Raw genomic sequence first — 62,931 nt, forward strand, 5'->3', positions numbered from 1 at the left:
AGGTTTAAGGTTGACGGCCCCTGCCTAACATGAAAAAGCAACAAACAAACAATGTAAAATTTTTTACATAGTTGCCTGCTTTTGTTCTTGGTGGCTATACAGCTCAAATGTCACTTCGGCTTTGTGATGTCATTTAAAGGAACAGTGCATTATTTATTGATAAAACAAGTTAGTGTGACGGGGTGGTAAGTCAAACTGAGGGACACACACAAATCATAAAATATTTACAAAAAAAATAAGGTTTATTGTGAATAAATATATCTTGTGTAAACAGGGACACACATATAATACTGAAAATAGTATGTTTGAAAAAAATATACAACTTATTTGGTAATATTTTAGATGCAAATGTCATGTTGGTTAGCACGGACATGTGAAATTGGCTATGTAATATTGAAAAAATGACTAAAAATAGTATGCTAATCTTCAAAAAAAGCATTTGATCATATATTATGTTTAAAAGAACACTTGAATTAATAACTTTAAGCTTTGGAAACAGACTTTGGGACATTTTTTGTGCTTTATGCATCTGATCAAACGTGGCAGACCCAGATGGCACCCGTTTCGTAGAATGACTCATTTAACAAAAAAAATTAATAATAAGCATATTTGACAAATTCTTCAAAATAAAACATGTAATATTCCTAAAGGCAAATTTTATTGGGCATCTATTATTGAATTTATAGACTGGAAGGAAGCCTGGCCAATACTGCATTCCAAATAAGTTCATTTTAAGATATTACATAAAATATATCTTGTGAATGAAACTGTGGCAAAATACATGGAGATTAACAGTTCTTGCTCATTTTCTGGGAATAATGATGAAACACTGATCCATTTGTTTTTTTTTTGGAATAGTTTATATCTTCATATATGTAAGCATCTTGATTCTTCCAAATCCTTTCAGTTAAAAGATATAATTTGTTACTATAAAGGTACAACTAATACTCCAATAAATTATATTGTTATTTTTTTATTTTGTTTGGAAAAAATTTTATTCATAAACAAAAATTTCTTTAACTCGCAGCCTACTTTTTCACGTTTCTTAACTGAAATTGATGCATTTCTCAGATCTCTTAGATTGATTAAAAATAAGAAAAGTGACAGATTTTTGAAATCTTTTGAAGATTTGTTCGGTACTGCCTTTGATGTATACTGTTTCCTCTTTATGTGTTCATGATGTTATTTTTATTTTTATTTATTTATTTTTTCCTTTCTCTTATTTTGTTTGTGGAACTTTACATGAAGATTTTATGTAATTTCATTCCTGTAGAGGTTCTGTCTGTTTTGTCTTTGTATCTGTTCATTGTTTGATGCATTATAATAATAATAAATAATAAAAAAGAACAACTCAATACAATATTATATTAAAGTACAAAGTGATATGTCGGTATTAATAATACATTTTTAGAATGTAAAAGAAAACACATGCTATAACTGAAGAGGGAAATATTGTTCTTGTATATGGTCATTTATATTATATACATTTATTTTTATAGAAAATTATATGTTTTAAGTTTATTTTGTTTATTAGTTTTAGTGACCTCCATTATTTATTTTTTATGAATTGTTTCATCTGTTTATTAGAATATTTGTTTTGCTTACTTTCCTAGTAATTTATTTGCATTTAAAATCTCATTTGCTGTCTACAAAAACAAACAAACAAAAAAAAAAAAAGGAAAAACAAACAAGAAAAAAAGCATGTCTAATAAAATTTATATGGAATTCTTATTATTTATGTTTAGTAGCCACCATATATATATATATATATATATATATATATATATATATATATATATATATATATATATATATATATATATATATCACGTCATTATATTGTTTAGAGCATAAGAAACAAATTAAAAAAAAAAATAAAAATAAAAATTTTTTGAAAAATTATATTTTATTCATATGTTATGCTATGTCCTCTGTTGTGGACACCAGGACTAAGTTGTTTAAAAAAATAAAATGGCATTAAATGACATGTAAAGGCAAAAACAATGGGATTTTTTTTTTTAAATCACCAATCAATTTTTAGGATTCAGGATTGTTTTAACCAAACTTTGTATAAAGATGATTCTCAACTATGTTATGAAAGATATAATGGAATAAATTGATATACCATTTTACTTAATGCAATATGTAGGTTAAATGGCCATACATGGGTTTTCCCATTCAATACAATGTATACACTGTATCTAATTTGCATATTAATGTGTTCTTGGAGCAACATGTAATGAAAAAAGAAGTGTAATAATGGGAATAATAATTGGCAACATTTTAATAATAATATCTAATAATTAATAGGAATATTGATATATAATTTATTTCCCTATTCACTTCTCCTAAAATGCCTGATAAACATGATTTAAGTCCTATGTGTTGATACAAATTGTTATTTTGTTTTGTCATTTGTGGTCTACTATTTCTGGTCTTAGATAATTGTGACCAATCAAAACAACATTAAAAGATGATAAAGCAGAAGAAGAAAAACGAGTGTCTTAAACAACCGGACGTGACGTGGAAACGCGAACCGGATGACGTGGGTTTGGTTGTTGCTTCTAGAACACACAAATCTCACAAGAGGATTTCCATATTCGCCCAGTTTTTATAGCTTTTCTGTTTAATGTCATTTAATGACAATTTAGGAAAACTGATACGGCATCACTGAGCAAAAACAAAACGAAACTCTTTTTTATTATTAATTGGTCAAGCTCTCCGTTGTTAAGGGGTTTAAATGTGTAACAGCTGATCAAGATATGTCGAACAGAAGCTGAAGGCTTTAATCGAGGGTTTCCTCTTTTAGTTTGTTTCATCTTTCTCTAATATTTGTTTGATTTTAACAGCGGGGTGGATTTCGGTTGACCTATAGATCGTAGTTACGGGCAAAAAGGCTGGCTTAGGTTAGTGTTTGTCGATTGGCGAGTGGTAGCTATTGCTATTAGCTAAAAAAGTGAGCCGTGGACAGTGAGGGACCATGGATTTCGACAACGTGCTGTCCATCGCCACCCAAAATCAAGGGCTCAGCAGCATACCGGTAAGTATCAGCAGAAAAAAATAAAAAATAAAATAATATATATATATATATATATATATATATATATATATATATATATATATATATATATATATATATATAATGTCTGTGAAGTAGATTCAAATATGTACAATCTAGGCCTTTGGTAGGTCCAACTTTATAGTTGTTTTATTAATTCAAATGTTTTACTGCTGTAACATGTCAAACTGGCATGTTTTAGAGTAATATTAATACACATCTATTGAAATAAAAGCATTCTGTCATATGGATCCTTATGGCTCTCATGTGCACATGGCTATAGCTTTCAGTCATGTCTGTGTTTTATAGAAGCGGTATAGCTTAAAAACTGGTCCACCCAAGAAAGATGACAAAGTCAAAGGAGTTAATTCGGCTGCGGTGCAAGCCTTCTTGAAAAAAAAGGCCATGGAGGAAAGGAAAAAAGGTACTTTTTTTTTCTTCATAATCCTTGTTTTGCTATATATAACACTTCTCTTTAAAGCCATAGCCAGTCAAGTCATTGTTTACTTGCTCTCATGTCATTACAAACCCCATGGTCCACAAAATACTGCTATTTCACATATGATTAAAATGAATGGGGATGGATGCTGTCAAGATGATTAAAATTACCTTAAAATACCATAAAAGTAGTCCATGCCACTTATATTTAAACATCATGGTAAGGTTGATCTCAACAACATAAGTGTCACAGATTTCATTGTAAAACAACCAACTGCTTGTACACAGTTTTAAACCAGAAAGCTTGTTTAAATTATAAATGGTAATAAAGAAAACCAAGACCTCAAATCTGTTTTTAGCTTAAGGGAATTTATTATAATACCTTTACAGGTGCTGTTCTCATAAAAAATGTGATTAGTTATAAAAATGATAATATATCTGATTTATCAAAATAAATATTTTAGTCAAAATCATTCGGCTGCCCTCTGTCTGGTGGTCACGCTCTTCTAACACTTCTAACAACACCCCTGAAAAGGTAGCCCACATGAAACTATATGGATATAAGCTTCTTTGAAGGGCTTATTATAAAGTCCTCACATGCTTGGGACTATTTAGGTCATGCAATTTTTTTTCTTCATATTTTTCAAATACATTTTTCTCCATATAAATTGGTCTTTCACCATAGGAATGCACCTTTCACTACTATAAAGTGGCGTCGCACAGACTCAGCTAATTGATTAAAGGGATAGTTCACCCAAAAATGAAAATTTGATGTTTATCTGTTTACCCCCAGGGCATCCAAGATGTAGGTGACTTTGTTTCTTCAGTAGAACACAAATGATGATTTTTAACTCCAACCGTTGCCGTCTGTCAGTCGTACAATGCATGGCAATGGGAACTCCATCTATGAGAGTCAAAAAAAACATGCACAGACAAATCCAAATTAAACCCTGTGGCTCGTGACAACACATTGATGTCCTAAGACATGAAACCATTAGTTTGTGCGAGAAACCGAACAGTATTTATATCATTTTTTACCTCTAAAACACCACTATGTCCAACTGCCCTGTGCATCCAGTTAGTGAGGTCAGAAAACGCGGTTCTGATGACGGAAGTGATGTCTCGCGCTTTGCTTCAATGAGTGCGATATATCACTTCCGTCATCAGAGCGCGTTCTTACCTCACTAACCGAATGCGCAGGGCAGTTGGACGTAGTGGTGTTTTAGAGGTAAAAAATGATATAAATACTGTTCGGTTTCTCGCAATATTTATTCAAATTAAATTGCTTTATTTTAATCCTTGCTAATAGGCGAGGTGGACAGAAGTTACCCACTTTTGTTCCAGCATTGACCACCATATATTTAAACTTCTGAAAACGGTACTAGTGGGATGTGTGGGAGAACCGCTGTATCCTTTAATAGCGATGTCTCACTTCATGAATATTATATAGTAATGAATGCACTGAAAAGCCCTTGCACTACTCATGTATCCTACGCTTTGCGGCAGATATCAATGCTGAGAGAGAGATTATAAGACAGTGCTGCACGATCTCGAATCAAACACCTATGTGATCATAAATGACAACAATTTGTCTGTCTATTAATCCTTTGACAAAATCAAATTGCAACATTCAAATCTGTGTTGGCGCTGCCGCTGATCCAGAGGAAGCAGTTATTATTTCTACCTCATAGCATCATTTCTGTGATAATAGTAAATAGTATGATAAATGTTTATAGTTAAAATATAATCACCGATGTCTAAGGTAGCGATCAAAATAGTTAACACCTTTTGAAAAATAACCACTGTATCGATTACATTGTTTTGCTACTCGTTGGTGACAAATGACTGTTTAAAACTGTCATTGGATCATTTATTCAAGAGAATGTAGTACTGTAATGTATTATGCTTCTGAAATAAAACTCAGATGTGATCATTTTGTACATATGACTCATCTTATACATCATGTACAGTCTGTATAAGTGTATGATTCAACTTTTCCCCATGTCCTAGCGTTAAAAAAACAAAGCAAAATCACAATACATTGCAATATCGAATCTCAATACTTGTAGAACTTGCAATTCTTAAATAAATAGCAATACATGTCATATCACCACCCAAGGATCGTGATGGGATCGAATCCCAGCCCTAAGCAATATTATGATTGGCACTAACTCTGCTGGATAGTGGCCCTCCAGGAGCAGGATAGGTCACCCCGTCATAGGGATTTTTGTAAAGACGTGAAGGTCAGAAAATGGCACTCTTATGATGCATATTTTGATGTCACTTTGCTTCTCCTTTTTAGAAATACAGGATAAGAAAGCAAAAGAAGATCTGTTAGCCAAAAGAGTGGAGCTGAAATCAGATAGGAAGGCACGAGCAATGGCTTCACGAACCAAGGACAATTTCAAAGGTTACAACGGCGTCCCTGTCATAGACCAGCCCAAAAGGAGGCATTCGAAGGGGGACAGATCAGAAGATCAGGAAATGTCAAACACATATGATGATGATGATGATAATTACGAGTATGAGGGTACAGATTCTGAATCTGAAGAACAAAGCAGGCCTGTTAAGCCTCAGCCTCATCCTCAGTCTCGGGCTGAGTTCTCCAACAAAGCTGACAACAAACCGAAAAAAGCCAGTGCTCCAGCTAGGCCCACACCGCCATCAATGAACTTTGCAGAACTCTTGAAACTTGCGCAAAAGAAGCAATATGAACCTGTTGAAATAAAAGTAGTGAAGAAGACCGAAGAGAGACTTAGAACAGCAGAGGAGATTCGAGAACTCGAAATGGAGCGCAGGGTTAAGAAACAGGATAAAGAGAGGGACCCAAAACCAGACAAGTATTCAGGACAGAAAGACAGCAGATCTCAATTCAGCTCAAGTTCTCAGAAGAAGAATGTAGACCGAGAAGGCAAAAATGGGAAAATGCCCAAGCCACCAGTAGAAAAGCACCAGTCAAGTAGTACCAGCAAAAGGCCAAAGCTTCAAGCATCCAGTGAACGAACTCCAGGTTCTGCCAAACTACATGGAGACAGAAACAACTCCTCAGGCTCCTCAGGTGCCTTAAATGATAAAGCTACCATGAAGTATGGTGCTCCGTTAAATGCGAAACAAGCACCACCTAGACCCTCACAAGGCCAAAGGCCCACAACCTCAAGTGACCTTACCCCAAGGAAGGGGAATACCTCAATATCTCAAGGGAAATCAAGTATTTCGGGAAGTCGCACTGTAGCTGCTCCTGGTGCAGCTAGATCAGGTCAAGGACCACTCAAAAACTCTGGGCAGAGTAGACCTAACTCTGGGCAGAGTAGACCTAGTAGCTCTGATAGAGGTGGGCAGAATCAGAGACCAGCAAATCCAGGACATTTATCACGACCTGGGAGCAATGCTCCACCTCGGCCTGGTAGCAATGGACTTGTACGACCCTCTTCTGGTGATCCCTCCAAACAACCAAGACCAGGTGGTAGTTTGCAAGGTCAGCAAATTCCTGGAAGCTCCAGGGCCTCTATAAATGGACCAAGTAGAATGGGAGGTAGTGTTTCTGGGAGACCAGTAAATGGCATGGGCTCTGGCCCTGGAAGACCTCAGTGCACTGTTGTTTCAGAGACTATTTCATCAAAGAACTTTGCTTCGAGACCCGGGATGGTTCAGAGGCCTCCAGTGCCACAAGGCCCCAAGACAGTGATTGCCCCCACAGGCCACAGAGTCTTGGTTAAACCTCCAGGTAAGAGATAAGAAAAGTGTTTCATTCATTCTAATTGTTAATATTGTTTAGAGAACTACTATTTCAACAGCTCACAATCCCAAGATACCCCTAAATAATTACTATTTCAACCCTCTACAATGCAAGTAAATCACTCGCATATGCAACTAAATCTTCACTCTGGGCGACTTGAATAATGTCTATCATTAACCATTGGCTAATAAATTCTTAGATTTTTTCCCCTTGCAACAACATCTCTTCTCTTCCTGTCCTACTTTTTTTTTTTTCTCATTCAGGAAGCATGAGTTTCATGCTGACATTTGTGTTTTTTGTTTGTTTTTACAAACTGAGGGAACAAGTTGAAATAATTTTCAGTGGTAATTGACAACTAACTAAGATTATTTTAATATTTAGTATTACAGAATAAAAATGTTAGTCTTTTAAATCACATACTATTTTACCAAAACTTAAAATACCAATTTTTTTTCTCTTTAATAGCCTTTGGTAGCCTAGCAGTGCTTCCCACAGGTTTGAAATATACTTGCGGTGGTAGCTGGGCGAAAAATCCTCCTATTACCCACGGCACAAAAATGGTCTACTACATGTGACAAACAAATAATGTGTGATTTTTTTTTTTTTTTTTTTTTTTTTTTTTTTTTTTTTTTTTTTTTTTTTTTTTTATTTTTTTTAATTTTTATATTTTTTTAAACTGACGCGCACATAACGAGCAGGTACGAAACGACTAGCTATTCGATCGCGGATGTTTTCATTATCTTGTATAAAAGTATAAGAGGATAAAAATAATAAAAGCAAAAATGTGTCTCCAAATATACGTGGGCGGCCTGCCCAAGTAAAGTCTATGTGTGGGAAGCACTGCCTAGCATAGTGCTAATTGGTGTGAAATTTTTTCTAATTTTCTACAAGAAGATAACAGATAACAAACAATGTTTTTGAGGCACTGAGGAAATCTGGGGTGTCTTATCAGACATAAATTTCATCTAACAATTGGAGGGGACAGTGAAAATAAAATTTCTCAAGCAATTTTTGAAGGGCACCCAAATATTTAGCCAAAATTTATTTCCGATTTTCTTGTTAATATAAATACGAGTGCAGTTCATAGGTTCTCCACGCGGTCATATTAAAATGATTAAATTATCTTGCGTCCTCCACATAGTATTTTAGGTTTCGTCTGGGACAGAGAACGTCTCTTAGCCTACGATATTCAACTGCAGCAAGCCCACTGATCTGCCACTTAGCATCAAATTGAGCAAAACCCAACAGAATATTAGCCTCATATCAGTTCACATATAGGCCGTGTTATTTTGGCGGTTTGTCGTGTTTTTCCAAATGAAATGGTGTAGAAAGCTCTGAAGTTCATGTAACACAGTAAGCGTCACGTGTGTTTGAGTTTGTGAAGTAGACGAAATGATGGCATTCGTTCACACAGACACACAGAACATGCAAACTTATAAGCGACATGCTTTGGTTGTTGTCACATTCATTTGTATGTGAAAGCCTTAAAAACCCTGCGTAGTAGTTTGTCACGGCAAATGTCTCTCCTCCGTCCTTAGGTTGCCAGTTATTCATTACAAGGATAATATGCATTAGTAAAGGCATCCTTTTTCATTTTCTTTTTCTACAGATAAACTTTTTGATGGCTGCGGTATGTTATAAAAAAAAAAAAAAAAAAACACAACCTGCGGCTCTGTAATTGTTCCCGTGACGGCATTTTCAAAATTGCCCAATTGTCCGGAAAAAACGCGACCTTGGCAACGCTGGCCCACTGGACTTGTGTATGTGAGATAAAAGAGGGAAGCAGGCGGGGGGGGGAGTATATTATTTACAATACACAATGTAGTTTTTAATGATATTTTTAGGGGGGTCAACCCTCAGATGGGAGGGTCCCGACCCCCCCCGCGATTTCCGCCTATGTATCTTATACCAGATATTATACAATACCGGGATACTCCTTGAATTGTACTTGATGGGAGTTGATCATGGAAGCTTCTGCCTTGTCAAAGGGGGTTGGATTTAGTGAATCATCTGCAAAACTAGAATTCCTGGATTGAATTTGTTTGAATTGTTCCTTACGTTAATTGTCTCTGAATTGCTGCGTTGAGTTTGCATGGGTTTATGAATCATTTACACACATGTCCATTCTTGTGTGTCATGAATGAGGCCATTTGGCTTTTAACTTGTAGTCAATAACAACCAGTGTTGCCAAGGCCGTGGTTTTGGGCTACTTTAACACTGTTGCCGTGGGTTGTTTTTCATGTCCGTGGCTTGAAGTGACCCCAAATAACATGATATGTGAATTTTATCAGGGGAACCCCACCCAAAACATGGGACACGATTTTTACCGAGGGACCTTCCCTGAAATGTATTTCGGCTAGCAGGTTTTGTTACCCTGGTAGCAAAAACAATGCCTTATGTGATGTATCCCCTACTGTTTTTGAAGGACCGTCGTTGCCTCCCATCACATCCACTTATAAACGGAAGTATGAAGATGAGGAAGAGTACGACTCGGAGATGGATGACTTCATTGACGATGAAGGAGAAGACCAAGATGAAGTTTCAAAACATATCAGGGAAATCTTTGGCTACGACAGGACCAAGTGAGTTCTTGTTGCAAATATAATTTACCTTGAAATACACACTCTACTTAAAATACAAAGGTTATTTTGCATATATTGTGGTAACATGTCTTTCGTTTCAATAGATATAAAGACGAAAGTGACTATGCATTGAAGTTTATGGAGAGCAGCTGGAGAGATCAGCAGAAAGAGGAAGCACGGAGGTAAGCCGACAAATTCAGTTGCATACTATGAGTGGAGAAATGGTAGCTCTGGCTAACTGATGTGGTTCATCATCATTTTCACCAGATCATCACACTATTGCCTTTTTTCTGTGTGTTTTTTGTGTGTTATTCCTTGCCCCGATTGTCTGGTTAGTCTGCGAATGGCAGTGTTTGAAGACCAGGAGGAGGAAAGAAGAGAACTTGAGGAGATGAAGCGGAAGAATGCCAAGAAGAGAAAATGATTGTGATGATTGTGTTCGGATAGACTGAAATAAAACGCTTCTCTCCCTTTACGCAGAGGACCGGCGAAAGTCACGTTCCTTAATGACGTCTGTTTTTTCTGCTTCAGTTTACGCCTGGGTATCAAGGAGGATGAAGAAGAAATGCGAATGGAGGAGGAGGAGATGAAAAGAAAACTAGCAATGAAAGCGAAACAGAAAAAGATTTAGTTTACTTTACTTGACTTTGATCTAGTCTTATTTGGTTGGAACCGAGAGGAATGGAAATGTCTGCCTTGTGCCACTGACATTGTTACACTATTTATTTGAATGCCCAAGCCATGGGAGCAGGTTTGCACTATCAAAAGCCCATCTTACGTAGCTGAGCTTCAGAGAAAATTATATATAAAATAAATATCTGAGAATCACAATAGCATTTTTTGTATCTGTAGAAATGATGTATATTGATGTGGATGCCTTACACCTCAAGCACCAACTTCTTCAAAATTGGTCCTGGTTTTGGGAGAGTTATTTTATTACTTGTACTATTTAATTGGTGAGAAAAGACAGAAGACTGCCATTTTTCCAATGTATTTTTTTGTTAAAGTGATTTGACAGATACTGTTGTCCTGTCATTTGTTAATTCTCTCTTATTGCTTTAATAGTGGATCTGGTTACAGAAATCTGAAAGTAAAAATGAGTGAGCTGGTATGAAACTCAAATATTAACTTTGTTCTGTAGACACGTCACATATTGCACAACATGTTCTTGTAATGCGAATGGTATCATTCAACATTTCTGGCCTTGTTTAGACTAGTCCACAAACTAATTTGTAACCTATCAGTTGCAATAACATGGTATTCTGTGAAGAACTTTTAAGCACCATATACAATGGGTTTCAAATGTGAATTAAATATCATACCACCACAGTAAGGGTCATTGTAGAAATTTTAAGAACAAGTGGGAAAGCAGGTTTGACCAGCAGAGGGCGCTAATCGCTACAGCCATAGATGAGGCATGCTAACATCCTGCCAATTTTGTCACTGACCAGAGTGAACGGTCTTAGAGGATTAGTTCCCTTTCAAATTAAAATTTCCTGATAATTTACTCACCCCCATGTCATCCAAGATGTTCATGTCTTTCTTTATTCAGTCAAAAAGAAATTAAGGTTTTTCATGAAAACACTCCAGGATTTTTCTCCATATAGTGGACTTCAATGGAGCCCAAACGGTTGAAGGTCAAAATTAGTTAACAACGATCCCAGATGAGAAAAAAAGGGTCTTATCTAGAGAAACCGTCACTCATTTTCTAAAAGAAAATTCAAAATTTTATACTTTTTAACCATAAATGCTCATCTCATTACAATTCCAGCAGTGTAGACACTGCTAAGTGTATTACTGCCCCCCACAGGTCAAAGTTTGAACTAAACTCTTATATACTTGCACTAGCATATTGAATATAACAATTTAGTTCAAACTTTGACCTGTGGAGGGCAGTAAATACACTTAGCAGTGTCTACACTGCTGGAATTCTAATAGAGAATTAGAAGAGAGCTAGTTCAAGATGAGCATTTATGGTTAAAATGTAAAAAAAAAATTTAATAAAATGAGCGATGGTTTCTCTAGATAAGACCCTTATTTCTCGTCTGGGATCACTGTAAACTGTAATTTTGACCTTCAACCGTTTGGGCTCCATTGAAGTCCACTATATGGAGAAAAATCCTGGAATGTTTTCATCAAAAACCTTAATTTCTTTTTGAAGAAAGAAAGACATGAACATCTTGGATGACATGGGGGTGAGTAAATTATCAGGAAATTTTAATTTGAAAGTGAACTAATCCTTTAATAATATCACCATTGTTGTCTTCATTGTCGGCTTTAAAGTAAGGCACATAATAACAAATCATAATTAACCTTCATGCAAATTACATTTTACACAGTGTTTGGCTGCTTTTGTTGCTTCCATCCAGGAGAATATGTCACATCTTTTATATGTGTCCTGCTTTTCCAGAATTAGGATCAGGTAGGTTTGTGAATGAATGAATATTCATGAATTGAAATGAACATTTATGAACCCTGTCCTCACAGTAGTTTATTTACTAATAGACAGATATGGAAAGACTTGTGTGCACTGATGGTTAGAAGGTGGTGCCATTGGTTTGCCCAAGAGCTCCAAACAAATTTTAGGGTTTGAGTTCTTGGGTAGTAAGTCAAGAGGACCCCCTGGCCTACAGGGTCTGAGGCCCACCCTCCAGTCTCACAGAATCACGTGGGAATGGCTGGCATTTGTATTTTAAAGTTCACAAAACAATTGTAACTGTTAAATTATTTAAGCAAAATTCAAGAGAAATTCAGAATGCAAAACTGTCCATTTTCAAATTTCAATTGAAATCATATACAATGCTCAGCGTGAATGAGTACACCCCCTTTGAAAAGTAACATTTTAAACAATATCTCCATGAACACAAAAACAATTTCCAAAATGTTTACAAGACTAGGGTTAATTCACCCAAAAATGAAAATTCTGTCATTAATTACTCACCCTCATGCCATTCCACACCCGTAAGACCTTCATTAATCTTCGGAACACAAATTAAGATATTTTTTGATTAAATCAGATGGCTCAGTGAGGCCTGCATAGCCAGCAATGAGATTTCCTCTCTCAAGATCCATGTACTAAAAACATATTTAAATCAGTTCATGTGAGTACAGTGGCTCAATATTAATATTATAAAGCGACGAGAATATTTCTGGTGCGCCAAAAAAACTAACGACTTTTATAGTGATGTCCGATTTCAAAACACTGCTTCAGGAAGCATCGGAGCATAATGAATTAACGTGTCGAATCAGCGGTTCGGAGCACCACGTGATTTCAGCAGTTTGGCGGTTTGACGCAATCCGAATCATGATTCGATACGCTGATTCGGAGCATTATGAATCTTTTGTGTCGAATCATCATTTTAAAAAAAAAATTTCACATTTTTCAGTGCTGTGAAAAGTAACAAAAAGTTACTGCAAAAATGCATATTTCAGCACCTGGATAATAATTTACACCTCAATGTGATGCCGGTGAAAGAAACAGAAGTTGCTATTGCCTTTTCTTCCCTATATATGGACCTGGAATTTCCAGGTTTCTCAGAAGCGGAAGTCGTCAGTTGGGTACTTCTAAAGTGGTGAACGGGAGACGACAGGAAATATAATTGTTGTATTCCCACCTACAGTCTATGATTCCCACTGGCTCCAATAGCAAAATAAAAGAAACAGCAGTGTTTCGATTACTTTAAGAGGGGACAACATTTCAATCTGTCAGCATGGTTTATTTTCATTATGGTGAGTCCGGTAAAAGTTTTATATATAAGATTCATAAAGGTGACTTCAAAAACCCAACCAAAATATATTTGAAATGCATTTTATGTTTATGGGAGAAAATGTCCATTAATTATAATATATTTATTTATATTTGTATTTTTGTATCTTTTTTTTTCTTTTCTAAATTCAGCCTGGACTGGTTTAATAAAATAAATACAACCGCCCTGCCATCCGTATATTTTATTTGTACGACATCATTCCTCTCGGCTTGCCGTACCAGACAGCTGTCAGCTGAAATGTGTTTGCGGAAGTTTCACTTTATTGCCTGGTTGAGATTGAAGAGCTCTCGGGCTTTCTCCGGTTTTACCGCACAGTTTTAAACAGCGATCATGGATTTAAGTTCGGAATCTGTGAAGAAAGTTATCTCTAAGGTAAGTAACATTTATGCTAGTGATCTTAAATAATTGATGAATAAGGATGATGATAAGACGGGTTAAACCTGTTTGAAAAGTGTTCACAGTGTCAAGCACGCCTTTAAATATGAATTATTACTCTCTAACATGTTACTTGGTTTCTTTACTAGTATAAATTTCGTGATGTGGCTATTGAAGAGCTACAGAAAGTGTCTCGCGTCTACACTGATATGGAAGTCAAATCTGGAACATACAGTAAGTCATTTTCATAAAGATCAGTATACATAATAACTTATAAAACCACATTTATCTGGTTTAGTTATATGGAGTTCAAAGTTTAGGCTAATTTATATATACATCTTACTTGTGAAATCTGCTGAGTCATTACTGAAACATTTTTTTTGCAGCATTTAATGACAGTCTACAGAAGGATCTACTCAAACTGGTTGGAAACATCCCAATCAGATATCAAGGTGAGACTCCATGAACGTGAATCTATTGTTTATTTGAACAAGAAATATGTTGTATATGATGTATGTTAAATATAGTAATTGATAAGAAGTCCTGTCTATTGATGATAATGTATTCACAGGGCACTCATATAACCTGCCCATCCTGCTTTGGCTCTTGGATTCCTTTCCGTTCACACCTCCCATCTGCTTCCTGAGACCCACGTCCAGCATGGTCATACGGGAGGGTAAACATGTCGATTCAAAGGGTAGAATACACCTGCCGGGCCTGCACAACTGGGACCATGTAAGAGAACTTCAATTTTTTTTTTTTTTTTTTTTACTGAAATTATTTATAGTATATGTAAAATAGTTTATTTGATAGTTTATTATTTAATTCCTAATTAAAAAATAAAAAAAATAAAAATGAAGTTATTTATTTAAATAAAAAAATAAATAATATACAATACAGGTAAAAAGTTTGGAATAATTAAGATTTTTAAATGTTGTTAAAAGAAGCCTCTTATGCTCACTTCATTTATTTGATTAAAATACAGCAAAAAAAAAAACAGTAATATTGTGAAATATTATTACAATTTAACTGAATTATTACATTTTTAAAATGTAATTTATTCCTTTAATCAATGCTGAATTTTCAGCATTATTACTCTTTATTAGTCTTCAGTGTCACATGATTCTTGATGCTCAGTTATTACTTAATTATTAATATCGGTTCTTATTATTAACAATGTTGAAACTTTAATGAAGAACTCAAGATTCTTTGATGAATATAAAGTTCAAAAGAACAACAATTATTTGAAACAGAAATATTTTGTAAAATTATCAATTTAATGCACCCTTGCATAATAAAGGTAATAATTTGTATTAATTTTTATTTTATTTTATTTTATTTATTTATTTCGGAATGGTTGTGTATTACAGTTTCCACAAAAATATTAAGCAGCACAACTCTTTTCAACATTGATAATAATAAGAAATATTTGTTTAGCAGCAAATCAGCATTTTTGAAGGATCACGTGACACTGAAGACTGGAGAAATGATGCTGAAAATTCAGCTTTGATCACAGGAATAAATTATATTTTCATAATCAGAAGGATTTGTATTGGCAAATATGCTTACACATACAAGGAATTTGTCTTGGTGACAGAAGCTTCCAGTGCATGACAGAATGACAGCGACAAGATGGAAAAAAAAAGCTAAATAAGTAAATAATAATAATTTAAATTTTTTTTTTATATATATATATATATATATATACAATGTACAGGTATGTTGTACACAATTTAAGGGAATGTGAATAAGAGGTATGGCATGCTAAATATGAGTTTAAATATGAGTCTAAATTGTGTATTGCACATGTTTATTGCCCAGGGGGGCATTTAACTATTCATGATGGCCTGAGGAAAGAAACCTTTCTCGTGCCTGACTGTTCTGGTGCTCAGTGCTCTGTAGCGCCGACCAGATGGCAACAGTTCAAAGAGGACATAGCCTGGATGTGAAGGGTCTGTGAAGTGATTTTGCCGACCCTTTTACTCACAAGCACAGTTCTTGGAGAGTGGGAAGGGGTGTACCGATGATTCTCTCAGCAGTCCGGACTATCTGCTGTAGTCATCCGAGGTCTGATTTGGTAGCCGAGCCGAACCAGACCATTACAGAAGTGCAGATGACAGATTTATGACTGCAGAGTAGAACTGCTGAAGCAGCTCCTGTGGCTGGTTTAACTTCCTCAGCTGGCGAAGGAAGTACAACGTCTGCTGGGCCTTTTTAACAGTGGAGTCAATGTGATTGTCTCACTTCAGGTCCTGAGAGATGGTAGAGCCTAGGAACCTGAATGACTCCACCCTACTTCATGATGGGGAGTGCTGGGATGTTCCTCAATCAAATCCACTGTTTTGACCGTGTTCAGCTCCAGGGGCAATATTCACAAAACATCTTAAGGCTAAAAGTAGCTCCTAACTTGCAGATTTAGGAGAAACTCTTAAAAATAATGGGCGTGTCGTGTCAGTCCTAATTTTAGGAGTCCTAAATTTTTGCTCTAAGAGTATTTCACAAAGCATTTTAGCTCTAAAACTAGCTCCTAAATCTGTGAAACTTTAGGAGTAGTCAAGAGGACTCCTAAGTCACTAAGACCCACTATCCACCCAAAGACACTGTACACCATTGAGGGAATAGCGATTGAGCCTTGGGTGCTGAACCTTTTCTTCATAAATGCAATACATTTTGATTTATAGATTTAAATCTACGGAGACGCCAAAAATAAATCTTTAACAAATAAATAAATATTGTCTGATTACCTGTGGCAATGGTTTTCATGAGTTCACACTTAAAAATTATTGAATAGAGTAAAAAATATATAGTAAGCGTATTTGTTGTGCTGTCCAATGGGATCGAGGGCTCCGAGCTTGGAATTTAGCCCAAAGTTCTCCCCATATCCCCAGCTGAGAGTGAGGAGCGGGGTGGCGGAGGGATGCAGAAAACTGTCGAAGTAACTATAGGTGAGTCGGCTCTCATCGGTGTATATATTCCTCCTCTCGAGCTGATTAGAAAAACTGTTCGAATGTGTTTCTCCCAAATTTTGTTTATAAAACATAATTTGTTGCTTGAATTCTGCATTCTCTTGAGATGCAGACATCCAAGAGGTGGACAATTAACTGTATAAACTAGTTTAATTAGTGACACTTGGCCTACATTTTAAAACCTTTATGGCAATATTTTATTTTGACTATGGCAACATTTTTATTAAAAAACATTTATTTGAATAGGGCAACATTTGTATTTTAAAACCTTTTATTTTAATATGGAAACATGACACCTCATTCTACAATATTTCTATGATTAAATCACTGACTCCTCCCTATCAGCCAATCACTGTGTTTATACTCCATAGCAACGAGGTCAACCCCGCCCTTACTCTTAGCTTAAGACTTCTGTCTATTCCTTAGTAAAAGTTTGTCTCAGCAGCTTTGTGAATAAGTTTTAAGAGAAAACTCTTAGCTAAGAACTTTTACTGCTATTTAGGAGAACTCTTAGTGGTAAGATAAAATGTTTTGTGAATATGGCCCCAAGTTATTATGACTGCACCAAACAGCCAGTTGTTCGACCTCCTGTCTGTAAGCAGACACATCAGAGTCCTGGATGAGGTCGATGAGTGTAGTGTCTTCTTTGGCAAGCAGGAGCTTGAGGTGTCTTTTGCGGTGCATTCATTGGTGTAGAGGGAGAAGAGCAGGGGGCAGAGCACACATCCCTGGGGGGTGCCAGTGCTGATTGTACAGATGTTGGATGTGAATTTTCCCAGTCTCACTAGCTGTTGCCTAGATGTCCGAAAGCTGGTGATCAGTTGACCGATAGAGCTACCCAGACAGCAACATAGTGTGGCCCAGATCCGGCCCACATCTGGTACATGTGGATTACATGCGGACCGGATGTGGGCCGGATCTGGGCCGACACTATGTTGCTGTAAGGGTAGAAACAAAGAGCTGAGTTAGTTTGGTCTGGAGGAGCTTTGGGATGATAGTGTTGAAAACCGAGTTGAAGTCGACAAACGGGATCCTCACATAAGTCCTAGGTCTGTCTAGATGTTGCAGGATGTAGTGCAGTCCCATGTTGACTGCATCATCCACAGCACTGTTTGCCCTAATAAGCAAATTGCAGGCGGTCCAGCAAGGGTGCAGTCATGTCCTTCAGGTGGGCCAGCACCAGTTTTTCAAGAGACAGTTAAAGCAACAGGTCTGTAATCAGTCCTGTGATTTTGGGTGTCTTTGCGATTGGGATGATCATGGTGGAGCATTTGAAGCTGGAAGGGACTTAGCATAACTCCAGTGATCTGTTAAATATCTTTGTGAAGGACAGGACAGGATTTCAGACAAGCTGGTGAGATGCCTTTTGGGCCTGGTGCTTTCTTGGGCTTCTTTTTCCAGAAGACCCGGCACACATCTTCACTGATCGTAAGTGCATGGGAGAGGGGGTTGCTGGAGGTGTTGATGAATGCATGAAGAGAAGGTCAGAACGGGTGTGGGGTGTGAGACCAGGTTTTTCAAACCTGCAATAAAACTCATTCAGGTCATCAGCCAGTTGTTGATTCGACAGTCCTTGGGGATAGTGCCTTGTAATTGGTGATGTCTTTCAAGCCTTCCATACTGAGGCAGGGTCGTGGCTTTTTTCAGCTTTTCAGAGTAGTTTCTTTTAGCCACTCTGATGTCCTTTTGTCAGCATGTTTTTGGCCTGATTTATAAAAGACTCTCTCCCCACCTCTGTAGGCATCTTCTTTGGCTTGACAAAGCTGTCTAAGTTTTGCGGTGAACCACGGTTTGTCATTGTTGTATGTTAAATGTGTCCTGGTAGGAATGCACATACCCTTACAGAAACTGATATATGATGTTACAGTATTAGTGAGCTGGTCCAGATCAGTGGCAGCAGCTTCAAAAGCAATCAGTGCATTTGCAACAGTTTCGTTGGTCTTTACAGTCTTTAATACAGGTTTAGATGATTTAAGTTTCTGCCTGTAGGTCGGTATAAGATGAACCAGAGAGTGAGAGCCCCAAAGTGGTATGCATCCTTTATTGTGGTGTGGCAGTAGTCCAGTATATTACTGTCTCTGGTAGGACATGTAACGTGCTGTCTGTATTTTGGCAGTTCACGGGAGAGATTTATTTATTAAAGTAGCCAATGATTAATGATTATAACAGTCCGGATGTTGTTCTGAAGAGCGTTTCTAGATTGGGACAGCGCATCTTCTTCAATGCTGTTACATCTGTACAGCACCTTTCATTGATGTACAAACATGTCCCACCGTTTTACGATCTCCCCACTAATTCTGTGGTGCGATCCAATCTAAACAGCTGGAAGCCAGGTAGATGTAATGGGCTGTCCAGAATGTCTTTATTTAGCCAGGTTTCTGTGAAACACAGAGCAGCAGAGTTTGAAAAGTCCTTATTTGTTTGGGACAGGAGAAGTACTTTGTCCATATTGTTGGGGAAGGAGCAGAGGCAACGCAGTTCGAAAGTCGCACTGTCAGAGTTTGACTAGCACGGCAGCTCAGATACTAGGCTTTGCACATCTAAAGGCAGGAACACACCAAGCCGACGGTCGGGCAATTTTTGTTCATCGGCTGACTAAGTTTTCTCAGCGTGCTCCACACCGTCGGCTGAAGTTGGTCCTCGTCTGCTTTTTTTCAGCTGATTTGACATGTTGAAACGGCATCGGAGCTCGTCGGTCCGTCAGTCCATCTGATCATTCTGATTGGCTGTTCAGCTACTGCCACCTGCTGGTACGGAAATGCATTTCTTCTTATGCAGGTGCAGAACAGACGGGTATTGAGTGTCGGTTTGGTGTGTCAGGGCAACTTTGGACACAGACGCTGCCGACGTGAGCCAACCCCGCATTCTGCTTTCGTTGCCACTAGTTCATCGGCTTTGTGTGTTCCTGCCTTTAAGCCCCGTTTAAGCCCCGTTCACACCACCAGCAGTGTACTGTGAAGACCATTGTTGTCGTTCCCAGTGCCTTCACTCTAATGTTATTGGTAGACTTCATGTCTGGCCATATATTTAGAAAACGTAATAACACAAATGTTATATAAAACTAAAATATCATTCTAATTTCACTAGGAATTATGCCAAATTTACACTGCAAATGTGGCACAGAAGTAGACTGGATAAACCCAGCCTGATCTGCCGGCGATTTGATTTCGCCCGGCAACTCAGTCTGGAAACCCGTACATTCATTTCTGTTGCATCTGTTACACTTTTGCGGGAAGACTGACTGACAGACTGGCTTATCCACCTTGCTCGCTATTGGTGGGTACAGATCTCTTTCTATGGCTCTGGGCGGATATAACACGATGACGTCTCTCGCACGGCCGTCAATCCAATTCCTTTTAACCTCTCAACGATGCTAAATGACTTCTTTAGTTTAGCAAACAAATCACTCGACTGGGTGTAAATACCACTCACTTTCATGTTTTTTTGCACAACCTGCAAAAATCGCTCAATGCCATTGCTGCTTCTGCAAACCGCTGATCAATGCTACAAACCAAAACAAACTAAGCCTGTCTGGAGTTTTCGCATCGCTCTGCAAAAGTACGTCACCCGGATCGTTGATCTGATTGGTTGAAGGACTATCCAATTGCGTTAATAATGCTTGTTGATCACGCCTCTTGTGCAGTAGGAAATACAAACCCCCCAGACCAATGTTCAATTTTAAATTGAGCTTGGTCTGGTGATAGCCAGACAAGCACAGAAGTGCTTCTGAAGTGGCATTTAGGTGTTTTTTAGGTGACTTTTTAATGCTGCTCATAGGTGGCATAAATTACACAGCAATTTCAACTGTATACATTGATACTAGGGACTGGGGTGGGTCAGAGCAGGCATAATTTGATCTGGCTTTTATGCAGAATTATGTCTTTACACAGAATTTTGAGCAGGCACAGAGCAGCCTTAAGTCTGCTGTGTAAAGAAGCACTTTTAAAAGAATTAAAAGGAGCATTCTGCTTTTATAGTTTGATATAAACTACAGCAATTCTCAGTGATTAAATCATTTACAAGATTAACGATCGATCAATCAATCAACAAATTAAACTTGCTCATTCTGTCAAAAATTACTAAAACGCAATTCAAATTTGCCAAATAATACATTTTCTTGTCCCTAATAATCAACATAATGCAGGGGAAACTGTAATATGAACTTCAGCAGTTCTAAACTGCTCACTGCATCATATAATTAACAACACAAACTATCAATGTATAAATCTAACTCGCTAAGACTGCTGACAGTTTCTTCTCCATGCATCATTTTATTATATTCATGTATGTGGTTACAGTCAAATCATATAAAATGGTCAAATTGCTCCAGAACTCTGTACCACCTTCACTTACAGTCTTCAGTCCTATTGGCTGTTGCTCGCAAAATTCGCTGCTCATTTACATAAAGTTAAACTTTTCTGGACTTTTTATTTTTGACTTGTGTCGTTTGACACACCTACATTCTGTCACCAACAGTCACTTTTGGTCACTTTAACAAGCTCACTTTAACAAGGCACAGAGGGGTCAAAAATAAAAACAAAAAACTGTGAGGCTGGAGCTAAGTATCAACTCGTTTCGACACACAGGCCTTCGTCAGGGCTAAAAACCTTTTCTTCCTTATACTACATATCCTACATATTTACCATTCCATGCACCTTGTTGTGAAGTTGCACCAGACTAATTATATTACTCTCACTTTAGCAAGCTCTCCATTGAAAATAAAAGGGATCATGTTGCTTTGTTGCTGCGTGTTTCTGGCAGTGTGAACGGTGCTTAACAGCGATTGAGCAGCGCCGCTGCTCCTCCAACTACTATGTCCAGCAAGACGTAAGAATAATCGAAAACCGGTAAAAGACTGGGTGGTGTGTACTGCCGAATGTTCTGCAGTTTTTCCCTGGTGAAACTGATTGTAGAAGAATAATTAAAGACAGGACAAACTAACAGAACCAGTAAAACAACTGTGAATCTCCACACTGAAATTATATATATTTTAAATATTTTCAAAAACAGTTCTTATAAATTGTAATAATACTAATATTTCACAATATTACTCTATCTACTGTATTTTTGATCAATATATATAATATATATATAATTAAAAAAAATGTCACTGTTGCAGCCAAAGTCCTCTGTGAATGGCCTTCTGGCAGAGATGATCGCTAAGTTTGAAGAGGAACCTCCGCTGGGCACCAGATCTTCAGCATATGGCGACAATCCCAACGATCTACTGGCCTATGTGTCAAATCTCAAAGTTAATGAAGGTTTGTCTGAGATGGACATAAAAATATTCAATTGCACATGTTGAGTACCGCTCTTATGAATTCAAATCATGATATGATCTGTAATTGCTCTTATAGGTGTAAATCGGCCTGATCAAGAGGTTAAAGTGTCTGTGATTGGTGGGGGAGATTTGGGAATAGCTGCTGTGTTGAGTATTATGGCAAAAGTAACTACATGATTTGTCTTTTGTTTGCCAGAAATAGCTTATGTCTACGTAACCACATTTGTATGACCAGTCTGTATTGTCATACTTTCCGTCATAGAGCTCTGTTGACAAACTGGTTTTGATTGACATCCCTGAGAGTTCAACCAAAGGCGGCACAATGGATTTGGAGATTTTCAGTTTACCAAAGGTCGAGGTGTCAAAAGGTGATTTTTATCATTATATTAACTACCACACATGTCCCCATTTTAATATGTAAAGAACAGTTGAATTGCAAATTGTTTATTTTCAAATCTTTTTTTTTTTTTTTTTTTTTTTAATCTCACAATATCTGTCCATAACATATCTGGATCATATTTCACCCCAAAAATATATTTTGTTTTGTGACGATTATTTTCATGACATTTAAACACATTTTCAATCTCATCAGTGTTTTTTTTTTTTTTTTTTTTTTTTTTATAAATTTATATAATATTATAGTATTATTAATATTTGTAATTAGCTTTTATTTCTATATTTATAGTTTCATTTGAATTTTAGTTTGTTTTTAGCACTTATGTTATGTGCTTATGATCTTATGTGTTGTCATTTATTAATATTTTCTATTTAATTTATTTTCATTTCAGGTTTTGTTTTTATCTTATGATTTTATTTTATTTTATTTTCAGCTTTATTTTTTAATTACCAAAAACAATTTTAATAGTTTGGTTTATTATTTATTTATACTTTTATTTTTTTTGTTTTTTTACATTAATGTCCAAATTATATTCTAGAAATAATGTATTCATAATTTCAGCCCTCCAATATGTGAAGATGTGTTATTTTACTATAATTATATAATTTTATATTTTATTTTTATATTTCCTGCTTTCATTTTATTTTTATTTAAAGTTGTGTTAATAATAGTTAGCAGGTTGTGTTTTAAATATGTGTATATAGGTTTTAAGTTTTAGATTTATTTAGTTTTAGTCATTTTAGTACTTAAACTTGAACTAAACAAAAATGGGAAAAGTTGCTTTGGCAATTAGCTGAAATAAAATGTTCTTTTATATTTTATTGCAGTTGATGTTAATTTTTTAAAAATAATGCTTTTTTTTTTTGTATTTTGTTTTTAAGTTATTCATTTTAGTTTTAATGGTAATAACCCTGGTGAAGATACAGATGTCACTACAAAGTGTTTACATGTTTTTTTACCATCTACATCGTAAAGTTATCCAGCCCGTCCTACACAACAGATAGTGACTGACAGACTGTCTTTAATCTCAATTTCATAGACCTGTCGGCCTCGGCGGGCTCTAAAGTGGTGGTCGTCACAGCGAATGCCTGGAGTGATGAGCAGTCATATTTGAGTGTAGTTCAGACTAATGTGGACATGTACAGAGGAATCATCCCTCATCTCGCCCAGCTGAGTCCAAAAGCTGTGCTGCTCATTGCCTCTCAACCAGGTTAGTGATCGGCAGCTAGCGTCGCCCGTGCTTAAATGTGTCCCATTTATTATCTTCATTCATGATTTAGTCAGCATCTACTAATCGGAAATATAACAGACAGCAAAATCTTGCTTTAAAGACCATGAATGTGAACTCTGACCTTAATGTTCACAGTGGACATTATGACACATGTTGCCTGGAGACAAAGTAATCTTCTGCCCACTCAAGTGATCGGTGTGGGGTGTAATCTGGACTCAGAGAGACTGTCTCACATCATCAACATTTCACTGGTGGCAAATAACACAGGCAAGCAGGCCTGGGTCATTGGAGAACTCTCAGAGAACAAGGGTGAGTCGATCAGGAGCTGCTAAAAGTTAAAGTGTTCATAAAATCATTTTCAAATCTTTATATGATGTTTAGATGAGCTTATGAAGTTAGAAAAGTTTCTTTTGCATTAAAAAAGCTGAAATATATTTTTTAAAAGATAATTTTTCAAACACTTAAAGGTGCCATAGAATGCTTTTTCACAAGATGTAATATAAGTCTAAGGTGTCCTCAAAATACCCCATAGACTTTTTTTTTTAATTAATTTTTTAAACTTCCTATTTTGGGGCATCATTAAATATGCGCCGATTCAGGCTGCGGCCCCTTTAAATCCTCATGCTCCCCGCCCCCCGGGCTCTCGACTATAATACAGTGCATTTACAAAGTTCACACAGCTAATATAACCCTCAAAATGGATCTTTACAAAATGTTCGTCATGCAGCATAACCGATTATGTAAGTATAGTATTTATTTGGATGTTTACATTTGATTCTGAATGAGTTTGAGGTTGTGCTCCATGGCTAACGGGTTAAAGCTAACATTACACACTGTTGGAGAGATTTATAAAGAATGAAGTTGTGTTTATGAATTATACAGACTGCAAGTGTTTAAAAATGAAAATACTGACGGCTCTTGTCTCCGTGAATATAGTAAGAAACGATGGTAACTTTAACCACATTTAACAGTACATTAGCAACATGCTAACGAAACATTTAGAAAGACGATTTACAAATATCACTAAAAATATCATGTTATCATGGATCATATCAGTTATTATCACTCCATCTGCCATTTTTCGCTATTGTCTTTGCTTGCTTACCTAGTCTGATGATTCAGCTGTGCACAGATCCAGACGTTAATACTGGCTGCCCTTGTCTAATGCCTTGAACATGAGCTGGCATATGCAAATATTGGGGTCATACATATTAATGATAGGGATGTGCAATGATTAATCGTGATTAATCGTTTGCAAAATAAAAGTCTTTGTTTACGTAATATATGTGTGTGTTCTGTTTATAATAGTTATGTATATATAAATACAGACACATGTATATATTTAAGAAAAATGTTAGATTTATATATAAAATATTTATACTTACATGTACTATAAAATAGATATATATATATATATTTATTTAAACATGCATATATTTCTTAAATTTATACATGTGTGTGTATTTATATATACATAATTATTATACACAGACCATGCACATATATTACGTAAACAGACTTTTATTTTGCTAACGATTAATTGCGCTTAATCGTTGCACATTCCTAATTAATGATCCCGACTGTTGCGTCATAGTCAGTGTTATGTTGAGATTCGCCTGTTCTTCGGAGGTCTTTTAAACAAATGAGATTTACATAAGAAGGAGGAAACAATGGAGTTTGAAACTCACTGTATGTCTTTTCCATGTACTGAACTCTTGTTATTTAACTATGCCAAGATAAATTCAATTTTCAATTCTATGGCACCTTTAATTTTAAGGGACGTTTCTTCTTTAAGAAACACAAGTAAATGCTGACCGATGTGATCGGCCAACTTCACCCCACCACAGCATGTGTGAGGTGTGTTTTGATGCTCGAGATGACCAGCGCTGTAATAGACCATTTGGGTGTTTGCAAACAGCAATGATGTTTTTGTGGGTGGAGCCTGGTAGCCATGGAATAAAAGAATAAAAACGTTAATTTCGAGTTTATATCTCACAATTCTGACTTTTCTCGCAAATCCGAGTTTATATCTCACAGTTCAGAAGTGCGAGTTTATGTCCTGCAATACTGACTTTTTTCCCTCAGAATTGTGATGTAAACTCACAATTGCGAGTTATAAAGTTCAAACTGGGAGATATAAACTGTTTACTTACTTACTGTTTACGTCAAATTAATGCTTTAATAGTAGACTAATCATTGCAGGTTTCATCAGTCCAGTCTGTGACTTGCAACGTAAACGTATGCCTCTTCAATGACGGTATTCTATAAAAATGAAGACTTATCTTTTTTGCATTCCGATTCTGACATCCACAGGCACAACAAAATATTTTTGCTCTTATTCTGTGCATTTTAGCATTTTCCTCCACTTGTTACCACTGTTTCTCTGCCACCTTAATGAGTGCACAGCTGCAAGTGACGTAACTGTGACATCTGTTGACCAAATGGTCTATAGAGCCAGAGTCAGATTTATTATAACTCTGAAAAACAAACATTTGCATCATGGTCTCATTAGCAAATTGAGTGTGCACTGATAATAAACGCGATTGCTCTATATGGTTGTTCCTCAGTGGCAGTGTGGGGTAACATGGGGCCGGGAACTGACCAACTACAAGCATTATGCCCAGTGTCCAACTCCACCAAACCCTTGATGGACAGGTATGGGTTTAAATGATCACCGTTCCATATAATTTTCATATTATTTGTAATAGAAATGTAAAAATTATTTGTATTTGTTTGTTATTGCATTATTAAGTGTGAACGGTTTGATATGTTTTCAGGGCGTTAGAGATGCTCAAGGGCAGAGGTCAGAGGTCATGGTCAGTTGGGTTATCCATTGCCGGCATCACTCACAGCATTGTAACAGACCAAAAGAAAATACACTCTGTCACAACACTGGCTGAGGTATGTTACTTACCTTGTAGAACATCTGTTAATAACTTTGTTACTTAACAGGATTAACATGCAATTAACTTTCATAAGGGTTTATTTAAGTCATATTTTGTAAATGCAAACCTTATAGAGTGCATTAGTATCTGCCCACCTTTTTAGCTGCGTTGGTTCCGGAAGTATTTTTTCCACTCCAAGTCTTTATAAAGTCTTTGTTAAAGTCTTATAAGCCATAAACCAACCACCTGCAAAGTGAATCACAACATTGCAAACTTGTGTTTGAAGCAAAAAAGCATTTGTAAATTGGACAAAAAGACAATGGTACAAGGGTGTGCACTTAAAGGATTAGTTTAGTTTCAAATAAAATTTCCTGATAATTTACTCACCCCCATGTCATTCAAGATGTTCATGTCCTTCTTTCTTCAGTCAAAAAGAAATTAAGTTTTTTTGATGAAAATATTCCAGGATTTTTCTCCTTATAGTGGACTTCAGTGACCTCCAAAAGGTCAAAATTACAGTTTCAGTGCAGCTTCAAAGGGCTTTAAATGATACCAGACGAGGAATAAGGGTCTTATCTAGCGAAACGATCATTTCGATCGATCATTTTCGAAAAAAATGTAAATGTATATGCTTTATATAAACAAATGATCGCCTTCCAAGTGCTTCCACCAAAACCGCACTTTCGTATTCTTCAAAAAGCTTACGCTGTATGTCCTACACCTTCCCTATTCTACTTATGGAAAAAATGGAACTGGTGCTGTATTTATTCCATAAGTGGAATACGGAAGGAATATACATTTAAAATTGTTTAGATCTATAAAAACAATATTTTCTTATTATAGTGTGTGTATATATATTTTAATTACATAATTTGTGGTGCTTCATGGGAGTGGATGCTGCCTGCAGAACTCTTATGGTGCGATTTGCATCCCGCGACTCTGATTAGTGGAGTTTTCTGTACAACTTAATTTCACCACAGGTTCCACTGTTAAATATAATTAAAGCTGCAGTCTGTAATTATTATTTTTTTTTTTTGGTTAAAAGGATCCAATATCAATTTTTGAGCAAGTTCATAACCAGCCAGAGTTCAAAACTATCTCCTTACCTTAGCCAATTCACAACGGTAAGCTTGTAATATTTTCTAATAAGAGCGACTGGTGGGTTTCCGTCAGAAATTCAAACATGCAGCCATTCGTCATTATGTCACGTCCGTTTACATAAAGAACGAATCCCAGCTAGTAGGCTATATGGCATGTGAGGATGCTGGTGGTTGTGGATAATTTATAGCCTTTTCTCACAGGAGCTGGAATAATTAAACGTAATCATTTTGATGGTGGATTGTATGGTATGACAAATTAACATTAGAGATTAGACTGTACAGAAAGTCTTCAGGTAACGCTAATACACACTAAATACACATATTCCTGGTTTCACAGACAAGGCTTAAGCTGGTCCTAGACTAAAATGCATGTTTGATGCAACTGAAAGTATATTGTCCTGACATATCTTAAAATATGCCAGTGCCATAATGTTTTTTTTCTAGTGTACGTTTATAAAAGATACTTAAATATCCTAATTGAACTAAGACCTAACCTGGCTTAGGCTAAGACCTGTCTGTGAAACTGGGCCATAGTCACGCAATGATGATGTTGTAAACATATTAAAAATTTGAGAACAGTATAACAGTAATAATAATTTGCATGGTTTGATGTGATAAGCTAAGCGATCGTTAGATTTAATCATCATTGGCAGCGCGATTTATTGTAGGGCTAATACTTTTTTCCTCAGTTGGTCAGAACAAAAGTGGCAGATTTGTTACTTACTTGTTCAGATGATATTTTCTGCTGAAAATTCTTATTTTGGTCATACTTAAAAGACTACAATCTGATTTCGAATTACCTGTAACAGTATCCACCGGTGCGGTGACTGACAGCCACACAATACAGTTTAATATCCATGTGTTAATGTTGATCATTTGCAAGCCTCCATTGTCTCCAACATGTGTGCATTTCCTTCATTCAGGGTTGGGGTGGAATCGGTTCCAAAGTGTTCCTCAGCTTGCCATGCATCCTCGGGGAAAGTGGCTCTACCAGATTACCAGGTGTGGCTTTAGGTTCAGAAGATGAAATGAAGGTGAGGGAGAGCGTGGCATGTCAGGTCAACCTCTTCATGCAGCTGAAAATGTAATACAGGAACTGGAGAAAACTGCATCACCTCCACCAGCGGTATATTTTCTCTGCTACAACCGAAGCTTTGAGACACACATTTGGACTTTCAGAACATTTACGGATGCAGGGCTATTCAAAGAAAATTCTAATAGAAGATGCGGTTTAGTCCTTCCTGTGATGGTTGCTTAATTTATATTCTCACAGCAGCCACTGCGAAGTGGAAGTCTTACATCTGACAGCAATAGCACTAAAGCACTTATGCTGGCTTCCGGTGAATTATTATGCATAATATTACTGCACTTCTATATTGTTTACAATACACACTATGTAGATGCAATACTTTTTGTCAAAAAACTTATTGACTGTGCTTACCTGTGCAAATAATGGACAATAGTGCCTTTATGAAAGACTACAATATGGTAGATAGTTAAATTATGGTTGAATGGTAAAATGAATGGCTTCATGTGCTTGTTAAATGCTATTACCAATCAGGCAAATCTGTCATGTAGGTTTGCTTAAATGAATTAAAGGGTGTGGGTTCCTAATGTGCGTTTCTGCAAGTGAATGTACATTTTAATTTCTAAAGAAATAGATCCTGGTATTATATTTTATCACGTTGTGCTTGTCATATACCTCTGAATGTGAAATCAGAATTGAAGATAGCAATAATGTAAATAAAACACTCCACTTTACCATTCTTTGTCTCATTGTTGCAATGAAGACATGTTTCTTTTTTAGTTAAGCAAATAGTCAAATGAGCATAAACCAAAATACATTTAAAACTGGGGTTAACACCAATTTAACCTGAGAAGCAATATATAAAAGCAATTAAATATAGGCTCTTAATACAAATAACAAAAGTACAAATCAAATACATTCTATTTACAATTACACAATAAAGCCATGAAATGACCTTGAATATACAATTTCTTCATTTTAACATTCACTATGGTGGCTGTATTTCCCAGTAAATAAATGTTGACCAAGCTGGGCTTTATTTACACAAGGTGGCGATAAAGGGCAGTATTTAGCACTAAGCTTTACATATGAAGAAATTTCAATGGAAATTCCCTTTTGAGTAAATCAAGGACCACTGAAATGTCTTTAGATTACTGTAACCAGGGAACTTCTACTTGCGTTGGTGTGGTGAAATCCTTGTTTACATTTCCTAAATATGACAGAACAAGAAACATCTTAACGTTTAATGTTAATGATGCACATTCTTTAGGTGTTTTTTTCATAATATAACCAGAGTTTCAAAAGAAACAAATATAGCTGCGAGCAGCGATGGCGGGCCCAAGCCCGGTGGCACCGCCACCCCGGTGGCTTCAGGGCAACTGTGCACAGCGGGCAATAGGCACTTAAAACGGTTAAACATCAAAGGACTATGTCAAATTCACTCCACATTTACTGCACTACAAGGTGCCACTATAGAGCCCCTCCTCCCTGCCCATTTTCAAAGGATTACATGTGCCAAGTTTTAACATTATTCTGATGAATTTTGAAGCAAATCAGGTAAAAATAAGAGGGTGATCTCAATGTATGCTGAAAGTGACACATTTTCTGCTTCCAGTTGGTGGCGCTATTACTTTGAATCACAATAGTCACATCCATGTGATCAGCCTTGTACAACGAAGACTAAGCCGAAGTTTCATCAAAATCAATTAATGTATGCAGAAGTTATAACACTTTGTTTCCCTTTTCTTGCCATAAATTCGTTGCCTCGCCACGGCCAAACCGTTTGAGATATCCAAAATCCGTTTGCAATTAAACAACTTCAATGTGTTAGCAACAAGTTAAAAAAAGTTTGGTGTAAATTGGATAAACCCTGTAGGAGCAGTAGTATAAAATTCATAGCCTGTTTTTTCAAAAAATTAACATTCAAACCAAAATAGCTGACTTCCTGTTGGTCGGAGCTAATGAATGTAAATTAGAAAATTGTCCGGCTTGATGAGAACAATATGTGTACCGAGTTTGGTGATTGTAGGAAAAACTAACCCCCCCACTTTTGTCAAAAGGTGGCGCTACTGAGCCCCTCCACCACGCCCATTTCTATGGCTTTGTCCATGTCTACTGGTTGACAATATTGATGTGTGTGTCGAGTTTCATGCAATTTGAAGCATGTTAAGAGCCTCAAAAACACTCAAGAATATTATTACAGTTTGACCTGTTGCCATGGCAACAATATTTCAAATATCAAAAATCCTGTCATAGGTCTACATCTGCTGTGTATTGACATTACACTGATGAAGTTTGAAGCAAATCAGGTAAAAATAAGAGGGTGATCTCAAAACATTTCAAAAAGTGATACACTTCCTGCTGCCAGTTGGTGGCGCTATAACTTTGACTCACAATAGTCACATCCATGTGATCAGACTCCTATAACGAACACACTCGTGAAGTTTCATAAAGATCAATATATGTATGCAGACGTTATAACACATTTCCTGTTTCCTTTTTCTCGCCATAAATTCGTTGCCTCGCCACGGCCAAACCGTTCGAGATATCAAAAATCCCCTGGCAATTTTTAATCATCAGTGTCTTGACTTCATGCTGACCGAGTTTGGTGGCGATCGGATTAATCGTCTAGGAGGAGTATATCAAATTCCAGAGCATGCGTTTTTCAAACAACCCTTAATAGCTGACTTCCTGTTGGCGTGGTGTTTAACTTAGAGCACGAAAGTTGTTCGGCCCGATGAGGTCTATATGTGTACTGAGTTTCATACTAATACGTGCAAGCGTGTTTAATATATGGACCAAATTTTCAGACTTTTTTCAAGGGGGCGCTGTCGAGCCCCCTGCCACGCCCGGGTACCAGCCTCTCCGGCGTCCTAATGGCCGCGGATTCCAATGTGTGTGCCAATTTTCAAGAGTTTTTGAGCATGTTAAGGCCCCCAAAAAGCCCCGGAAGACGGAAAAAAAATAAAAAAAAAAAAAAAAAAAAATAATAATAATCCTTAGAAGAACAAGAGGGCCCTGCGCGAATTTTCGCTTGGGCCCTAAAAACAAATTGCACCAAGATATAAAATAAACCCACAAAACAAAGACAAAGAAATTATAATGACTGACCAAATGGAAAAACCTGAAAAATGCAGTCAAATCAGTTCTTTTTGCCAAACAATAGTTGAACCTCTCAATTACTAAAATGATTAAAGCTATCCCTTCAAAACACATGAAGACTCCCCGGAAAACTGGTTACTCAACTCGCTAAATGGTGATTATGATAACCTCTACCACTAGATGTTTTACTGTAGACAGGGGGATTTCAATGTAACAAACTTGCCTGAAACACACTCACAACACATATTCTAGCATCCTGTTCTTACATAGCACATATTGCAACATAATCACAACATCTAAAAGATTAAAAAACATTCACTTCTTATCACTGAAGTATAAAAGTCCAAAAGATGGAAACATGCCTTCAGTTCACACTAACACTGGTACTTGCCTTGTAAGGATGATTCCAGCAACTAGTGACTTGGAACATGCATTCGGTAGAAGTCTGAATCAGTGTGTACAGGAGAGAGCATTGTGGGTCGTGATTTTTTGGGTGGTAGTCTTGGGGGCTCTGGCTGACCCGTATTTTGTTCAGTCTGGTTTAGAACCACCTGATTGCATGGGACTGAAGATATGGGTAAGGGTCTATCTGTGAAGCCGGTAGGTGGTTGGGGTAAAACGCAGTCTGGAGTCACCCAACGGTTTGACTCCTCAATGCATGGAGGAGGTGGAGGGAGTGGCGAAGAGTCAGGGGTGTAGAAGAACATAGATGGGGGTGGGAGAGAAAGAGACATGGCATCTTCTGAGGGAAGTGGAAGGGTGGTGTTCTTGAGGCCCAAGTTTGGGTTTTGCGGCAATGTGGCCGCTATCTCCAGCAGCCTCTCCACAGACTGATCTTCCTCTTCCGAGAGGTTGTCATAATGCGAGGTGTTGGAAGGTCGCCGGTCACCTGAGGATGGTGGAACATACAGGTTGACGGGGAACTTGCTTAGCTGCCGATAGGATCTATACGAAGAAGGAGATGAAGATGGGTCTTCTAAAATAAGATCCAAAGGTTGGGTAATTGGTGGTGGAGGTGGGGGAAGGTAAAACGGGACATCCTCTTCTAGAGGTAAAAGCTCGACCCCTTGTTCGGTGCAGGGAAGAGGTGGAGGAGGTAATTCTGGGAGATTCAAAGAGTGGATACTGGAACAATCTGTTAGGGGTGTCTGGTATGGAGGAGGCCAATCTTCAGACACCGCTGACATGGGCCTACTGACACATTCACCCTTCGATGAAAGAGTCTCTGTCGAAAATGGTGTAGGTTCTGGATGGAGTAGATGATTCTTTTGTACAGGTTCACTGTCTTGATTCTTCAGTGTGGACCCTGAATCTTCAGGTGTAGCTTGTGACGGTGAAGAGCTGGAAGGTGATTGGGTGTGCTTTGAAGGAGGGGAAGATGAGGTAATGGTAGGGATGTGTTTATCGCTGCTCTGGTTGTGGGTGGTGGTGTCTTCCGCCTGAAGCTTGGTTGAGGTTTGTTTGTTGTGTGCGGCTGGTGGTAAGGGTACAGATTCATTCTGGATCACTGGAAGCAGCATTATTGGACGCTCCTCACCCAGTGTTATCTTTGGGAACTCGTCTCCCTTAGCTACAAGACAAACCCAGAAAAGAAATCACAGGACACTCTTTAAAAATAAAGTTTGTTACAAGGTTCCTTAAGTTCAGTAAATAACCCAAAGGACCATTTTTGTTGTATTAGGTTCCTGAATTGGTCATATGGTTCTTGATGTTACATTATACGTTTGTAAGAGAACTCTATTAGCTTCCAACATCTTTAGAAAACCATCTGTACAGGTGCTATAAACAACTAGGGGATATAAACAGCTTTGTGAAAGCTTCTCAGATAGCATCAGACAGTAAAACTCTTATTTTTGGGGTTTTAACTGGAGCCTTTACTTCTAGGAGTCTGCACTTAAGCCAGGTGCACACTATACAATTTATAATAGTCCTTTAAGATTGTTTCTTCTCAGACTTTACGAACATGATCCCCGCTGTAAGCCATGTCACACTGGGATCTCAGTTTTCATTAATGTCATAAGTCAAGACGCGTTAAAAGTGGACACACGCAAGAAGACTCGTCCGGAGACTTACATCATCAATCCATGATATGTACATCTAAATGTGGGATAGAAATGGTGGCTAGCAAACAAAAACAATATTTAGCATTAATTTTCTCTTGAAAAGAAAACTGGAAAAAAAAGACGATGTGTGTGGAGCAAGTGGTGGTTTGTTGTTGTAGGAGAAGAAGTCGCACTACAGGACAGCGTGTCAAATCTTCTGACACTGTCAGAATTTCATCTTAAGGTAAATATTATCGCAATGGTCATTAATTGACTGTCAGTTAACATATCAAACTAACGATCAAAGACTTCAGATTTTGACCTAGGATCTAAGGAATCTTTTAGGATTTATTTTTCTCAGATGGCCAAAATCATACAGTGTGAACCTGGCTTTACAGACACCAACGACATTCATTATAGAATTGTACATCTTGTGAACACAACGTCCTTAATTATACTCTCTGGTATTTGAACAGAATGTTCTCATTTACAACAATTTTGTCCTGTACCTGGAGGAGGGAGGTCAAGCTTCATTCTGCGGAGTTCTGACATAGATGATTGTAGGTGATCAATAGCAACATCATCACTCATGCTGAAGGAGGAAGCAATACGGTCCTGCAGAAACTCCCTCAGGTCCTCCAGAGACATCTTCAGAAGATGCTCTGAAAGAAAGAATAAAGCTTTAGACTATAAACTTCAAATTAATCTCATCTACACTACCCAAGTAGCAACATTATATCTAGGAAGTTCATTTTCTACTACAACCATAACTCTTGTTTTTTTGAGCCCAGACTAAGACTAACTATAACTATACAATTTCACTATATAATAATATGGTGCAATGATGATAGTTTAAACCAACCTTTAACCACCATACAGTTCTGTGTTGTAATAGTGATAGCTCATGGATTATCTATTGTAGATTCTGAACCTTCAAACTTTCAGTAACCAGCCCACATGTTTAACCACTAGGCTACAGAGATCCACCAAGTGGAAATCTTACTTACTTTTGTGCAATTTGAGGAGAGTATAGGCCATGGCGGTAAGAACCTTTTCTCCCTCTAATATGTAGATGTCCCAAAGACGCAGAGTGAGCGTGAAGGGTGTCTATGTAGTAGAAACACAAGAAGTCATCAAACGGCTAAGCAGAACTCCAACATAAATAAAACATTGACATCAGATTCTCTAAGGGGTTCAGCCTAGCCATATAAAATTTTTAGCAGATGATGTTTCCAGTCTTTTTCACACGAAAACTCACTGTAAGCGAGTGACGTGATTCTCTTCCCTGAATATTCAGCAAAGAGTTGCAGAATTTGGACTCTGCTGGTAAAAAAAAAAAAAAAAAAGTCCTTCTCCAGCAGAGGACAAATAAGCTTGAACAACCAAATCTTTTGTCCTGGCCTGGACTAGATCACAGAGAGGAGGTCCAGAAAGAATGACTGCATTTTCACTGTTTATCTATGTCTAAAAGGTGCCTATTAGTACCTTAGATTAGTAATATGTACCCTTATGAACCTTTTGGGTTAATCTAGAATAGTTAATCATGTTTTACAAATGACTTTCTGAAACACAGATTAAGTACAGATTACCAACACCTGGACTATGGAGTCCAGAACTAAAATAAACAAGATTCATTTAAAAACAACTGTGCTAATCTGAATTAGCATGACAGGTTGCTTATAAAACATGGAATGAACCAGGAAAGACCTATCAGCATGCACCATCTACAGTTTCACATCAAAATCAACAATGACAGCAAAAAAATGGGTAACTGGGCACAAAATTAAGGTTCTGCCATGGCCATCCCAGTTCCCTGACCTGTACCCTATTGACAACTCAAGAGGAATATGGATCAACATGGACTTGGGAAACTGAAGGATCTGGAGAGATTCTGTATGGAGGAGTGCTCTCTGATCTCTTGTCAGCTATTTAGGAGATGACTCAAGAGTTGTTATCTTGGCAAAAGGAGGTTGCAAAAAGTATTGAATAACAGGGTGCCATTAACTGTGGCCAATGTGTATTAGAGAAAAAACATTTCATAATGAGATTTTCCCCATTTTCAGTTGTTTTACTTCAATGAAAGGTTAGGTTTTGGGATTTTTTTTTTTTTTTGTTCATATCTGCAAAGGGTGCCAATAATTCTGGCCACGACTGTATGTATCCAAGTAATACATGTGTCTTCTTTGAAACAGCCCCATGGTAAGTTTAATTTAAGCCTCAGTTTAGTCCTGGAGTAGCTCTAGGAAATCATCTAATTAAACTCTGGACTAGACTAAGTCTAGGACTATGTAAAACCACGGCAGAGAAAGCCGATTTCTGTTAATCTGGTTTAAAGGGCCATTTTAGTTTAGGACTAGGCTTAATCTCTGTCTGGGAAACTGCCCCTTTAAGAGTAAATAACAATGGTGATAATGTTGACAAGTTGAAAATTATTCCTCACCCTGTCAATAAAACACTGAAGGAACCATTTGGTTGTGTAGATACCAGTGGACATCTGTTCCTTATCCTGAGTTGAAGACAACAACAAATATAAGTATTAACTTACATTTGGTTAAATCCGAGCAATTGAAGGTTCAAAATAAGAAATCTCACCAAGTGTTTCCTGAGTTTGGGAAGGAGTTTGGACAGTATTTGGTCATGATGAAGCTGAAAACGGTGGAGTTTGGGAAAACCTGGGATGAAGAATCCTTTAGAAACCACAGAGAAAGATAGAGGTTAAATCAATAATTACAGCATGTTCTACAAAAACAAAAGCTCTATCTATTTATCTACAGAGAGTGAGAGACACTCACCATGCATGGCATGTTTCTGATTGGTCAGTAGCTGTGATAAGGCCCAGAATGCATCTTCCTCATTCATGTACATGAGCAGAATGGCAGCGATCTGGCTCATCCCCTGACAGTAGCTCACTTCCTATACAAAACCACATAACCAACAGTGTGGGGTAAGTTACTCTAAAAAACATCAAACAACATTCAGACATAGAGAATGGCCTAAGCCCTAAGGAAATAATAGTGCTCATTTCACTAATTTCAAAAGTTTTTTCAAAAGTGCTTCTGTACTTCTTCTGCCATAGACAAAGACCTGCTTCTTGTTCTCTCCACCTCTTTCCCCCCTCCATCGCCCTCCTCTTGCCAAGTTGACCCACTTTGTACTAGGCACATCGGGAAGGAAAAGGAATATGGTACCATTTCCTGTCTTTTGGGACCGACACACTCCTCACTTTTACAAATAAGGAAATTTATGTGCACCTAATGTTCCAGCAGTTTTTCCCAAACATCCTGTCAAACCATCATTATAAAAATTTCTTCCATTTGTCTTTGTCGATCCTCTATATTTCCTGATGTTTAGGGTCAGTTCCCAATAAGTGCCCAATAAATACATTAAATAGCATATCATCCAATTAGCACCAGACAGAAAGCCTCTGTTATAGTTTTTAGACCCTGATCACCCATTGCCAATGGGCAACATCAGAGTCACAGTCTCTGAATTAGTCTGTCTCCAAAGCAGATTATATGCACACCAGGTGTATTCTTCAGTCCTCAAAAACCAGCCAGACAATCAAAAATTTGAAATCAATATTTCTCTTATTGTGTCCAACTTGAATGTATATTTTTCACTTAGTTCAACGCAGTGTATTCTGGGATTGCCTTCTTCACAAAGAATACCCTCGTCAAAAATACCCATTTGCTTGTCTTAAGCCCGGAACACACCAAGCCAACGGTTGGCCGCCAGGCAGTTTTTGTTCAAGTTTTCTCAGTGTGTTCCGCACCGTTGGCTGAAATTGGTCCTCGGCGGCTTTTTTCCAGCCAATTCGACATGTTGAATCGGCGGCGGAGCTCATCGGTCAGTCGGGCCAACTAATCATTCTGATTGGCTGTTCAGCTACTGCCACCTGCTGGTACGGAAAGGCATTTCTTCTTACGCAAGTGCAGAACTGACGTGCTACTTTGCTGTCGGGTGTGAAGCATCGGTTTGGTGTGTCAGGGCAACTTTGGACTCAGACGCTGCCGACGTGAGCCAACCCACAGTCTGCTTTTGTCGGCACTAGTTCGTTGTCGTTGGCTTGGTGTGTTCCGGGCTTTAGCCGGTTTTCCAGCCTGGTCAAACTGTTATTCTTCAAAAAGCTTACAGTGTATGTCCTACGCCTTCCCTATTCTACTTATGGAAAAAAACGGAACTGGTGCCGCGTTCGTTCTGCAAGTAGAATAGGGAAGGCTTAGGACATACAGCGTAAGCTTTTTGAAGAATATGGAAAGGGGAAGCACGTGCAAGGTGATCATTTGTGTTTATAAAGCATATACAGTTGTATTTTTTTCAAAAATAACCAATCGTTTTGCTAGATAAGACCCTTATTCCTCGTCTGGTATCGTTTAAAGCCCTTTGAAGCTGCAATGAAACTGTGATTTTGACCTTCAACCATTAGGAGGCCATTTAAGTCCACTATAAGGAGAATAATCCTGGAATGTTTTCATCAAAAACCTTAATTTCTTTTCGACTGAAGAAAGAAAGACATGAACATCTTGGATGACATGGGGGTGGGTAAATTATCAGGAAAATTTTATTTGAAAGTGGACTAATCCTTTAAAGGCTGGAATAAACAAGTTTACAGTCTGCAGATTTTGTGCAGAGAAGTTTTGACTGATTTCACTGAAAATCGTACAGTGTGTGATGTGCACAGTCTCCAATTTGCTAGCTGCAGACTATTGGCGCTTTTCCACTGCATGGTACGACACAGCACGCATACTTTTTGCCGATTTTCCACTGCATGGTACGGCTCGCTTAAATAGTACCACCTCTGTTCAGGTTCCAAGCCGTACCGATACTAAATGTGATGTGTAAACACCGCAGATCACCGATTGGTCATAGAATCGTAACTACCAGCGTCATTGGATTTGAAACACGAGACACTAAACCAGCTAGATTTAAAGTCAGTAACAGCCACCGCAGCATCATTTGTTCACACAACTTTTTTTTAAACCACTTGCTTTAAATGACCATCGCATGCAACTTAGGGGGAAAAAAAGAAAGAAAAAAATGGCTGTATCGTGGTCAGTAGATGAGGCGCAGATGTTCCTCTCGTTGGAAGCCGAGGAGCAGATCCACGGCAGTAGAGGCGGCGCAACTATAACAATCAGTCTATAATCCCACCCACTTTGAAGCCGTACTAAACTGCAGTGGAAAAGCAAACTGAAAGTAAAATGAGCCATGCTGAGCTGAGTTATACCACACAGTGGAAAAGCACCATACGAGTCCATCCAATTAGAGGAGATCAAGCATATTTGGTATTTTTAGACTATTTTAAAACAAATGGTTCTCATGTGTAATGCACCTCCTAGAAAGGTGGCACATTTTTTGCTGTGTTCGGAATGTCCAAAAAAGTTGGCAAGCGTTTTTAAATTTTTTAAGTCTGTTTTTAAGTTTATCCAACCCAAAAGGCACTCATGCACAGTACCAAAATTGGAAATAGAATATCATCCATGTTTATAGTACCTACTATTTTTAACATGCTACCATTCAGGACACAATTCTCCTAATTTTGCATGCTATACAGTATGGATAATATGCAAACTGGCATGCAGCCATATCACTGATAAAAGTTTTATTTCATTGTTGGGGTCTAAAGTCATTATATTTAGCTGAACTTAAGAACAATAGAAGTGAATAGGAAGTCGCTATTAGTGGGGCAATTGTGTGTATGTGTGTGTCTGTGTAGGACTCTGTTGACAGGGTGGGACACCGAACTGCCCTTCTTCCCCTCCGCCCTGGTTCATCCAGCACATGCTGTTCTGAGTTACATAACACATTTACACACAAACATTCAGACTCTGTCAGTCCCTCACCGTGTTGTAGACCGAATAAGCTGCCAGCACATTGAACAGGGCTTGCTGTCTGTAAAAGACAAAAAACACAGGTCAAAAACAGCCTTCAGTGGTTACTGAAAGGAAGTTCAACCAAAATGTCAAATTAACAATGAAAGTTTCAATGTGGGTTAATGATGCGATACTAATAGTGGGCCAAAAATTGGGTCAATGACATGAAGCTATTATTTTTGTGACTGAATACAGAATTCAAAAGTATGTTTCATACAGACAATGACAATGAATGTGACTGTTCTGTGATGAACATGTTTTTAATTTCTGAATTAAAATGAATTTACAATATTTTGTGTATGCGTATAATGTTAAAATTATCAAGTGGTACCATCTTGGCAATAAAAAAAAAAGTGTTAATAAAAATCTGGGGGAAAAAAAGTACATTTATTTTACATTCTATTTGTATTATTATTTCATAAGACAAAGTCAAGTAAATTATTAAGATTTGAAAAACCTGTCTGCCAAAACAAATTGTAAAACAGGAAATGATACCTGACATTTTTAGAGTAAATCAATTAAAAAATGTTTTTTTTTTTTTTTAAAGCTAAAAACAGTATATTTTTCAATTAAAGGTGCCCTAGATTCAAAATTTGAATTTATCTTGGCATAGTTGAATAACAAGAGTTCAGTACATGGAAAAGACATACATTGAGTTTCAAACTCCATTGTTTCCTCCTTCTTATGTAAATTTCATTTGTTTAAAAGACTTCCAGAAAACACGCGGATCTCAACATAACACAGACTGTTACGTAACAGTCGGTGTGTACGCCCCAATATTTGCATATGCCAGCCCATGTTCCCAACATTATGAAAGGCATTAGACAAGGGCAGCCAGTAACGTCTGGATCTGTGCACATGATATTTTTAGTGATATTTGTAAATTGTCTATCTAAATGTTTCGTTAGCATGTTGCTAATGTACTGTTAAATGTGGTTAAAGTTACCATCGTTTCTTACTGTATTCACGGAGACAAGAGCCGTCGCTATTTTCATTTTTAAACACTTGCAGTCTGTATAATTCATAAACACAACTTCATTCTTTATAAATCTCTCCAACAGTGTAGCATTAGCCGTTAGCCACGGAGCACAGCCTCAAACTCATAGAGAATCAAATATAAACATCAAAATAAATACTATACTTACATAATTGGAAGCATGCATGCAGCATGCATGACGAACATCTTGTAAAGATCCATTTGAGGGTTATATTAACTGTGTGAACTTTGTAAATGTGCTGTAATATAATCGAGAGCTCGTGTGGCAGGGAGCACGCGAATTAAAGGGGCGGCGCGCTGAAAAAATCAGTGCATAGTTAATGATGCCCCAAAATAGGCAGTTAAAAAAATTAATTTAAAAAAATCTATGGGGTATTTTGAGCTGAAACTTCACAGACACATTCAGGGGACACCTTAGACTTATATTACATCTTGTGAAAAAGCATTCTTGGGCACCTTTAAAATATAATATAACAAAATATATTTTTAAATTAATTTATTTATTTTTACATTTTTCCTTTTTTTCCACCATGGACATCCTTCTTTGTCAGTAACCCAGCTACATTTTGAGCAAAAAGCACTGAGGGTCCAGCCCAAATTGAACAGTAGAAAGAAACCAGCTCACAGTAGCAGTCCATTCATGCATAAGCCATCACATCCAAAGGAAGTGTGTGTTAATAATTCATAGCGTCTACAGATTTGAAAAGATTTAGAAATGCACAGCAAGACCCTTGGTAACAAGCCAGAGGAAAGCAGAATTGTGACTAGTGTGTTGTAGAAACACTTAAGAGTAACACAAACAAATAGCAGATGTGTTAAACAGCACTTCCGCCCCATATCCTCTTATTGGCCGTGCATTGCTAATAAAAATGGAGAAGTCATTGCTCATATCTTCCATCCACCAGATACCCTGCCTGTGCAAAGAGGTTGGTGGTTGATCTATGTTTATTGTGGGTGTGCAGCCCATGCAAACCTCATGGCTGAAACCTTTTCATGCACTTTGGTCTACACACTGTGAGGTTTGAAGACCATTTCAGTTTTCATTTTCCAAGTAAGTGTGAAAACTGTTGAATATCAAATTTGCTGAAAGGTTATTGAAGGGCATCTGGTATACGTTTTGTTAAAAAGCCATGATTGACTCGTTGGCAGTTTAAAAACAGAAGAAAAAAAATGTTTTTGACATCTGTCCGTTCTTAAGAGGATATACAATCCCAAGTGGGTCTTTATGATTGTCCGGCACAAAAGGAAATAAAATTTTTTTCATGACACTGTGGCAAAACTCTAGTTGTTATGGATAACATCAAAGTATATATTTATTCTGGGCATAATGGTAACGAGTCATCGGTTGTGTCATTTCCTGTTAGGGCAGGAAGCTGAACAAAAACGCAGTGACAAAGAGGAAGTTGCTCTTGTTTTGGCTAAGACAGGGTCTGAGCACCTCATTTCAGAACCATCTCAACACGTTACACACACACACACACACACACACACACACAAAGTACAATGCCAAACAGACCTTGAGTAAAACGAAGATAAAACTAGATTTTGTATGCGCATGTATGCATTCATGCAATATCTTACTTGACCCCAAAGCGTTCCATGAACATGATATGGTTTCTAAAGGTCCTGTTGACATCAAGATCAATCTGCTTAATTTCTGTTGAATACTTCTTGGCTTGTTCCTTCATTATCTGCAACAATATGAAAACAAAAATGATTGAAGATAATCGATATGTTGTGAACAATTTCCAGTTCAAGACTGCTGTTAATTAAATGAAAAAAAAAAAAAAAAAAAAATCCTTTCCTTAAGTTAAACTTGGTGACATTTTTAAAAAAGATTACCCAAACACTGCCCAACTGCCAATGATCAGACAGATTGTCATCTCATAAACTCAAGTAAATTGCCTCAGAGCATGGATGTTCATACGGTTCTCTGAAAGTCGATGTACAAATGCCTTGATAATGGTTATTTGTGCATATTAAACTGGTAGGACATTGTCACTATAAACTGTCATTGTAAGAGCTGCATTAGCTTTCCACAGGGAAAATAACATTATATACATACATATGACAAAATTATCATTTGGGGTAAACTATCCTTTAAATTATATCCACAGTTAAACTAAAAAAAACATTGCATTTACAGTAATGGCTGATTTCGCTTTTGATATATTCAACAAGTTACCAGGCTGTTACCTGAACTACAATGCATCTAAATTTTCAAAAAGAAACGTTGATAGCCACTGGTTTCCATTTAAGAGAGACGCTTCTGCTATCTGCATTCATCAGAGCAGTAAACAAGTTATAAATATTACAGCGGCACCTAGATATATTTAGAAATTCAGATATAGATACACGTTCAGTTATAAATACTAATCTTGAACTCCACAGTTTCTGCAATGACTAAAAACAAAAAACAATAAAATAACTGTAATAATAACAGTGAAAATAATTTTTAATGTTAAAGGGATAGTTCACCCCAAAATGAAAATGATACCATGATTTACTCACCCTCAAGCCATCCTAGGTGTATATGACTATCTTATTTCAGATGCCCACAATCTGAGTTATATTAAAAAATATCCTGGCTCTTCCAAGCTTTATAATGGGAGTGAATGGCGCCAAAGTCCAAAAAGGTGCATCCATCCATCATGCGAGTAATCCATACGGCTCCAGGGAGTTAATAAAAGCCTTCTGAAGTGAAGCGATTGGTTTTTGTAAGAAAATAGCCATATTTAAAACTTTATAAACTAAAATAACTAGCTTCTGGCAGACGGCCGTATGCAAGTCGACTTGCGTCAAAAGAGTAACTTCTGACGCGATTAATGACGTAGGATGTAGGAGTAGCGAAAGCTTAGATGCCTCTTGCAGTTTAAACAAATAGGGCTGGGCAACAAACTCAAGCTTCTCTTCTCTTATATCGAAATCCTCCAACATTTCTCTTTAAGAATTCTCGTTTTAGACTTCTAATTCGTGACTGGTGTTAGTTTTGCTCTATCCTCTGAGCTTCCACGTTTGTCAATGTGTCAGGTCAGATTGCTCTTTCTCTGTAACTCGTTGAGTACAGCCATCTGACGGAAGCTATTTATTTTAGTTTATAAAGATTTAAATATGAATATTTATCTTACAAAACCCATCACTTTGCTTCAGAAGGCCTTTATTAACTCCCTGGAGCCGTGTGGATTATTCACTGCCATTGTAAAGCTTGGAAGACCCAGGATATTTTATAAAATAACTCCAATTGTGTTCATCTGAAAGAAGAAAGTCATATACACCTTATGGATATACACCTTGAGTATGAGCAAATCATGGGATAATTTTCATTTTTTGGAGAAATATCTCTTTAAAACCATGGAACTTTTATGTAAGAGTTGTTAGACTACAAACCATGCAAAGCAGAAAACCTTTGTTATGAAATTAAAACCTTGTTGTGCCAAAAGGGCAGATTGGAGACAAAACAATCTGGCTAATTTAAACCTAAACAATCACACAGGACAAAGTAAAACCCAAACAAGTGAGTCACTGAATAAATGAACATCAAACAGCCACTTTTTTTTTTTTTCAAAGGACTCATTAGAACCCAAACATATCTCACAAAGATGATCTCTGCAAAGCTCCTACCTCGTATTTCCTGAAGTTTGCCTGTTTCACATTTTTCACATCCAGTAGCAGAGCCCAGGCCTGACCGCGCAGCTTCAAGGGAATCCCCTTGTATACCCGCTTCATCATCTGAAAAATGCACATGGGAAGAGGAAACAAATAGATGGCGAGATTTATTTTTGGGTCTCCATAATTCCGGACGTGTGGTAAAAATCAGTGAAAAACAGCAGTCTTGAGTGGCATATTATGTAAATATAATGGCAGCAATATGATAAGAGACAACAATGTTAAATATTTCAATATATTAACTGTTTTACGATTGCTTCAAATTTCATCCAATTAAAGTTGGAACTATCAAATTTATCTCCTTGTTTCACACAGACAGGGTTTAAGATTAGATTAAGATTAGGCCAGGATTAGGCCTTCGTTAAAGGGGACCTATTATGCCCCTTTTTACAAGATGTAAAGAGTGTGTATGTGAAGTTTTAGCTAAAAATACCCCACAAATATTTTTATAGCATGTTAAAATTGCTGCTTTTTGGGGGTGAGCAAAAACGTGCTGTTTTTGTGTGTCCATTTACATGCAAATGAGCTGCTGCTCTCAGACCCCTTCCAAGAGCTCATGCAACAACAAAACAGGACAATCTCACGCACGGAAAATGTCAGAAACTGTCAGTAGCGGTGTTCAGTTCAAACCAGAGTCGGACAATGATGCATGGAGATAGACCAGGTATAGTTTAGTTTAGTTACCGTTATTACTTATGTTGTCATCTTGCTTTTATCCACTATTAGTAGAAGCCTTTTGTAGCGGGCCCTGTCCAAATGATGACCAAAACTTTACTGATGAGTTTTATGAAGTTTATTATACATCACACAGACATCACATACAGATGATCGCGCTCACTCGTGCTCTGCTTACGCTTGAAATGTGGCGCCTATACAGCAATCTTTCACGTCACATTAAAGAGCGACAAAGCTGCATATTGTTTGAATTTCGTGATAAAATGGACAGAATTTGAGGAATGAGGAATTTCTTATTGAAAGTAACAAAACAGAGCTTAATGCGATTATTGGTGGTTAAAAGTGGTTAATGGGCTACAACTCTGTACTCATCGTACACGTGTACCGAACCGAAAGACGCATACGGCAAATGTTCGATAAGAGTACATGTACCGTTACACCCCTAATTTGTACAGAATCTGCTAACGGCTTGTTCTCAGACACTGCTTATTATTTATAAGGATTAAATAAGGAGTGGGTGGATTTTTATCATTATAGGGTGGTTGTGTACACACACACTGCCAACACACATTTATGATCAAACACCATGCAAAAGTGAATTTTGCATAATAGGTCCCCTTTAAATTAGGACATTTAAAGGTGCCCTAGAACCAAAAATTGAATTTACCTTGGCATAGTTGAATAACAAGAGTTCAGTACATGAAAAAGACATACACTGAGTTTCAAACTCCATTGTTTCCTCCTTCTTATTTAAATCTCATTTGTTTAAAAGACCTCTGAAGAACAGGCGAATCTCAACAGAACACTGACTGTTACGTAACGGTGGGATCATTAATATGTACGCCCCCAATATTTGCATATGCCAGCTCATGTTCAAGGCATTAGACAAGGTGGATCTGTGCACAGCTGAATCATCAGACTAGATAAGCCAGCAAGAACAATAGCGGAAAATGGCAGATGGAGCGATAATAACTGACATGATCCATGATTACATGATATTTTTAGTGATATTTGTAAATTGTCTTTCTAAATGTTTCCTTAGCATGTTGCTAATGTACTGTTAAATGTGGTTAAAGTTACCATCGTTTCTTACTGTATTCACGGAGACAAGAGAGCCGTCGCTATTTTCATTATTAAACACTTGCAGTCTGTATAATTCATAAACAACTTCATTCTTTATAAATCTCTCCAACAGTGTGTAATGTTAGCTTTAGCCATGGAGCACCATCAAACTCATTCAGAATCAAATGTAAACATCCAAATAAATACTATACTCACATGACCCGAAGCATGCATACAGCATGCATGATGAACATCTTGTAAAGATCCATTTGATGGTTATATTAGCTGTGTGAACTTTGTAAATGCAGTGTATTATAGTCGAGAGCTCGGGGGGGCAGGGAGCGCGAGATTTAAAGGGGCCGCAGCCTGAATCAGTGCATAGTTAATGATGCCCCAAAATAGGCAGTTAAAAAAATTAATAAAAAAAAAATCTATGGGGTATTTTGAGCTGAATCTTCACAGACACATTCAGGGGACACCTTAGACTTATATTACGTTTTGTAAAAACTGGTTCTAGGGCACCTTTAATAGCTTTTATAAACATGCCTGGTGTGCATCTTGAGACAAAACAATGGCAGCAACATATTTTTAAATATATATGTGCAAGACAGCTCAAACATGCATTTTAGTCTGGGACTAGGTTTAAGCCTTGTCTGTGAAACTGGGCATTATAAGTTACCTTTTCACTGTTGTGGTACTTTTCCCACTTTTTCACCATCTTAACCCATTTTTCCTCTCTTTCGACCTCCTGGAGTTTGTACTAGGGAAAGAGCATACTGAACTTTAGTCTTAAATCTAAAAATGCAAGTAAAACATAGAGGATATGCTATGGTGTCAACTATAGTAGACACCATAATTCAATGGGTTAACTTATTTAAAATTAATTTTGCCATAGAAGATTTAACAGGGATTGCAGGTGCAAGGAAAGCAGATATTCTAATGTCACCTTCTCCTCCACTGCGGATGGTGTTGGCAGTTCCTCTTCACTGGAAAGAAAGTATAAAGGGGAAACGGTTGTTAAATCTGTATTTAAAAATTCGGAAGCATCACTGAAAGATTTTACTGTAGACTTATGAAACACAATCCTGACAACCCTGTTCTAAAGGTTACAGTCAGGCGTAAAAGTTTGCACATATACTTGACAACAAAGTTGAGCAATTAACATCTTCAAATGAGCACAGAGGTCATCATCTTGTTAGACTGTGTGGTAAAACTGCCAGGACAGGCAAGACTTACTGCAGGAAACCGAAGCGGTCTGTGACCTTGTAGATGCTGTAGTCCGCATCCTCCCAGGGCTTGATGTGCACACCCTCCTGCCTGCCCTGCAACCAGCCAAACAAACAAACTGAGAATCTGGAGCAAAGGCAAAAGACCCTCAAACCAAGAGATGATTGGGACTCAAATAACAACACGATGACTTAAAGTAAAAGTCAAGAAAAACATTTGAAACTCTCTGTTTGGAACAATCCAGATATCCAAAATAAATAGGGGTGATACTATAAACTCAAAGAATCCACAATTTATTCTAACAGACTGATATATTTCTCTGTATATTCCAAATACCTTATCTGTATAAGCTTCATAAAACTTATCTAAAGGTATCCGAAGTACGCAGAGAATTTCCATCCAGACTGTAGTCAGTGTTGTAGCAGCAATGTAAGCATGACATCCAGATGTTGTCCATCAAGACGCTTCCTCCTCAAAAGATTTTGGCTGTAGAAAGCTAAAACTTGCTGCCTTCGCAAGCTGTATATGGAAGTACGAAGGCACTAAGGCTTGTCTGGATCCAATGTGCATATAACATCCTGTTTACTAAGTTATGGCTTTTTTATGGACACATTTTTAAAGGCAGCATTGATATACCTTCGGTGCCCATGATATCCCACAACCCCATGTCTACAGTTCACACACAATTAAAAAAAAGGAGGAGTAGTGATTGATATTGATATTGATTTTTTAGAATTGATACCAATAATTTGTGTGTTTGTGTGCCCAGATAACCGATATGCAGAACCGATATTTATTTACTGTTATACTTCTGTTTTTGACGATTACAACACCACTGAACTGAACAAACCATTTAACAAACCATTCTCTGGAATATTGGAATATAACAAACAAAACATCGTATTTTATTGCATTTCTCAACTGGTATGTTATATCAGAATTATTAATAATGTTTTTGACATTCTAGATTATGAAATATCTGCTGACAAAGTGCTGTTTATCTATGCATTTACACAGAACTATACTCAAACTGCGATCGCTCATGGAGATAATAAATAATTCATTTCCATAGAGTTGCGTTTACTGGGATGTTTATTAGCGAATTAATGGTTATATAGTAAATGTTTATATAATTATGGCATTTTAAACAAGTGAATCTTGTTAAAATTTACATGCGGTGTAATTTATATGCTGGAGCATTTCCTGAGCATCAACCCGCTGAGTGAACAGCAAAATGCAGATGACTTCATGAGACTAATGATGAGCATAAACAGAGAGAGAATTAAATTCAGTGCTTTTATTTCCAACATGTGCTCATTAATGGCTGTATTATTTAATTCATGCAAAGTCACATCTTTAGTGGGACAAGACTTACTTGAGACGGATTATCCATGTATATTAAGGAACACATTGTGGTCACAACATATTTTAGGTTGTATCAAAAGCTTTTGAACTTGGTTTTATTTAAAGGCCCACTGAAGTGCCTTGAAATGCACAGCATTATTCAATGTGTTGACGTAATTTCCACAAACAGGAAGACAGAGTGGGACATATCGAGCAGCTCCTCCCCTTTTTTAAAATGGCCAATAGCGGTTTGTTTACATCACAGTTCGCCTAGAGCCATTGAGTTCGGCATTCGCCACATTTGACAGCTTATGACAGCTTTTGACAGCCACGCAGCCTAACAGATTCCCCTTTTAGATTGAAACTGTTACTAAAAGCAAAACAGTGATCATAATCATGCTGAGGATGTGTATTTTTAAAAGTGTGTAAATTATGTTGGTGCATGGCGCCACCATTGTTATCTCTTCCACTCAATAGCAGTGTTGGGGAAAGTTATTTTTTAAAAAGTAATGCATTACAATATTGCGTTACTCCCTAAAAAATTACAAAAAAAAAAAAAACTAATTGCATTACTTAATTACTTTTAAATGGAAAGTAATGCATTACATTACTTTTGCGTTACTTTTTTTCCACCTGGGCTAAGCTTGCTTGGTTTTTTTTTGTTTGTTTTTTTAAATAACAAAAAAGTTCTGTTTTTGGTAAATGTAAAGGCACTTTCACACCAAAAGTGAAACAAATAAGCCTCAGGCTGATCACAAATGTGACGTTTTTCTAAAGTCATTTTTGCTTATTAGTATGGTTGAACTGGATCATCGAAGGTCAGTGAAGTAAAAAGACATTGGTTAATAAATTAAGATTAAATACATAAAGTATATTTGTTTAATTTAATATATTTAATTATTGCAGGTTTGTGCAATATTCTGAGATTGCATTTCACTGTTTTTATTCATTTTGAGGAATACTGATTTTGTGCAAGTGAGATGAGTAAATGTTCATATTTAGTCTAGAACTACAATAACCATCATGTTCACACATGACGCTTTGCACTTACTCTCGATTTCTCTCAACATGGGGAAAGGAGAGCTTTCAGGAAATACATGGGAAAACAAAGCAACTTGTTACTTATTTGAAAAAGTAACTCAAATATTTTGTTGTAGATTTAAAATTAAGCATTACTTTACTAGTTACTTGAAAAAAGTAATCCGATTATGTAACTCAAGTTACTAGTCAGCAGGGTTGTGGACTCGAATCGCATGACTTGGACTTGACTTGGACTCGAGTCTCAGCGCGTGTTAGTTGTCATTTATCACACGTTCAGACAGTTTTCAACCAAATAATGTTTTTTTTTTTTTTTTTTCAGGCATTTAAATGCACAAGTACTAGCGAACCATTTATAATTTGAGAAAAAAAACACACTGATGTCTAAGTAAGCGGAAATAATAAACCTTTCATATATAATTTTGAGACATGTTTTTTTTTCCCCACAACAAACGCACATTTTAGCCTATAGGTAACTATAAAGTCTTCTCCCTGTTCACCAGCCACTCACTTTCATGTCTTTCGGGAGAAATGGATGGATTTACATTTTGTAAATGACAGGCACGTAGCCCCAAAAAGTGTCACGTGACGCTTGATACGTCACCATGGAAATAGAAATAGAAATGTTCTACAATTACTCATAGACAGTAAAAGACACTCACATTGACTCTCTCTTATTGTTAAGTATGGTAGCACAGCATTTTTAAATGACTGTCTTCATGAGTTTGTCTGCATCCATGTTGCATGTTTCCTCTCTCATTGATTTTGCCATTGTTAATAGGTTACCAATAAAATAGTTTTTTTTTTCACTGCCTTTTCCTTATTTTGTCACACGTAAGAACAATCCCTAAATTGAACTTAGATGGGTGCCCTTAGTGAAAATTTTATCGCAATAAATATGAAATTGAACTGCTAAGTCATGAACATATTTTAAAAGCCTTCCTGATATAAATTAGTATACATTTCATATAGTAATTAACACTGAGACACTAATTTGTGCAAAAAGCACTAATGACTTGTTTAAGACTTGAATCTTAAACTCGAGGACTTGCAACTTGACTTGGACTTGCCTGTCTTGACTCGGGACTTGACTTGGGACTTGAATGCAAAGACTCGAGACTTACTTGTGACTTGCAAAACAATGACTTGGTCCCACCTCTGCTAGTCAGCACTGTTTCTGATCCCGAGTCTGTCTAACCATTTCTCCATTTTTACACTGTCTGAATCGCTCCCTATCCCCTATATAGAGCACTATGTGTCATTCACCATGTAGTGACCAATTTCAGCCGCAGCTTCAGCGTCTATTTATAATTTAGGGAGCGGGGCACTTTAGATTCAAGAGAGCATTTGATTGGACAGAAGATCGGATGAGAAGCTGAAGTGCATGGTGATGTCATGGTTGATCCATATTGGACGGAAGTGAGAGACTAAGTTTTGAATGCTTATATTTTCTAAATGCAAATTTTGTCATTGTTTTGGAACAAACTAGCTTATAGATAACCTTAAAGCTAACATATTCATACTAAAAGCCAAAAAAAACTAAATTTGAAAGTGACTTGACATGTAGCCAAGTATGGTGTCGGGTGTCCCATACTCGGAATTTGTGCTCTGCATTTCACCCATCCAAGTGCACACACACACACCTGGAGCAGTTTTGAATTTTAATTTGTTTTAGATCATTAAACGTGTGATGTTTTATGCCTCTAAAGCATGTCTGAATCATTTCCTTAGGTTGTACATTCATACAAAACCACTTTCTGTGAAGTCATGACTGGACAGCAAGGCAGATATACCACAATATGAACCCAAACTACCTTTACCCACATATTATACATCAGCCTTTTCATAGCTTTTCTTACATGAGTTGTGTGCAGCATCTCTAAGGAAAGTTTTTCCTTGCCAAGATCAGCAAATTGCAGCAACTTTTTGGGTGGTGTAGTCTAGTGGTTAAATATCTGGGATAGTTGATCCATGAGTTATCACAATCATTCCCTTGAGCAAGACACTTAACCCTAGGTTACTCCAAGCAGTGCCGTACCCCAAATCTTGGCCTCTCCAAGAGGAATGTTCATGTATGTACTGCAACATCTTACTACTTTACTTGTGCTACTTTGTCAGTGTGCCTTTGTTGTTCATGTCGCTGAAAGTTAAGGGACATTCATTAACCAGTTTCCTCTTGTCTGGACATCAAGTTCAAAACTCAGGTCAACAACTATTGAAAGTCAGAAAGTGGACAACTAAAAGGATGTAACTTGCCTTCTCATATTTTTCGATGATTTCAGCCCGTTCTTCAGCTATTAGAGTATCAATGTCCTTCTTCATCTCAAAATCTGAAAAAGAAACAAAACAAACATAAGACTTTGAGCAAATGGGCTCATCCAGATGCGTGGAAACATGTCCCTGAATGTTCCTGACATTACTAGTCCTCTACAGATCCACCTTCCTGTCTGTTTGGCTTAAACGCATGAAAATGATCCGAAGCATCCACATTCCACCAATATTACAAACATTCATCCAAGTTCTGCCTGAAGCTGACAGACACACATGTGAGGTGAGGTTGCACATTCATCATGAGCCTAAAACAGACAAGTGCTGTTATGTCAGCTAATTGTTCAGACACTCATTTTTTTCAGTCTAACAGTCTTGTCAGGAAAGGTGCTGGACAAACTCATGCAACATGCAAGATCAGGACAGAAATCAAATGGAAAATTCCAACAACTTCCTAGGGTTACTTTGTTGAGCGGATTCTTAAACACATCTGATTGGCCATTCTGTTCACACAGTCAACAGATATGTTTGTGATTGGCTACAATGATCAACGCTTCAAAAACATGTTGTAAATAGACATATTTGACACTCTTCACCGAGTGAGAAGAGCATCAAAGATGTCTATTTACAATGTTTTTGAAGCGTTGGTCATTGAGGCCAATCACAGACATATCTGTTAAGCTTGTGAACACAATGGCCAATCAGAGGCGTTTAAGAATCTGCTCAACAGCTCTCAAAATGCTAGGGGGAAATGCTGGTATCGTCACATTGTTTAAATTTCAGTACCAACTTGGTAGCGAAGTCGGTACTTTTGACAACACTACAACTTCACACTTTGCTGTGCAGGCCAACAGTTCAGCCTTTTCCCAATGTATGGATCTCTTGTCAGATTCATACAAAAACCCAAGCTTTGACAGAGAATTGCTATAAAGTTAAGCAGCAAGTCAATTTTTGGATCTGCAAGGTGGCCAAAGAAGTTGGACAGCATAGAATCAGATATTGACAGAGCAGGAATGTTGCAGCTGATACTCACCACCATGTGTTGAAAACTAGTGAGGTCTGTTAGTTCACATTCTCTGTGGACAGGTGGGACTCTTACAGAGTCACCAGTTCACCAGACAACTGCTCTGCTGAGACACATGGGCACCTTTCTCTGTTTAACCACCTGTCCTATTCAAAACATTAGATCATATAAATGGAAACCCAAGTTTCCCTTTCAAACTTTTCTTCACTCTCAGAAAACGTGCAAACATTTTACCTTTACCCCTAAAGGTTTGTACCGTGCAAATTTTTTTCTGTCATTGTTTTAAGCTCCTTAATTGATATGTGACCTGGATGTTCTTTGGTCGCTAAAGTTATTAAAGGGTTAATTAACTGAAAAATTACAATTTTATCATCATTTACTCAATGAGACTGTAGTTATTCTGTGGATCACAAAAATAGAAATGTTATTTAAAAATGAGCGGCCACAGTACATTATTCAGCATTCCTCCTTTTGTGTTCCGTCGAAGAACTAAAATCATACAGATTTGTAACATGAGGGTGAGAGTAAATAGTGAAAATTTTTGTTTTACACCTTGTCTATGGTAGGGAAGGAATAGCACTATCCTAATGCTTTCTCCATGTAACCACCACCACCCTCGTGAGAAGTCAAATATGCCACAGTAAACAAATCCGTCTTAAGACTTGATCTTGAGCCAAAACATCTTCATTTCTGTTACTGCTAAAGGGAAAGGCTTGTTTGAGAAACATTACGTCTCCTATAAGCTGACAGGGAAAACAGGTCAAAGCTAGCAAGAGATCCAAGCATAATTTATTTACCGCAGTCTATGAGTCGGGGAACTAATGGCTTGACAGAAATCATGGGATCAAAAATGTGGGCCACTACTAGTAGGATTGTCTGCATAAAGGTCTATCCTTTTGGACAAAGCAATAAATGGTTTAACGTGATTTTGTGACTTGGCCTCCGCACTATTCAAACGAAGGTTAAGCTAAAGCTGCGTTTCAATTTTCTCATGAAACTAAATACACAGAGGTCACCCATAGCTCTTAACAAATAACCACATGCTTGCAATTATAAGCGCACTAAGATGCAGACATTTTTCTTTGATGTTTCAGACAAAACTGGTGGTACAATTTTAGTAATTATCTGAGAAGCTCATTGTCTTAGTGAAACTACTTTATTATGCCCAAGTTTAATTTTTGGGATATGGTTTTACCCATTTTTGACACCGCAGCATCAAACTAATGGAATAAAAAGACTTGGAAGTTTTCATTTTCAATTACACAACTAAATTGTGCATCGTTCTGCTTTTTTAAAACTAAATGCCAACTCTAAATCCACAGTTGGATCCTGTTGAAAATGCCATGTGATGTTCAGCCAAAGGAGGTACAGGTGTGTTACCGCCAACAGGCTGCTGTTTGCACAGTAGGAGCGCTTCCTTTGTGAATTCAGTTAATCATAGGTCAGTGGCAGAAGGGTTATGAAAAGGTGCTGATGGAGAAAGATCCTTAACACTGATCTGTGCTCAGCGGTTTTTACTGGCAGAAGCCAATATGCAACAACCAACAAGAGCAATATACAGCAGAGACAAACTACAGTTTACATGAATGTGCGAACAGTCACCATTCATGGACAGCTTTGGGTTAGTTTTGAGAACAGAACTTCCAGTGATACTTGAACTTCCCCATGTAGGTTATATTTAATAAACTGTGTATAAAAGTGAAGATTAATGTGCTATCAGTTTCACATTATGCTTGACGTTCTCTCAGTCCAACCACATAGTTTGAAGTTGCAAAGCCAAACTACAGAAATCTCACCGAAACTCAAGACTCAAACAACCAATAAATTAAAATACAAGTATAATAAATAAATGGGTGTTTTGTTTGTAAGAGCTCATGCAAGATTATCGTTTGTATGCCATGGATCTTCTGAGCTGTGCAGAGAACAAGTTTGGACTATTTGCAGTCCAATATTGTGACATAACTTCTCTGATACAATGCCAAAAACTACTCAAACAATCAGCCATTTAGCATGTGATAGATACTATGAAATATCTCTGAGAAAAAAACATTTAAAAATATAACTTAACTTGATAAGCCTTATTACATGCCAGTACATCCTAAACTTCTGTGCATAAGCCAGAATTCAACCAAATCCAGAGCAATTCATTACAGAAAAAAAAGGAAATAATTTTTTCATTTTTTATTTAAATGTTATTTATTTGTATAAGCTACTCCTTTCAGGTGAATTAGCCTTTTAATGCATTGAAAATAGACTTTATTATTTTAATTAATGGATCAGACTATGTATGCCTGGTTGCTAAAAACAATGAAAAACATGTTCATTGTTTGTTGCCCAAGTCTAGCAAATCAACAATAGTAATGTTCTGTTAAAATAGCTCAGCCTATTTCCTATGAACCCAGTTTCCCCCCGGACTCTTCCCCAGGGAAAACTCAAGTGGCCTTCTCAACCCTGGAATGGATACTAAATGAAAGGTGTGAGGTAGGCTATTTCTGAAGAACGCAAGAGTGCCTGGAACGTATCTTAAAGGTGCTAAAGATTATCTTTTCGTCGACTGAGAAACCAAAGACTGTTAGTGAGTTTCTGAAATGAGCGCATGCGTAAGAACAGCCCCCCTCCTTCACAGCTAATTTCGAGGGAACGCCTCCCAAAACTCGTGCACGAGTATTGGAACACGAGTGTTTACCACCGGCATTCGCTGTGTCGTGTTAGTGGATTCATTATGTCGGACTCACCGCAGGTAACTCATAATCTGCAGTTGTTATTCCTGACAAAAACATTGCATGCAGCGCCTGTGGAGTGTGGAAAGTTACTGGAGCGTGCAGCCGCGCGTCTCTCACATGGATCGTCATGGCAGTGATTGACAAGCCAGAGGGCCAATCGTTTACGCGATGATCGCGTAAACGATTGGCTGAAGTTTTTAAGGCCCTACCTCGTGCACAGATGATGTATATTAATATTATTACTTTCAGTGCACCTAATAAATAGTCTTTTATCAGTTAGTAAAGACAGTTTCAAGTAATATTGCAAAAATGTATAAAACAAAACATCCTCTTTAGCACCTTTAATGTCACAACCTTTTTACAGTGTTATCATCCAATCCACTAAAGTGAAAAATTGTAGAGCACCAATAACACTACAGAAGAACTCTTAACTGGTGGAAGAACCTACAGAAATCAGCGGTTCGGAGCACCAAAGTCACGTGATTTCAGCAGTTTGGCGGTTTGACACGCGATCCGAATCATGATTCGACACAAAAGATTCATAACGCTCCGAAGCTTCCTGAAGCAGTGTTTTGAAATCGGCCATCATTAAATAAGTCGTTATTTTGTTTTTTTGGTGCACCAAAAATATTCTCATCGCTTTATAATATTAATATTGAACCACTGTACTCACTTGAACTGATTTAAATGTGTTTTTAGTACATTAATGGATCTTGAGAGAGGAAATGTCATTGCTGGCTATGGAGGCCTCACGGAGCCATCGGATTTCAACAAAAATATCTTAATTTGTGTTCCAAAGATGAACGAAGGTGTGGAACGGCATAAGGTTGAGTAATAAATGACAGAATTTTCATTTTTGGGTGAACTAACCCTTTAAGTTGGCTTGAAAAAGCCTAGCCAGAAAGTTTGAAGTAGTTTTAAAAGCTTGAAGTTTGAAAGAAATTGTAAGATAGACAGATAGAAATTGTAAGAAGAAAGAAAGAAAGAAGCCTAGCCAGAAAGTTTGAAATTTTGAATGAAATTGTAAGAGTTTTGACCCCCTCAATGTAAGTTAATGGGATTTTTTTATAATATTTAATTTTCATTTTTAGGAAAACCATAAGTCAGATCAGTTTGAAAAGTTATAGCAACCCGAGTCAGAACAGTCTGAAGATCTGACCTGAGTTTGGTGGCTGTAGCTTTAATGCTCTAGGAGAAGATACAGTCTAAATTTTGGCTCAGAAGAAGAAGTTTGTATGTCCAACTTAATTATGAAGAGAAAAAAGTGACTCACATCACTTTTAAACCACAGTGTTCTAGCAGTGGCAGGGCAAAAAGAAGCCACAAACCTATTATTAAATGACAGGCTGCAACATGTTAGTTTCTTTCCAGATGATCTAATAGTGTATTGCTTACATGCATAATGCAAATGATCAGTCTGTGCTCATCATGATCAAATGTCAAATTTCAGTGGCCATAAACACTTAACATTCCAACAAGAAGACAAAGCAACATTTTATGATGTAAGGCACAACAAGTGTCTCCTCTTTTTGAGGATACACATATGTGCAGCAGGCCACACATGTCAGTGAGATTGTGGTTCATTAGTTCTCACAGGAGGACTTTAGAAACAGAAACACATGCTCGAGCTGTTGTATGCTCTCACTTCCTCTAAATGTATTTTAGTAACTCAAAAAGAACATCTAATCCACTGACTTCTGTAAACACGGTAGATTCAAGGACATGTCTAGGTGTTTGATATTAAACACAAGAGCGGTCTACTCAAGTGGAAACCAGCGTGGGCCACGCCTCGCGCTCTGAAAGAAGGTAAGGAAGTAGGCTGGTGACCACAATGCATCCTGTCCTTCTGAAGTTCAAGGTTTCAACACGAAACAGTGTTTCTCATGGGAGCCACCAGCAATGATTCACGTTTAAAATGTAAAACGGTAGTCTGGCATAGTGTGAATTGAAACTAAAGCACTTTACGTTCATGTTTCTATGCTGAAATCATGTCACATTTGTTTTATTACATATTAATACACTTTAATATAGTACAATTAAAATGTTGAAAAAGCCGACACGTGACCCCGGATGGATTTATTTACTGTAGATCCAAAATGTAACAATGAAAATGAAAGCTCTCAAAAAGACACACATGACTGATACCCTACAATTCATATAGATATCTAATATGATCTCTCTATGTGAAATGTAATAGATAAAGTGTCTAAAGTCATATCAACATCAATGGGTTTCAGTAGAATCAACAACTAAAGCCACATGAAGTTTATTTAGGGGCCACTTTCAGTTGTGAACTGGCTACTCTAAAAACAAGACCAAGCTATTCTAGCTTCTAGACAAAATAAACATGTTGAAAGCAAGACTTTATCTGACTTCAGACAGATCAATTGACTTTTATCTGAGAGCTCAAGTTGTTTTCACGCACAGACGCGACAGTAAAGCATTGGCCGACAAAACAACTATCATCAAACTGAACTAAAATAAAAACAGCATTATATGAATTCTTTTACCTTTGAAAACAGATGTTCTGCGCTGCACAGGCTGTTATTTAAAAATAATCTGTGTTCATAATGAAGCCGCTCAACGTGGACAGACGAGACTCCAGTTCAACTCTGACTGATCAGTGCATGAGAAGAACACGAGAGCGCGCGTGTGTTTGTGTGAGCGCGTGCACGCGCGCGGGTCTCAGCTCAGCGTAAGAATCACAAGAGCTGTTAAATCAATATGTAAATATTTAAATGTTCATTTAAATAAGTTAGAAATATATATAGTCTACGATTGCTATTATTATTATTAAGCTACAATACAATGAATGATAGGCTATGATTAAGATATTATGAGCATATTATCTTATAAACAATAACAGACATTTTTAGAACATTATAAATATATACATTTTATAAAAAAAATACTCAATTATTAAACATATTTAAATTAATTTCAATCTGCAGGCAGTGAGTTGTCGTGGTGCGTCCTCTAGCGGCCATTCATAGGGGACGGGCATTTATTTCTGTGAAACAATATAGATATAATAATTTTTGTGACAATGACATAAATCATAAACCAAGTATGTAAAACGTTCAGAGATTTCATTTTATTAGATTTGTAACAAAAAAATGCATACATTTTGGGGTAAAATGCCTCCACAGGTGGGGTAAAATGCCCCTAGTCTGACAAAGCAAGTTGCTTTATACAAGTTACAAGTAACCAATTTCAATACGACTTGAGTAAAAGTCTTAAAGTATCTGATTTTAACAATACTTAAGTATTTTACTCATGCTGAATGTAGGCTCAGAGACATGCCAGTGAAAATAAGAAAGAATTGATTTGTAAGATAAGAAATCAAGTTTATTTTCTAAAATCAAAATAAAACTGAACACCTCAATGTTGCAATAAATCAAGGTCGACACAACAACCTTTTAAACATCTACAAACTCTCAAGTCTCAGTTAAGCTCAAGTGCACAAAAAGGTCATAAGTAAACCAATATCCTTCAAAGAGGTCTTGTCAATATAATGGATAAATAAAACAAAGTTAAGTAAAATTAAGTAGTCAAACTGTAGTCTACTGTATGTGCTAGTTAGATTACATTTGATTGAAAATTTTTTGTCATTCTCAAAATATAATTATATTTTCCTTAAATAACACGTACTCCCTATCTACAGGCCTTACTATTCTCATATCGCATATAACTGCAATGTTCAAACAACAAGCTTTAAAATACTTTTCTTCTTACTGCTGAAAATTAGATAATTTACATGAAATCTGTTTTCTTTCAGGTAGCCTACGTCACCAGTTTAAGCTTCACTGTAAATACTTCACTCTTGTCAATGTAGTCCATAGTTGCAAAAAAAATGTATCTTGACTTGATCTAGTGGTTATTTTGGGAAAAACAGTAGGGAGGCGTTTTACCCCAAGGGGGAGTTTTCCCACACTCTACCCTATTTCTGTCCAACAGTTTGGTTTAGGTTTATTTGCATAAACGTCTTTTAATATCCGAAACAAATATCTGGTTTATATACTGTAGGATTACTATAAATGCATGGCATAATTATTCCTTTTTGTGTTTTGCTGCTTACAGATGTTTCTTAGTTTCAGATAGAAAAAAAAAAGCGAATCGCCTAAAATGCTAAGCACCTTTTTAATATATAATGTAACATTAAATATTGAAATGTAATTAAAAATATATGTTGTGGGAATTGCTTGAGAAAAAAAATGAATTCAATATGTTTCCGGATAGACCAGACATATTTGTATTGTTGTTCCATATTTCACCACAGGAGGGTTTCAAACTACTATCAACATGAAGAGAACAATAGGTCAGAAACCAGACTTGCAGATTTGTATCCTTGATTGACAAGTCAAATTATCTGTAATTGGTAGTGAAAGTAATAATAAACCTAACAACATTTCTAACATCAATCACTCTGCATTTAATTATTTTTGACAAATTATTAGATTTTTCAGATTTTATGCAGAAATTTGATTTTGGAAATGAGTCTACTGAATGCTTACATATATCATAGTACAATAAATTGCTGAAACACAAGCAGCACACACTAAAATTGCAATATTTGGGACTTGATGGACAAGACAAAATGAAGGAGTTATCTCTTGCTACAATGGGTCAGAGGTGGCTGGTTAGCTTTAGCAGCTAGCCCCTCCTGGTAGACTCTGTAACTACAACATCTGGAATGAAAAAGCATATTTCGCTATTTATTTATATAATTAGCTGTGTATTCTGATGTTGTTTTTCAAGTGACATATAAATCACTATATTGTGCTTCATTATGCTAATGCTAATTCAAGCTCAGTTAGGTTAAACTAGGGGTTCCACCACTGATCTTTATTTCGAAGCATTTATACCGTTGCTCCAAGCAAGATGATGCATCGTAAAACTTTTAGTGCAATTTATTAATAGGGGATTGTATGTTTTGTAATATTTCATGTATATTTGAATCAATTTCTGCTAATCCCAGATATATGTTTATGCTTAATATTTCCTGCATAATTCCATACATATGAAATCAATTTTGTGTTAGTTCAGTCAGCAGTGTGCAGCAGACAAATCTTAGCGATTTCTATATATCGCTTGGCTGCCTGAAAAGACAATAAACATTACAGATAATGTTCAATTAATGTATACATTCATGTGCGACTGATACTGAAAACCGGGTGATTTTAGGTTGATGTTTTGGCTGTAAGTCAGTGATGCCCTCTGTTGGTATCATAAGAGAGCCACTCGAACATTTCCTGGTGGCAGTTTAGTTACAGGCTTGTTTGAGAAGCATCAGCGCTGCACAGACCGATCGGCATATGACATTGAAGTACCGCAAGAGCGTTTGGAGAGCATACAACTCCTTATGCTTTTGAATCACCTTTGCAGTACTTGATATCATACACCGATTGGTCTGCGCATCTTGTTCACTGAACAATGCCAGTAAAAGCCTAAATTAAATTTGTTCATCATAACAAGTGATCGATTCTCTTCAGAAAACTAAACCACTCGATTTATATGGATTCATTTTCTGATCTCTTTATGGAGTTTTTGAAGCGTCAATTTGGTAGTTACAAAGGCAGTAAATGGAAGGAAATCTGACAGCATTCTGTCATCAAAAATAACTTCATTTGTGTTCTGAAGATGAACAAAGGTCTTAAGGCTGATTTATACTTCTGCGTCGGACCTACGGCGGAGCCTCTGCGCCTTAGGCTATGCGTCTGTTTTCATTTATACTTCTGCGTCGTTGTCCGCGTCGATGTTCATGCAGACCACTAGGAGGCGGTGACCGCGGTCATGTTGCGTATCAAAACAAAAGCCGAAGAAGAAGCAGCTCGTCATGTACATTGTCAGAGAAGCTTACAAATAGAAGTGGCAGAGAAGCAGCAAATAGGTAATGACTTTTGTTGCAGTGTGACTGCATGTGTCCCCTGAAACAGAGCATTTTTTCATTCCTATGGAAGTTGTAAACGCTCGCTCTTCTCCGATTGCTCCGCGCCAGTTTTTTAACCTGAGGGAGGGGTTCTAGCAGACCAATCACAGCGCCTGCGGTCCGCGTAGAATCAACGCGTTATTACATTTTTGAAGAGGTGCACGTCAGGCTACGTCGTATGCTACTTGCTACACACAGCCTACGCCATAGCTACGGCGTACACTCCACGCAGAAGTATAAATCAGCCTTTACAGGTGTGTGAGGGTGAGTAATTAATGGCAGAATTTTCATTTTGGGGTGAACTAACCCTTTAAACTTCCTCTAAACTTGAGCCAAAAACTTTAGAGCACCATATATTTAGAACGCTGTGTAATGCGCAAGATTCTGCAAAAGATGTGAGATGCGAGTACAATGGTCAAACACATCTGTCTAACATTTTAAAAAAGCAATGCAATGGAACCACTGATTTATATAAATAGCAGCATTTACTGTGAAAAAAGTTAATTAATCACTTTTAATGAACTCACAAACCTAGAACCCCTGTTTGGGAAACCCTAGGTTAAGGGATAGATTGAATGGCACTGGATGCAGCTGCTCTCTTTACTGAAGTGACAGGGTGTGTCGCCTGAGGGCCTGTCTCTGGCTGGTCTCAGGCACATAGTGACATTTACCGGTTGCTCTGTTGCCTGCATAAAAAAAATCAAACATGACTGTGTAATGGTAACATTTGTCATGCCTAGAGGAAATGTTCAGTTCTCAGAGGTTTCTCTCTCATAGATCATAAAGTTTAATGGAGTTCTCAATTATGTTTCATATAAATATCAATATTGTTTCTGATGTTTCTCAGTACCTCAGGAGAAGAAAATAGACGCTATTTTTAGTTCCGAATACACAGTAGTTGACAGTTGTAAAATTTACCTAAAAACTAGGGGTGAAAAGAAATAGTAGGTATTTTCTGAAGGAAATGTGTTTGCTAATATATGTTGAGTGATTGTTAGCCTGTTGCAAGATGGTTGTTATCATGCCTGTATTAGTTATGGTCAGGCCCGGATTGGCTAATCAGGAGCACCGGGAGAATTCCCAGTGGGCCGGTCTGTTTACTTGGCCGCGAGGGCCGG

General features: G+C 37.2%; 3 protein-coding genes across 5 annotated transcripts; 2 read left to right on the forward strand and 1 right to left on the reverse strand.

Annotated features, from left to right (window-relative positions):
• Nucleotides 1–2,512: 2,512 nt before the first annotated feature.
• Nucleotides 2,513–10,833, forward strand: spty2d1 (SPT2 chromatin protein domain containing 1). 3 transcript variants are annotated; one of them, XM_048158690.1, is made up of 6 exons: nucleotides 2,513–3,040; nucleotides 3,368–3,482; nucleotides 5,799–7,220; nucleotides 9,658–9,814; nucleotides 9,919–9,996; nucleotides 10,151–10,833. In XM_048158690.1, the coding sequence occupies exons 1-6, from the start codon at nucleotides 2,981–2,983 to the stop codon at nucleotides 10,236–10,238; spliced, it is 1,920 nt and encodes a 639-aa protein (XP_048014647.1). In that variant the 5' UTR covers nucleotides 2,513–2,980; the 3' UTR covers nucleotides 10,239–10,833. The 3 variants fall into 3 exon arrangements, with proteins under 3 accessions (XP_048014647.1, XP_048014646.1, XP_048014648.1); XM_048158689.1 differs by having other exon boundaries at nucleotides 10,346–10,833; XM_048158691.1 differs by having other exon boundaries at nucleotides 2,902–3,040; nucleotides 3,342–3,482; nucleotides 10,346–10,833.
• A 2,899-nt stretch (nucleotides 10,834–13,732) lies between these two features.
• Nucleotides 13,733–29,577, forward strand: uevld (UEV and lactate/malate dehyrogenase domains). Its single transcript, XM_048157754.1, has 12 exons — nucleotides 13,733–13,953; nucleotides 14,106–14,190; nucleotides 14,343–14,408; nucleotides 14,528–14,691; nucleotides 22,042–22,183; nucleotides 22,280–22,368; nucleotides 22,466–22,571; nucleotides 23,640–23,810; nucleotides 23,967–24,140; nucleotides 26,399–26,486; nucleotides 26,609–26,732; nucleotides 28,740–29,577. The coding sequence occupies exons 1-12, from the start codon at nucleotides 13,912–13,914 to the stop codon at nucleotides 28,902–28,904; spliced, it is 1,416 nt and encodes a 471-aa protein (XP_048013711.1). The 5' UTR covers nucleotides 13,733–13,911; the 3' UTR covers nucleotides 28,905–29,577.
• Nucleotides 29,578–31,988: 2,411 nt separating this feature from the next.
• On the reverse strand, nucleotides 31,989–58,550 carry si:dkeyp-19e1.3 (USP6 N-terminal-like protein). Its single transcript, XM_048157753.1, has 14 exons — nucleotides 58,395–58,550; nucleotides 52,126–52,199; nucleotides 47,497–47,582; nucleotides 47,207–47,246; nucleotides 46,940–47,020; nucleotides 44,479–44,586; nucleotides 42,439–42,548; nucleotides 39,831–39,879; nucleotides 36,780–36,900; nucleotides 36,580–36,674; nucleotides 36,428–36,493; nucleotides 34,995–35,094; nucleotides 34,497–34,649; nucleotides 31,989–33,515 (listed from the first exon to the last, which is right to left on the reverse strand). The coding sequence occupies exons 2-14, from the start codon at nucleotides 52,189–52,191 to the stop codon at nucleotides 32,359–32,361; spliced, it is 2,232 nt and encodes a 743-aa protein (XP_048013710.1). The 5' UTR covers nucleotides 52,192–52,199; nucleotides 58,395–58,550; the 3' UTR covers nucleotides 31,989–32,358.
• Between the last annotated feature and the right edge of the window lie 4,381 nt (nucleotides 58,551–62,931).

This window comes from Megalobrama amblycephala, linkage group LG15 (assembly GCF_018812025.1).
Source record: "Megalobrama amblycephala isolate DHTTF-2021 linkage group LG15, ASM1881202v1, whole genome shotgun sequence".
Lineage (NCBI taxonomy): Eukaryota > Metazoa > Chordata > Actinopteri > Cypriniformes > Xenocyprididae > Megalobrama > Megalobrama amblycephala.

Excerpts from the sequence above, each read along its gene's own strand:
- spty2d1 (XM_048158689.1), top strand. The coding sequence starts at position 2,981 with ATGGATTTCGACAACGTGCTGTCCATCGCCACCCAAAATCAAGGGCTC. Across the intron at positions 3,041-3,367 it reads AAGGGCTCAGCAGCATACCG|AAGCGGTATAGCTTAAAAAC; the intron begins GTAAGTATCAGC and ends TGTGTTTTATAG. Across the intron at positions 3,483-5,798 it reads CATGGAGGAAAGGAAAAAAG|AAATACAGGATAAGAAAGCA; the intron begins GTACTTTTTTTT and ends TCTCCTTTTTAG.
- uevld (XM_048157754.1), top strand. The coding sequence starts at position 13,912 with ATGGATTTAAGTTCGGAATCTGTGAAGAAAGTTATCTCTAAG. Across the intron at positions 14,409-14,527 it reads CATCCCAATCAGATATCAAG|GGCACTCATATAACCTGCCC; the intron begins GTGAGACTCCAT and ends ATGTATTCACAG. Across the intron at positions 22,572-23,639 it reads AAAGGTCGAGGTGTCAAAAG|ACCTGTCGGCCTCGGCGGGC; the intron begins GTGATTTTTATC and ends TCAATTTCATAG.
- si:dkeyp-19e1.3 (XM_048157753.1), bottom strand. The coding sequence starts at position 52,191 with ATGAAGAAGGACATTGATACTCTAATAGCTGAAGAACGGGCTGAAATC. Across the intron at positions 47,247-47,496 it reads GACCGCTTCGGTTTCCTGCA|TGAAGAGGAACTGCCAACAC; the intron begins GTAAGTCTTGCC and ends CTTTCTTTCCAG. Across the intron at positions 36,901-39,830 it reads CTTATTCGGTCTACAACACG|GAAGTGAGCTACTGTCAGGG; the intron begins GTGAGGGACTGA and ends GGTTTTGTATAG.